The sequence below is a fragment of the Notolepis coatsorum genome (genome assembly GCF_963971535.1).
Source record: "Notolepis coatsorum genome assembly, chromosome: 1".
Taxonomy (NCBI): Eukaryota; Metazoa; Chordata; class Actinopteri; order Aulopiformes; family Paralepididae; genus Notolepis; species Notolepis coatsorum.
In genome coordinates this window covers 171,101,342-171,173,430 of record NC_140165.1, presented here as the reverse complement: position 1 = coordinate 171,173,430, position 72,089 = coordinate 171,101,342, and positions in this window count along the sequence as shown.

Below are 72,089 nucleotides of genomic sequence, written 5' to 3'. Positions count from 1 at the left end.
AGCACAGATGTCCTCCACCGAGGCCCCACCCAGGAGGGCGGCAGAGGCAGCCACCCCACGAGTGGAGTGCGCCCTGACGCCCCCAGGGGGATCCTGCCCAGCCAACGTGTAGCAGAGGGCAATACCCTTGCACAACCAATGGGACAGGCGCCGCTTCGACAGTGCCTTACCAGCATGAGCCCCACCGTAACAGACAAAAAGCTGATCAGGTGAAGGCCCGCATCCAACTCACTAGCGTGAGGAGGAGGACGAAAAGCCTGAACCACAATATCCCGGGAGCGGAATGAACTCCGGATATTCTTAGGCACGAAAGCAGGATTAGGTCGCAGAGTGGCACCGCAATCGGTCCGAAAAGACAGGCACTCTGGACGTACCGAGAGAGCACAGAGCTCACCTACGCGTTTAGCGGAAGTGACAGCCAGTAGGAACGCGGTCTTGAAGGACAGCCGGCCCAAAGGCGCCTGCTCGAGCGGCTCAAACGGAGCCAAGGACAACCGACCAAGGACCAACTGAAGATCCCAAGCCGGAGCCAAGGAGCGTTGCACCGGCTTAACGCGTCGAGCGCCAAGCAGGAAACGCTTCACAAGAGGGTGGCTGAACAAAACAGTCCCCTCAAAACCCTCATGATAGGAGGATATAGCTGCCGCATATACCCTCACTGTCGAAGCCGACAGCCCACCAAGAAGAGACTGGAGATAACTCAGAACAGCATCCAGGGGGCAGGAGACTGGGTCCCAGCCCCCCCCTTACACCACTCTTGGAATGCACGCCACCTGCCCGCGTAAACCGCGACAGTGGAGGGAGCATACGCACACCGGATGGTATCAACCACAGAGGAATCCATCCTCTCCAGACTCACCCCCCCACCAGCCACACCACCAGGGGTTGACCCAACACCGGAGGTTGGACAAACACCCCGTTGTGCTGAGAGAGGGCCGTCTCCGACCACGGAATGACCCAAGGGGGAGCGATCAGAAGCTGGATTAAGACCGGGAACCACACTGACGTGCCCCGGTCCGGCGCGACCAGGATCACCGTCCTGCCCTCCCTCCGTATCCGCTCCAACAGCTGACTCAACAGCTGTACAGGAGGGAAGGCGTACAGAAGACCGGGCGGCCACGGAAACGTCGAGAAGGCATCCACCCCCAAGGGGGGATGATCTGCTCGACTGAGCGAGAACCACAAGGGGCACTTGTGAGAACGTCGGCACGCAAACAGATCTACCGAGGCCTCCCCGAACCGATCCCAAATCTGCCTGACTATGTCGGAGCGGAGTTCCCACTCGTCGTGACGAAGACCGCCCCGAGACATTATATCCGCCCCCACATTCTCCGTACCAGGAACGTGGAGCGCCCTCAGACTGCGCAGCCTGCGGGATGCCCATAGCAGCAGTTCGCGCGCCGCCCGGAGCAGGCGGGCGGAACAAGTCCCACCCTGCCTGTTGATATACGCCGCCGCCGTCACATTGTCCGTCCTGACCAAAACGTGCCTGCCCACCACAAGGTGGTGGAGCCGTTGGAGGACCAGAAGAACCGCCTTCAACTCCAACACATTGATATGCAGGGTAACCTGGCCAGCATGACCTGTCCATCTGCCCCCCACTGCATGAGACCGAAGCACCCCTCCCCAACCCGTGAGAGAGGCGTCAGTGAAGACCCTGACGTGTGAGCTCCTGCTGCCCATGGGGACCCCAACGGAGAGGATACCCAGCCTCCTCCAATGGGTGAGGTCCCCCCATATCGACAAAGGAACCGTCAACCGTTTCCTCTTGTCCCTCACCGGATCCAGTCTCAAAGAGGTAAACCACCTCTGTATCCTCCTCATAAAGAGGAGGCCAAGAGGAACCACCACGTGAGCAGCCGACATAAGGCCCAGCAGACGCATCACCTGCAGCGCCGTAACCGTCCCTCCCAGACGGAAACCCTCGAGCGCGCGACGGAGAACCCACCGACGCCGCTCCGAGAGGGTCGCAAGCATGGGCCTCGACCTCAAAGTCAAGCCCAAGTACTCCACCTGTTGACTGGGAAGAGGGGTACTCTTCTTCCAATTCACAGCAAAACCCAGGCTGGTGAGGAATTCCACCACCAGCCGAGTATGAGACCTGGCAACCTCCTCTGAACGGCTGAGGAGTAGAATGTCGTCGAGATAGAATAGGACTCGTATCCCCTGGCGACGTAAAGGCCCCAGAGCAGCCGCCACGCACTTGGTGAATGTGCGGGGAGCCAGAGAATACCCGAACGGCATTCTGTGGTACTCGTACGCTACGCCCTGAAACAGGAACCGTAGGAACTTCCTGTGAGGAGGAAAAATAGGAACGTGAAAATACGCATCCTTCAGGTCTATGGAGGTGAACCAGTCCCCCCTCCTGACAGCAAGCAGAAGGAGTTGGACGGTCAACATCCTGAATGGTCTCGTTACAATCAACCGATTGAATGCGGACAGATCCAGTATAGGCCTGACCCCCCCTGTTTTCTTGGGCACCAGAAAATAACGGGAGTAGACGCCTGACATTGCGTCCTCGCTCGGGACCACAACGACGGCCTGCTTCGCCAACAGAGATTGGATCTCGTCGGCCAGGGCTGTCACCGCGTCCGACCCTAACAATAGGGTCGGTACCAAACCTGAGAACGGAGGATGGGGCTGTGCGAACTGCAAAACCAGCCCCGCCTCTAACGTTCTCCGCATCCACCGATTCAAAAGGCATTCCCGTCGCCATATGTGAAAATAATCCCACAGTGCCCCCGCCGCCAACTGACGCTGGGCCGCAAGGAACAGTAGATAGTTGGCCCGGTCCCCCCCGTCGTGCAAAACACCCAAGGGAGGACCCCGACAGAAAGGGCCGGTTTGATACGGGAGGAGCTGTCACCAAACTTGTGGACACACACTCGCCCCCTGAACACCCCACCAGCGCATGCTGAGGAGTCGTTCCGCAGCTAGACACGCAAGGCATGAGGACCCCATGGGCTCCTACACGCCGAAGCCCTGCAGTGATATTGCTACCACTCAAATCACGCTCGCCTCTCCTTTGCAGACCACTGCCGGTTTGACGGGAGTGGGAGGCAACAGCGCGATACCCCGCCTGGCGAGGGCGAAGCCGGGGTAACCCCTGCTGAGCATTCAACAGAAGAGGCACCGAGTCCCCCTGCTGACCACTGGAGCTAGTGGCAGCTGTAACACCAGGTTCCACCCACCCACAACCTGCGGTGTAGGAACCACGCGACGACGGAACATTCTCACGGACAGACCCAGGCTCAGCCATCAACTGGGTGTCAGCCCCTGCCCCCATGAGAAGCGAAGAATGGGGCCGCATACGCTTCAAAGAAGGTTCGCGGCCCGCAGCCAAAGGAGAACGCTCAGAGCCCCGCTTCTGAGGGTTACAGAAAGTGGACTGAACGGGGAGCGGGCTGCTCGCGGGAAAATGACGACGGGTTGGTATACCAAACCCGAAATCACCCAAAATGGCCGATCCCTCGGCCGCCAAGGCTGTCGGCCTCGCGATACCCTGTTGACTCTCCAACCAGGGCACCACTGGCGGGGGAAACATGGCCGCCTGTCGAGGATCTCGCCACAGTCGTTGACGAGACCGTGCTCCCACCTCTGGCTGCACAGCGTGAGGCGGTGTAGGACCCAGATCAATAACCGCCTGCGCCTCCACAGAACGCCCAAAAAGACTATCTGTGGAAAAAGGAGTCGTGAGGAGAGAAAACCTATCCTCTTCCCCAAGAGGAGACTGCTCCAACCAAGCATGCCTAACAACCAAAGTCGATAGCATCCGAATCCTCCCAGCAGTTATAGCTTGCGACTGAGTCAAGATCTCTATAACACCACAAACATGAATCACGTTTACAATGTCGGTCTGACCCAAAGACCTACAACCCGACGCCATCTTGGATAGGAAAGTAGCCAGCTGAGCCATAACACTGGCCGCCGCTAAATGCCATCCTGCAGCAATATACCACTCATTCGTCCTTACTGCCACCCTCCGAGCCGATATGTTATCAAGCATCGGCCGGGCGGAACGCCGTTCATCCCCGCCTGGGCACAGGAAAAAAGCTACCTGGCTGCTCAGCCAAGGTACCCCCGGCCTGCACCCCGTTGTCAGCCCCTTCACCCGTAAAAAAGGTAAATAGAGCTCAGCAAACCCCCCCATATCCACCACCGACTGACCTTCATCAATGAAGCTGGCAAGAGGAGGGAAAAGCGGAAACCCGCGGCGGGGATTACCAGACATTCCAGCGTCAACATCAGTGTCAGCAGAAAAAACAGCAGTAGCATTAGCGTTAACAGCATGTTCCAGGATCGCCAGGACATCGCCCACTACAGTGGAACGATCGCCAAGCCGCCCCGGCCCCGGTGCCGAAACATACTCCACAGCACGACCAACACCGACATCGATGCCTACTGACACAGACCTCACCTTTGTACAAGCCGACCCGTTAGCCAAACCTTGTACGCTGCCCCTCGGTCCGTCGCCGTCAGCCGAGGAACCACCAGCATAGGTCTGCGTCGTCGAAACAAGCTCCGGAGAATCCAGCGAAACACAATCCTCCGGTAAGCCCTCAACATTACGAACCTTCCTTAATCTTTTCATCCTACTAGTTATCGTACGGTGCACGCAGCCAAGTACGCTGGGACGAAAATAGAGGAAGGATGTTTGGTGACCAGAGTCACTGCTATATGGGCGGTGCCACCATGGGGGCGGAGCCCCATACAGGTGGGGTGCATGTAGTTTTTTGTTCGTGGGAGATACAATAGGTATCATAGGAGATAAGGATATCTCATAAGGCTCAGAGCGGGATGCGATAGCAAATACGGCATATAACTATGGTTATAGGATAACAGTATGTTATATTATCGTATAACTTACGCTCTGCTCTATTGGAACACAGGAGCTGAGCAGAGCGGAAGCTTGACAAATGTACCCGCTGAGGCCCCCCACAACCATCAGAACCGGGGAGGACCCGAGCCCCCGGACCCCCCTAGAGGGCGACGGGAGGGAATCGGATCCGACTGTGCGAAGAGGGTTTAGCAACTTAACGCACAGGGTGAGCAGATCGTGGGACTTACCAAAGAAGGACCCGCGACTACTCAGACGCGCATCCCACATGCCACTAGGGAACGAATGGGAGGGGAAAAAAACCCATTACAGCCCCCAACATCACTGGGTCAAAGGTCAAGAACCCAACCCCGTGGCAAGGCCGTAGCAGCGGAGCGCGGAGGAGGACCCAGCCCCAGGAACAGCCTGAGGGCCAGGACCCGCCGGAAAATGGGGCCCGGTGAGGTCAACGATGCCGTAGCATTGGGACCCCACCAGACGGTCACTGATGACACCACCCCCCACATCGCCAGCATATCGGACAGGGCCCAAATCAAGAGTAGGCCCTTCCCCCCTTTGGCACGCCGCCCTGAAGCACTCTAGCTTACTGCACCTGGTATTCCCAGGGGGTCCCCCATCCAAAAACTACCAGGGCCGAACCTGCTTAGTTTAGATCGGGCGTGTCCAGGTTGGCATGGCCGTAAGCCCCAAGAGGCTACCCCCCCACAATACTGTGGGGCCAGACGGCGCGCCGGGGAGACAACCTCCAAGGGGGTTGATCCCTCAATCCAGACAACAGGCCAGAACTCGACCTGTGCCTGGAGCACTGCGGACTAGACAGGCGCCTAAGGGGTCTACTGTAAGAACAGTACCCGGCGGAAGGGGCGTTCGGTATGCTGTACACCAGTGGTCACCAACCCGTCGATTACCTGTAGATCTTTTCCTGATTTTTTTTTTTTTTTTTTTTAGATCTTTCCCTGAGAGTCCACATTACAGTTCTACTTTTGTTTTGATGTTAAAAGTAATGCTGCACTTAGCACTGACTGCACTTAGCACTGACTGCACTTAGCACTGACTGAGAAAGTACACATTATAGTTCTACTTTATAAAATGCTAATTGTAAATATGTTTGTCAATGTTAATAATATGAGAAAGTCCACATTACAGTTCTACTTTTGTTTTGATGTGAAAAGTGATGCTGCATAAGATGACTGCACTTAGCACTGACTGAGAAAGTACACATTACAGTTCTACTTTGACGTTTTAATGTTGGACCAAAGCATTGCATGTAATTAGAATACAGGCAAATAAAAGTAATTTAGTTTAAAGTACAATCTTGGCTGTCAACGCTTCAATAGGTAGATCTTGCCTTCACCAAAAAAAAAAGTGATCTTGGGCTTAAAAAGGTTGGTGACCACTGCTATAGATTATGCATTTAACTTCTCGGCGAGGCTATTGAGCCGTACTGTATTGTACCCATTCTGCAATCTTGTTAATAAAGTTTTAAATCAATGAATCAATCAATGCCGTTAGAAAATCAGGATATCTGCGATCTACACCTGCTGACTTTTCAGGTGAGGCGGCCGCGTGCAATTATCCTGAGTATCAAGTCTGGTTCGAATTAACAAGACTGAATCCACCTCCGAGGAACAGGGAAAGCCTGAATTCAAACATTGGGTTAATAGAATCTGGATAATGGGACTTTTGATCGACTTAGTTGAACCAGGTACGGGGAATAGGGCCCAGAGAAAGACTTTCGCGTTGTTTACATCAGGGTCCCCCATTTTCAATTCATAGTGACATTTATGACATTACACAACATACATGACATCATGACATTTATGGCATAGGGACATACATGACATACAGGTATATAGTACTGTTACATTTGTGACATACACGATATGCAAATATACAGTACTGTTACCCACAGATCCTGACAGAGAGTATATACATATGATGGGGAGGAGACTGTACATTAGGAGGGGGTGGGTGCAGGGACGTGCACAGGACTTTACAGGGGCAGGTGCTCAAAGGCTGAAAAGGGCACTGGGGCTGTGCTATTTTTGGGACCCCTTTTTGGGCGGGAGGGGCCTTTTTATGCTTTTTGGGGGGTTTTGGTGATCAAATATTGAATATTGAACTATAATAATCAGTGCAGGAGCTCACTTATCCTTGAAAGACACTTTTATCACCGATTTAAAAGGCCCATACATCTCCATAAATGTTCAGGGCGGAGGGAATAACCCAGATAGCAAAAGACATTAATTAAATGTTGGATTTTGGTCAGATTGGTTATTTTTGGTTGAGGTTGAAAAAGCTATGTTTATTCAATATCTAAATTACAGACACCATTTCAACATTTGAAAAACTGTTGTTGAATCGATTTAGTATAGATGCTTGTTTTTCAATGTTGAAATGCCCAACAATGAAATTACATGGTTACAACGTAGTGCTGATAATCCCCCCTCCCCTCCCCCCTCCCCTTCGAGGGGGTAGGTCGTAAGCAACTCGCGAGGCCAGCTAGAAGATCTCACGGGACTTGAGGCATTAAAAGAAAAACTTGGCGCCATGGTGTCTTCATTCAGCGTGACTAGTCAAGTGCGCACAAGTCTTTGGTAAGTCCTTGACAATATAATGTATTATGCTATTCACATTAGGCATGTGCCGGTAACCGGTTTCACGGTTTGAAAATGTCAAAACCCCCGGTCTGGAAAGTAGCGGTAACTTATAACAGCGCGAGCTAACGTACGTCAGCTATACGTCTGCGAGTTTGCTAGCTTAGCCAGCTACACAGACCATGCGAGTCTGCTAGCTTAGCCAGCTAACGTCAGCTCAACCATGCGAGTCTGCTAGCTTAGCCAGCTACACAGACCATGCGAGTCTGCTAGCTTAGCCAGCTAACGTCAGCTCAACCATGCGAGTCTGCTAGCTTAGCCAGCTACACAGACCATGCGAGTCTGCTAGCTTAGCCAGCTAATGTCAGCTCAACCATGCAAGTCTGCTAGCTTAGCCAGCTACACAGACCATGCGAGTCTGCTAGCTTTAGCCAGCTACACAGACCATGCGAGTCTGCTAGCTTAGCCAGCTAACGTCAGCTCAACCATGCGAGTCTGCTAGCTTAGCCAGCTACACAGACCATGCGAGTCTGCTAGCTTAGCCAGCTAACGTCAGCTCAACCATGCAAGTCTGCTAGCTTAGCCAGCTACACAGACCATGCGAGTCTGCTAGCTTAGCCAGCTAACGTCAGCTCAACCATGCGAGTCTGCTAGCTTAGCCAGCTACACAGACCATGCGAGTCTGCTAGCTTAGCCAGCTAACGTCAGCTCAACCATGCAAGTCTGCTAGCTTAGCCAGCTACACAGACCATGCGAGTCTGCTAGCTTAGCCAGCTAACGTCAGCTCAACCATGCAAGTCTGCTAGCTTAGCCAGCTAATGTCAGCTCGACCATGCGAGTCTGCTAGCTTTAGCCAGCTACACAGACCATGCGAATCTGATAGCTTAGCAAGCTAACGTCAGCTACACTCTGACGTCACGAGAACGGCGCCATCTTGGTATGGGGGAAACAAATGGATTTCTACTGATCAAATGTCTGCGTTGAGCTCTGTTTTTATTACATATTTTACCACATTCTTGTTGATTTCATAACCTTTTCATATAATTTGTTTTGAAAATATTGAGGCCAACATGGCATTTCACTATTTCGAAAGCCTTTCTGGTGATTCTAAAGTGTATGTTTCCCCCCCAAGCCATAGACATGCACTTAGACAGAAAGTTAAACAGAAAGGAAGTTGACTTCGAGAATGATTCCAATAACTGCTATTATTCGGGATCATTCTACCACAAAAGGTAATGTTTATGACAAATATTGAAACATAGTTAGTTTATCTTCCCTATTGTTAGCATTCAGCAACAATTAGATTTGAAAAGTTTCAAAATAGTGCCACCTTGATCAAATAAAAAAGCTACTGTACATTACAGTAGATTTCATTATCTGTTCTCATGCACGCTGGTGATACTAAATCCAAATTGAACTCGGGCATTTGAAAGATAATATATGTATATATATAAATGTGCGAATTGGCTATAATAAGGTAATTTATGAGCCTGCTATTGTATATTCTATGATAATATTTCAAATTACATTGGTCCGGATGGGAGAATTCAGTACAGTATCTACAGAACCTTCTGTTTAATAATCTTCCCTTTATTTATTTTACACTCAAGAAGGTATTGAACAAGATCAGTGGCAGTTTTTAATGTTTGGTCATTATTAGCATGGTGTTATTCACTGTCAAAGATGCAAAGAAAAATCATAATTAATATTCTCCTTTGTTTCATCACAATTTAAGCAAGCCTAGTAATAGACACAATAGTTCTGACACTGTGAATATACATTAGATAGATAGATGACGCTATACAAGAATATGCAAATGGCCCTTGTAGAAGTGGAGCAATATTCCATTTACCTAGGTATATATTTTAGGCGGATTTTCAGAAAATAGGCTCCGGGTGGAAGAGGTTAAATATTTTAAAATATGTTGGAAGGACCTGATAAATTAATAATTTGGCTGATATATATATTTGTTTTATGCATATATTATTTTAATAATTTTTTCCCCTCTATTTTCAGGGTTGTGCTACAAGAGAAGAGGACTGGAGGGTTCACTGCAAAAAAAGGCCAAGTAATAACAAAAAAATTATAATCAGCACCACCTCTTTTCTATTTAGACCTGTTGTAACCTATACGTTATTATATACCTTTCAATCCGGGAGTTAATGGGTTAAGATGGCTTCTTATGAATCGTATTGGGCTAAAAGACGTAGAGTCATTCGAACTGTAAGGGGCATAGAGAAAGATATCCTTAAGGAATATGAGGAATCTCTGCATAATCAAAGAGAAAATATTTACCCCTGTGTGAATAGGGAACCTGCCTTCACAAGCTCACACTTTTCCCAACTAGATGCACTACCAGCTTCACATGTAGACATAGAAAATGGTCATATAGATGGCAGTGTAGCTGGCAATGATGAAGTTGAGTCCGATGTGCAAATGAAAAATGATCATTCTGATGGTAGTGCAGTAGCTCGAAATGAAGTTGATCATGTGCAAATGGAAAATGATGATATAGACAATGAAGCTGGCAATGATGAAGATGAATCAGATTCTCACTATGAGAGCGATGAGGAGCAGCCGCCTAGTCAGGATCTGCTTATAAGGAGCTTAAGATATTGGGCAACATCCTACTCCATTAGTCTTGTTGCTTTGTCTGCTCTGCTGTCCATCTTAAAGCTATTTCACCCTAAGCTCCCTAAAGATGGAAGGACTCTGCTTGGAACACAATCTCATGTTGCAACCACTCAAATGCAAGGTGGCGAGTACTATCATTTTGGATTGGTGCGAGGAATACTTTCACGATTAAAATGTTTAAGTTTACCAGTGAACCTCACAACTCTTACTTTACAGTTCAATATAGATGGTCTCCCCCTCTTTAGGAGTTCAAGACTTCAATTCTGGCCTATACTTGCAATCCTGAATTGTGATTACACTAAGTCCCCATTTATTGTCGGTATATTTAGTGGTTTAAGCAAGCCAAAGTGTGTTGTTGAGTATCTGCAGAAATTTGTTAGCGACCTTACAAATGTGCTGGCTAATGGCATTGTTCATAATGGTAAGAAATTGAATGTACAGGTTTCCTCATTTGTGTGTGATGCTCCTGCTAGGGCCTACGTTAAGAATATTAAGTCACATAATGGTTATTCAGTGTGACCAAGAGGGTGTGTGGAGGAACAAAATGACGTATCCAGAAACAAATGTCAGGCTCAGGACGGATTCGAGTTATTGTGATATGATTGATGAGGAACACCACTTGAAACAGAAACTCAGTCCTTTAACAGGGATAGTAAAGATGGTTTCTTCATTCCCAATAGATTATATGCACCTCTGTTGTCTTGGGTTGATGAGAAAACTGTTGCATATGTGGTTAAAGGGCAATCTAGCCACTAGGCTTCCTTCACAAACAGTTAACAGTATATCAAGCAAACTGCTGGTGTTACATTCCCACACCCCTGTTGAATTCAATCGCAAGCCAAGAGGTTTGAATGAGCTTGATCGTTGGAAAGCTACTGAGCTCAAGTTTCAAGTTTCTTTAATAGTTGTCATACAGAAGTACAGAATACTTTCATACAAAATGCTTCTTACTGTTACGCTCCAGAGACTGTGCTAGACAAGATAGTATCAAATAACATAGTATAGCATGTAATTTAGAAGAAGAAAATGAGGTCACAGTGTTCGGTATAGACATATGTACAATGTTCTGAGTTACCATATAATATACAATACTATGCAGTGTACTAATGTACAGTACTATCTAGTGCAAAGCAGAAATGGGATGAGGTACAATTTAGGTACAATTTACAGTAAGGTGTACGAGTTGTAGTGCAATCCTTCATCAATAAATATAAAGTGTGGGGAGTGGGTGCTACAGTGTGTTTGTTTAAAGTGGGTGTGTGCTATAAAGTGTGTGGAGTGGGTGCTACAGTGTGTTTGTTTAAAGTGAGTGTGTGCGTGTGGATGTGTGTGCTATGTGCGTTTGGTGGTTGTTGTTGTGTAGTGTTCATTCATTGTTCGTTTAGCAGCCTGATGGCCTGGGGATAGAAGCTTCTTCTGAGTCTTTCTGTGCTCGCCTTGAGACTCCGGTATCGCTTGCCTGACCGCAGCAGTTCAAAGAGGCAGTTGTTCGGGTGACTGGAGTCTTTAATGATTCTCTTAGCCTTGCCCTTGCAACGCTTGTTGTAAATGTTCTGGAGGGTGGGGAGCCCCCCTCCAATTGTGCGTTCGGCTGAACGTGTCACTCTTTGTAGTCTGCTTCGGTCTTGTGCAGTGCTATTCCCAAACCAGGAGGTGATGTTGCCGGTCAAGATGCTCTCTATTGTACATGAGTAGAAGTTCTTAAGGATCTTCTGACTGACTTGGAACTTCCTTAGGCGCCTGAGGAAGTAGAGGCGTTGTCGTGCCTTCTTCACAACACTGTCAATGTGTGTGGTCCATGTCAAGTCCTCGGATATGTAGGCTCCGAGGTACTTAAAGCTGTTGACTCTCTCAACCGGTGCCCCGTCGATGCTGAGGGGGCTGTAGTCCTTGACCCCCGACCTCCTGAAGTCCACAATCATCTCCTTTGTTTTGCTGACGTTCAGGGAGAGGCACCATCCCGCCAGGACCTTGACCTCTTCCAGGTAGGCCCTCTCGTCGTTGGCAGAGATCAGGCCCACCACCACTGTGTCGTCAGCAAATTTGATGATTGTATTGCTAGCTCCGATCCTTCATGTTATACTGGGGTCCTGTAGTTCTGAAGGATTGCCTTCCCAGTGAGTTTTATGACAACTTCATGTTGTTTTCAGTGGCCATGTATTTGTTTTTGTCTCCTGGAACTTCTGGCCAAATGGTTGAATTTGCACATAGATTAATGATATCCTTTGTGGGCCACTTTGGACAGTTGTATGGTACGGGTGAGATTGTGTTCAGTGTCCACCAGCTTATACATTTAGCAGATGAATACAAACAATTTGGACCTTTAGATAATGTTTCAGGGTTCCCTTTTGAGAATTATCTTGGCCAAATAAAGCATCTTTTACGCAAGCCACACCAACCTCTACAACAGGTAGTCAAAAGGCTGTCAGAAATGCCACATGTTGAGGTTCCATTAGCAACAGATCAACCAGTTTTACAGCACATTCATACTGATGGTCCACTTCCTCAACATTTCAGTGTTGCTCTACAGTACACAAAGGTCTCCAGTTGTCGTTTTACCTTGTCTACAAAGCAGGGGGATAATTGTATTCAGGTGGGAGATACAATTGCAGTAGTGCAGAATATAGTCCAGGAAGAAGGTGAGGTCTATGTGATCTACAGAAAGTTCAGACACCAAGAATTATATTACACTTATCCCTGCGAGTCCTCCCTCATAGGTACATACAAGGTTAGAGAGTTGTGTGATGAGATCGGGGTTGGTAAAATTAGCTTTATTAAACGTAAATGTGTTCTGTATCCAGAGGGAAATAGCCTCATAGCTATTCCAATAGCTCATCTGCAGTAGACTTACTGCATTCTTATGATTCATGTTTTTGTCATTATAATTTTTTTATCATTAATATTCTAATTTAATTTATTGTACACAGAATGGAAAGTGAGGTGGTGCTCTGGGGGCGTTGTACTGTTTCCAAATGGCGGAACTGCAACAGTTCTTGCCAGCTGGTTCAATCCAACGGAAGGTACATTATTATGGCCCCCAAAAAACACAAATTATTCAAAGGCCCTTAAAGAAAACATGATGCCCTGTGAAGGATGGACCACATATGACAAAATTCGGCTCTTAATTACTTGTGGTAAGTATAGTCACTGCTATTGTTGTCTGATGTGAATTGTTCCTCATACTTCTTATTAATGTCATGCTGTATTTTCTGCTTGTTCTTTTACAGACTCATTTGTAAAGGCCAAGCAACATGAAGACAAGTACGTGACTACTGGATGTCTAACCACTGATTTGGAATCTGAAGAGGAAGCAGATGTACGTCGGAAAAGAAGAGCAAGGTACAGTTGAATTCCTCGTGATAGTTTTTGGTTAAACAGAAATGGGCCATGGGCTGGCTCCTGAACAGTGTCTCAAGGATTGCTCAATTAATTGAATTATCCTGGGAGCCTGGGAATGTTAAATGTTTCTTTTTTAGGACAAATCGTATGCACGCAGTGGAGTCAGATGAAGAGCCAAACAGCAGTGTGAAGCAAAGATATGCCAAGCCACCTGATGTTCATTTACCAGGTATAGTGGTGACACTTGTCAGTTATGACACTAACTGCTACACCTACTTTAAGTATTGCCATGTATAATTCCATTTATTTATTAATACAGTGCAGCCAGAATCCAGCCAGTACCCCTCGGTGCCAACATCAAATGCAAGCAGTGGTATGTCATTATTTACTAACATGGCAGAACAAAATGTAGTTGCATGAGAGCTTTACAAGCATTTAGTTCCTCTGTCAATACATCCAAACATATCAGTCAGGTTATGTGTTCAAAAGTTACAGTGTCCACTATTCATGTCTTGTGTTCCCTTCTTTTAGTCTCTGGAGGAAGCTGCTTGGTCTCTGGAGGAAGCTGCTCGGAGAATAACCAGCCTAATAATGGTAAGTGAATCACTTCACACTACTAAGTCAGGGTGGAGCCGGTGGACAGATTGTAAATGTGCTTTTGATAGCATTCATTGTTCATGTTTTGTTGTGTTCTCTCATTTTAGGCTTTGGTGGAAGCTTCTTGGCACAGTTGGAGTCAATGGACCACTGCAATGATGGTAAGTAGATTAATAAACTAGATATAGCTATGTGATTCTCTCAGCCACTCTTGTGTCTCCAGTCTGTTTCAATAGGTGGCGGTTGGATTACTAGTCCTGCCTTACTGGATACCTTACTGACTGGAAATGTTAGTTAAATGGGTGGAAATGTAAAGTTGAGTGCATATATGAGTAGCTTATTGAGTGTCTCACTATTTTGCAATGAGCTGTTAATGTTGGCATGATATTATATGAGAACTTGTATTTTACAGTGACTAATTACGGTTATTTTAATCCATTTCAGGAGGGAACCACACTGGACAAGTAAGGAATGGTATGTCTTTTGCTTGCTACTGTATATGGTGCTCATTGATACTTTGATGGTGCTTACCTTATTTTGTTAATTCTGTCGCTCTTTCTCTAGGAAAGCCAATGTATAACTCCAGCCCCTACCACACTGTGCCATCAGAGCGAGCAAGGAATGGTATGCATTTCTCATCTTAAATGTTGTTTTTTGGGTAAAATTCCATAATTCGTGTTCAATGTAAACAATGATGTGTGTCCTTTATTCTCTTTCTATTAGACTTCAATGCCAACTATGCACGTGGCTCCAGATCAGCTGACTTCAGCTCACTTCGCCTGGGTAAAGATGCCTATATTCCACTTTACCCCCCGCCTCCCCCATACACAATGACCTAATGTGCAATGCTGATGCCATGTTGATTTCTTCAGCTTCAGCTCCTGAAACGCCGCGGGGAAGATTCCATGGAGAGCCCAGTCAAATGTTACAAGGCAAGTATCATTTTCTGATGCATTGAGAAACATGTCCCTTGTGACTTTACAGTCTTTGTCACTGTTTTTTTTCATGTAATTTGTCATGGTGTTTATAGGCTTAATATTTAAGCACTTAATGGTTACTATAAGTTAGGGGTGCAAAGACTTAAGCTATCACAGAGTTGCTTAGTGTCATTCTAAATGATTGAAATGGTGAATCTATCCTTGAAATTTAATGTAAAACCAATTGTTTTTCTTCAAGACCTTGCTGCCAACAAAAACACCAGGGCCCTCATTCATCAATAGTGTGCGTAGAACATTTCTATTTCCACACGTAAGCACGGAATGTAGAACTAGTGTACGCACAGGGAAGTCGGGATTCATCACACGGTGCGTACACAGGCTCTATGTTCCTCCGTGTTGATGAATACCACTTTGTTCTACCGTCAATGCTCGTGCATGATTATCCATATATGGTCATGAAAATGAGGAAACACCCCCCATGGGATGTGAAATAATGGACTGACCCGAGCGGGACTCTGAGAAACTCCACGAAGATTGTTCACTGCTGTCGAACCAAGAAGACACTATCGCGTATTATGGGATAAATAAAAGGCGGATTTGTAAACGGTGATGTCAGATATCAACGGCTCCCTAAGACCATTGCTGCAATTCTGCCTGGACAGCTCAAAATACTAATAAAGACCGTTCGTTGACCACTGTTTGGCGTTGGTTGTGTGTCATTATAACCGTGCTGTAATATGAATGCCTTTGTGTTCGATTGGCTATATGATTTTTAGAGGCATCTATTTTGTTGTCGGCTAATAAAGACCGCGCTGGAATATGACTGCCTTTTCCCGTGTTGTTTGATTAATACCCATGGATTAAAGTTCTCCTCAATTCTATTCCAAATCGCGATGGATCTTCCGTCAATTTTCTACCTGCTGCATATGATTTCTAGAGGCATACTACAATCTATTTTGATGTCAGTATTGGGTAGCCTATATAAACAATATAATACGAGAGCATATACAAGAACAATGAATCTCACTGCATGTATGATGTAGCCTGCCTTTCAATACATGAACTTGAATTCCATCATGTTTGTGTGCGGGACTCACAAGGCTGTTGTCACAATGGGTGGTACCGGTGTACAGTAATAATAACAGTCCACACAATATCACGATCCATGCCATAGCCTATGTTCTATTAGGACATGATCTGTGACGACAAATGTTCTAGAATGTTTGATTAAGATATCATACTCTGACAGCATGCCTATGATCAACAAAAACGCGAACTTGAATCCCATCATATAGTCTGTCCACTATCTGCATGGTGTCATTGCAATGCGTTTTCTATTCTTTCTTATACAGTAAAAAGGGGGAAGAACACTATATTCATATGACTTATTCTGCTTACAGCTTCGAAATTCCACTTGTTTCGTTTAACGTAAAGCCTTTTAAATATAATCAAAACGTTCCTGTGTTTCGGCGGTCTGTGCGCAAAATAATAACGAGTTGAGCTTTATGATTTATGATGAATTGAAAATGGGGGACCCTGATGTAAACAAGACGAAAGTTGGTCTGCATCCCCAATTAACAATTGTATGTACTGAGCTGTACTGTACTGTACCCATTCTGCAATCTGTTAATAAACTTTTCAATCAATCAATCAATCAAGCTACGCGGAGCGCAGTCAGTCAGTAGCCTACACCCCGTATATTCCGATAACGCTATATAAACCATGCTGCATTCATTCTGAGAGAAAGATCTATTATTCCAAATGCTATTTATAGGGTTTTGACCATAATTACACTACTGTTGCTATTTTACAATGAACTATAATGAACTACGGTTCGTACAGAACATGCCAGTGTTATTATGCACAGAAGCTCATTTCCTTGTTGTAATAATATATTCTACCACTGGGTGTCAGGTAAGTGTGGTCTGACCTGTGCGTAGATGTAAGCACGGAGTCAAGTTCAAATCGAAATTGATGAATCCCACTCTTTGCTTAGAAATGATCGTACGCACAGGGTAAGCACAGATCTGTGCGTAGAACACGTTGATGAATGAGGGCCCAGGATGCTTGCAGAGCTACTCGTGGAGGTGAAGCAAATTTCACATGACGTTCAGTTTCTGAAGACTGAAATGGCTAAATCCACCTTTAACGATCACGGAGCTGGACCTGAATCACAGAGAGAAGAGAACTTCCCCATCGTGCTGCCACTCACCAATGAGGAGCAGTTTGATGAGGCTGAAGCTGCACTGAAGGACGAAACAGTCCGTCGAAAGATGGTGAACATTTTTGTATTTTCTTAAATGTATTGTTTGAAATCTAAGTGTTTATAATATCTGAATTGTAGGAGTGGAGGCATTTATTTAGTTTTTTGCTTGGATGTGTGCTTGGCATAGAAATATTGTGAAAATAGCCTTGCAATGATATGCGGGATGATATTTATTTCTTAGTCAATATTTGACAATTCATTTAGCTAATTTGTTTGATGGTATTGTTTGTTGATTAGTTTTGACACCGTAATGGTCTTTCTTTAGAGTTAATAAAAAAAAGTCTTAAAATGTGTACTTAAAACATTATATTCTGTCCATTTGACATAGTACACTGTACACTTTAGCACACTCACTTTTTTTCCTCTCCAATCTGTTAAGACAACCCGCCTGGCATTAATCGGAGGGACCAACTCAGAAAATATGATCCGGCGAATGCTATCCGCTACCATGACAAACTGTCTAGCATGCATCTTCAACTGGGCGGGAAAGGGACCGAAGAGGGCCTTCAAGGACACACTGATGCAGGACTGCATGTTTGGTGAGTCAATCTGCACCTCAAAATACTAGGTTTACTATAGTGGATTTAGCTATTTTGATGATGGATATTTCATTTAATTAAGTATTTTCACTTTTATCTCAAGTAAATACGAATGGATGCATTTTTATCACCATGGAATGAGCCTGATGGAACATGCAACCACTCTTAAAGAAACACCTCACCCATTTCCAACCTTAACGTCATATAAGTGGTCCTCTGTAATGCTCACAATAAGATTTTTTACGAGCATTAGTGTGGATCAATTATATGACTATGGGGTTGAAAATGCACCTAAGGCCACCTGAAAATCTAGTACACTAAAAAGGACACTGTTCACTTTGGAATGGAACGTGCCCACTGCAGCTTTCTTGTTTATCTTTAAGTATTATTTTTTTCTTTTTTCCCAGCGGCTGCTCGTCAATTTTACCGCAAGTTGACTGACTTGATATACAGAGATGCACTGCAGAAGTGGCTGCGTTATGCACCTGAGAGGAATGGCGGGATACGAAGAAAGACAAAGACTTAAAAGGACAAATGGTTTGGAGGACAGTGGGTTTCATGGGAGTTGGATCATTGGAAGCTGATCCAGGGGCAACATTTAGTATCTCCAGCATCTCTGGTTGCAGCTGTCGCGTGCATGCGTGCGTGTGTGCATATGTTTAGCCCCTAGTTTAGCCTCCAGGACCACCCCCTAATTTAGCCTCCAGGACCACCCCCTAGTTTAGACTCAGCCCCCCTCAGGACCACCCCCTAGTTTAGACTCATCCCCCCTCCAGCCCACCCCTAGTTGAGACTCAGCCCCCCTCAGGACCACCCCCTAGTTTAGACTCAGCCCCCCTCGAGACCACCCCTAGTTTAGACTCAGCCCCCCTCGAGACCACCCCTAGTTGAGACTCAGCCCCCCTCAGGACCACCCCCTAGTTGAGACTCAGCCCCCCTCAGGACCACCCCTAGTTTAGACTCAGCCCCCCTCAGGACCACCCCCTAGTTTAGACTCAGCCCCCCTCCAGACCACCCCTAGTTTAGACTCAGCCCCCCTCCTGACCACCCACTATTTGCTCCCCCACCACCCCACCCACACCCCTCCTCTCTGTCAGTCATTGTAATTTACTCGATTCCCATTAAACAGAGTCTATAATGGTGAAAACAATAGAGAAACGTTTTGGCTGAAATGCTAATTGTTGGTTTTGCATGCTTATTCAAGTTCAGAAGGTTGTCAGTAGTCGGTAGTCTGAATGGAGTGATGATTAATGATGGATTAATGGATGCTATTTATAGTGTGGATGTGAATATATTATATAGATGTACATCTCTAATGTGTCTCTATAATACTCTGAAGTATTATACTTAGTTTAGCAATAGGTAAAAGTGTTTTTAGATAGATTTAACTTTTAGATTTGATTCTGCGTTGGAATTTTGGAAAACAACACTTCCTGGAAGATTCTATAGGGGTTCAAGGTTCAGAGTTCTGTACGAATAATAACAGTTATTGAAAATATTCAGTCATTGTGTATGGGGGAGTCAGCTGAAGTCAGCTGATCTGGAGCCATGTGCATAGTTGGCATCGAAGTCTAATAGAAAGAGAAGGGACATGCATCATTAAATTGTTTCAATGGTGCCACCCTGATAAAATAAAAAAGCGACTGTACATTACAGTAGATTTCATTATCTGTTCTCAGGCACGCCTGGTGATACTAAATCCAAATTGAACTCAGGCATTTCAAAGAGAATATGTATGTGCGAAGGTTCAGAGTTCTGTATGAATATTTTCAATAACTGTTATTATTCGGTCATTGTGTATGGGGGAGTCAGCTGAAGTCAGCTGATCTGGAGCCACGTGCGTAGTTGGCATCGAAGTCTAATAGAAAGATAAGGGACACGCATCATTAAATTGTTTCAATGGTGCCACCCTGATAAAATAAAAAAGCTACTGTACATTACAGTAGATTTCATTATCTGTTCTCATGCACGCCTGGTGATACTAAATCCAAATTGAACTCAGGCATTTCAAAGAGAATATGTATGTGTGAATGAATTGGCTTTAATAAATGGTTAAAGCAATAAATTGTCTGTTTCTTTGTTCATAGAGCATGTCATAAAGCAGCTGTTCTCAACCTTGGTTTCTTGAAAAAAAAATATTGGAAATAGCCGATCTACAAGCTTGCAACATATTTTCGAATATTCACCTAGAATGGCATAATTATAATCAAGTTTGGAGTCCCCAAATATTTTTCTGTGAGGTCTTTGTAAAAAGGTTGAGAACCACTGCAGTAAAGCATATGGACCATTTCAGCATGTTTCAACCTTCCTCTGTATGTTTTTAATATGTCTCATTTAAGCCAAAAATAATCACTTTACTCTATTTGGTGTTTTAAAGTTCTGCAGGGGTTGCTCCAAGCCTGTCTATCAGTGACATCACTGCCATTCAGGCATATGGCAGTAATGTCACTAGTAGACACCTTTTAGCATGCTCCCGGTGGAACTACAACTAATAATATAATTTAGATGTAAAGTGATTAGTTTTCTTTATTAATGAGGCATATTAAAAGCATACAGAGGAAGGTTGAAAAAGTGCTGAAATGGTCATTCAATAATATCATTATTTCAATGTATAATGCAATATATATATTGTTGAATCAATGTTGATGCAATGCTACATTATTTCAATGTTGATCATATCATAGTTGAATCAACGTTGATTCATTGTCGGCTTCAAAATTGAAATTTCTAAATTTTGGTTGAAAATCCAATGTTCTTTCCATGTTGATCATAGCGAGCACTTTCAATGCCATTTTCTGTGTCTGATATCAATGTTGATTCCAATCTTCAGCCTGACAAAAACACAATGTTGATTCAACGATTTTTTGCTATCTGGGAAGTGCTTACCCTACAGACCCCAAGTCTGTTAGGACAGCAGACTCGGTTGGCACTGCTCAAAACTTACCTTTTTAAAATAGCTTTTAAATGAATTATTATCTATATTTCATTGTCTTATTTTTCATTATTTCTATAAATTTGACTTAAATATTTTATTATAATTTGTATCATTGTTTTATGTAGTTCTTTTTTTTTTTATCATTTTTTTTTTTTTTTTTTTATGTCAACATATTATTTAAATTATTCAAATGGAACTCAAACATGTTCCGTTGTGATGTCACCAGTGTTGGGCAAGTTACTTTTAAAAAGTAACTAGTTACAGTTACTAGTTACTTCTTCCAAAAAGTTACTAAATTACTTACTAACTAGTAACTAGTTACTTCAGAGAGTAACTATTGCGTTACTTTCAAGTAAATTTGTTACATAAACAACATACACAAACCTAACTATTTTAATCTTGCTGTGGGACAAAGTGAGACTAGCCTCCAATCAAATGCCATGTATGTAGATATTATAATTACTATGTTTATATAGTGGATCATACAAATACAAACACAATAGATGTTTTGGAACTTTTGATATGTATTGCCCCTCAACAGGCCACAACTGGGCAACATTAAATTATGCTTGTTAAGCACTATACCAAAAATAAATAACAAATATATACTGATTGATTGAACATTTTAATTAACAGATTGCAGAATGGGTACAGTACAGTACAGCTCAATACACACAATTGTTAAGGGGATGCAGACCAGAGAGACTTTCGCCTTGTTTACATCAGGGTCCCCCATTTTCAATTCATGACATTTATGACATACACAACATACAGATATAAGAATCTAATCTAATCATCTAAACTAATCTAATCATGACATTTAACACTAGCACAGCCGACAAGGGGTCAAATGACCCCTAGGCATTTTCAATAAATGTATCCTCGTTACTCGGTCGAGCTCCAGCTCTGTCACTCAATGACTTTTCCTAAAAGTACCCGTTTTATCTGGCATGGTTTCTGAAATTTCAAAATGACTTCAGGAAAATGTAATTAGAACGTTATTCCACATATATATGGAATATATAGAAAGTCACAGCACTTTGTGAGCATCTAGCGCAGGGGTGGCTAACCCATGGCTCGCGAGCCGCATGTGGCTCTTTGCCCGTCAATGTGAGGCTCTTCCATCCAAAAAACAAAATAAAAATTATATTTAAAAAATATATATATAAAAAAAATAAAAATTAAAATGTGTCACTCAAACCTGTGGTAAACCTCATATTTTTATATTAAGAGGTAATTATATAGTTTACACTGTTTATTTCTCTCATATTTCTCATATAAGCTGTGGGGTCATCTGACCCCTTCCGGCGGGAATCAGTGACATTTTCTCCATGGCTGTTCTAGTGTTAAGACATGCATGACATACAGATATATATATATCTCTGAGCACCTGAAGACTGCTATTAAACCAGGAAGTGCAGCACTGTTGATAAGGCTGTAGCCTCCACTACTGTAGTGCCCTGCGCTGCAACACAACTAACATAAGAGTGAACAAAAAATGCTCATGGACACGCGGTCTGTCGTTGACTGCTCGCTTGTGTTGTTTGTTGGATTAGTTTTGGATTATTTGGGCTCGCCAAACAAACTATCAAAATGTACACATTAAGTAAGTCGCTGTTGTCGCTGTGTGTCAGACTCTGGATTCTTTCGAACACCCGCCCACCTCTACTTCTGATTGGCTTACCATGACATTTTACTCAACCTCAGCCAATCGCGCACTGCCGACTAACCAAGGAAAAAAAGTATTGCTTCTCAGCGCAGAGATATGTCTGATGAAAAAAACAGCTTCAATCATAGTAACGCACTGCATTTTTGGGCAGTAACGGTAACAGCGTTATTAAGATTGGAAGAGTAATCCGTTAGATTACTCGTTACTGAAAAAACTAACGCCATTATTCATAATGCCGTTATTCCCATCACTGGGTGTCACATTATGATGTCATAATCAAACATTCTAGAACATTTGTGATGTCACAGTATGATGTCATAATAGAACATTCTAGAACATTTGTGATGTGACAGTATGATGTCATAATCAAACATTCTAGAACATTCGTGATGGCACTGTATGATGTCATAATAGAACATTCTAGAACATTTGTGATGTCACAGTATGATGTCATAATCAAACATTCTAGAACATTTGTGTACAGTATATTCAACAATTCACTCAGAATATCTCAGATCTCAGAAGACAAGTGAAGATCTCACTTGTTGTTTCCGGATATTTGTCTGTAAGCTTGAATATATTCTGTAGATACAATTTAAAAACCCCACATGGAAAAGGAAACAATGTCCTGTACAATCCTTAATGACCTGCGTCTGGAGGGAAGGTTCTGTGATGTGGTTATTAAAGTCAACAGCACTGAGTTGAATGCCCACAAGGCCCTCCTGTGTGACTGCAGCGACTATTTCAGGTAAGTTTAGCTTGGTTCAGGTTAGCTTGGTTCAGGTTAGCTTGCTTCAGCTTAGCTTGGTTTAGGTTAGCTTGGTTCAGGTTAGCTTGGTTAGTAAACAGATAGCATACTGTACTTTTACTGTAAACAGATACTATACAGTACTTCTACTGTAAACAGATACTATACTGTACTTCTACTGTAAACAGATAATATACTGTACGTCTACTGTAAAAAAGATACTATACTGTACGTCTACTGTAAAAAATATAATATACTGTACTTCTACTGTAAACAGATACTACACTGTACTTCTACTGTAAACAGATACTATACTGCACTGCTACTGTAAACAGATACTATAATGTAATTTTACTGTAAACAGATACTATACTGTACTTCTACTCTAAAATATACTATACTGCACTTCTACTGTAAACAGATACTATACTGTACGTCTACTGTAAAAAATATACTATATTGCACTTCTACTGTAAACCTATACTATACTGTACTTCTACTGTAAACAGATACTATACTGTACGTATACTGTAAACAGATACTATACTGTACTTCTACTGTAAACATATAATATACTGTACTTCTACTGTAAAAAAATACTATACTGCACTTCTACTGTAAACATATACTATACTGTACTTCTACTGTAAACAGATACTATACTGTACGTATACTGTAAACAGATACTATACTGTACTTCTACTGTAAACATATAATATACTGTACTTCTACTGTAAACAGATACTATACTGTACTTCTACTGTAAACAGATACTATACTGTACTTCTACTGTAAAATATACTATACTGCACTTCTACTGTAAACAGATACTATACTGTACTTATACTGTAAAAATATACTATACTGCACTTATACTGTAAACAGATACTATACTGTACTTCTACTGTAAACAGATAATATACTGTACTTCTACTGTAAACAGATACTATACTGTACTTCTACTGTAAACATATACTATTCTTCTACTGTGCTAAGACCCTATACTTCTACAGTGAAAATATATGACTACACAGGACAGAATGTTGCTTACTGTTTACTCATCAGATATCTCTATACTCTGCGTCCCACAGAGCCCTCTTCACTCGCTGGAGCGACTCAGAGAAAGCAGTCTACAATATCCCTGGGGTGTCCCCGGGTATGATGCAGCTCATCATAGAGTACTCCTACACACGCTTTGTGCTGGTGACAGCAGAGAACGTGGAAGAGCTTCTGATGGCTGCAGACCAGCTTCGAGTCACTGGCATAGTAGGAGTGTGCTCTGACTTCCTAGAAGGCCAGCTGTCTCTGGAAAACTGTGTCGGCATCTGGAGGTTGGCGGACATCTACAACTGCCCTGACCTGAGGCGCAAGGCCCATCTCTTCATCGTGTGCCACTTTGAGGAGATGCTGCACGTCTCACAGGAGTTTGTGGAGCTGTCCCCGCAGCAACTGGTGGACATCATTGAGAGGGATGATCTGAACGTGAAGAGCGAGGAGACGGTGTTCGAGGCCGTCCTCCGTTGGATCGACCACTCCCGTGAGGAGCGTAAAACACACATCCCTTTGCTGCTGCCCAAGGTAACTAATTGTATTACGGATACGCAAACATGGTTGCTAGTGCCTGAGCCACATTTATTTTTAATTTAATTTTTATTATTTAACTTTTTCTTGTTTGTCTGTCTCTTGTCAAGGTCATTATGATTCATGTTACTGTTATTATTGTTGTCGTCACTGTTGTAATTGTTATTATTATTATTATTATTATTGTACTGTTATGTTCTGTTTTATGTATGAAAAGAAAAGAAAAGAAAAACATTTATAAAAAAAAAGTATTACTGTGCATTACATTAAAACAACACTAGGTTCCCTAGTACAGTGGTTCTCAAACATTTGGGTCCAAACTGTTCCCTAGCAACAGAAACCATCTACAACCGATGTCTAAGTTGTACCCGCTGTCTGCTTGTCTCTTCCCAGGTTCGCATTGGCTTGATGAGGCCTGACTACTTCCTGAACAACGCCCAGAACAACCCTGTGGTGAGGGACAGCCACGACTGCAGGCCCCTCATCCTCAGCGTCCTGAACCCCCCTGGCTCCGACAGGCTCCCAAACCCCCTGACCCGCCCACGCCTGCCCCAGGAGGTCCTATTGGCCATCGGAGGCTGGGGTGGCGACAGCACGACCATGGAGGTTTACGATAGCCGAGCCGGTGGATGGATGGATGTGAGCGTTGAGGGGGAGAGTCCCTGGTGGCGCTACGGCACCGCTTATCTCCACGGTCTGGTCTACTGCGTCAGCGGCTTAGGAGAGCGTCTCAGCAGTGTGCGCAGGTTCAATCCCGTCACTCGCAGCTGGCTGCAGGCGGCTCCCATGCACTCACGCCGCACTAGCCTCAGCGTGGTCGAGTTGGACGGCTGTATCTACGCCATGGGAGGGGACGACGGACACAGGTACCTGAACACCGCCGAGCGCTACGAGCCTGAAACCGACCAGTGGACAGTGATCTCACCCATGCTGGAGCACAGGTGCGACGCAGGGGCAGCAGCCCTCCAGGCCAAGGTGGGTGGAACTGAGGGACACAGGGTGCTAGATGAACACAAGGAACGTTAGATCAGAAATCATAAATATCTTTATTGCCAAGTAAGCTTGCACATACAAAAGATGTGTCTGGATCCTTTGGTGCATCAACATTAACAGACAATTAAAGTAGAATGAAATCAAATGGAATATATAAACTAAATTAGAATATTCTTTCTTATTACAGGTTTACATCTGTGGTGGCTACAGCTGGAGGTCTCTGTTCACAGCTGAGTGCTACAGCCCAGACACCGACCAGTGGACTCTGATCGCCCCCATGAGCAGCAAGCGTTGGGGACTGGGAGTCGCTGCGTACGGAGGACAAGTCTATGCGGTAGGTGCACACAGAGACAAAAATGCTTTATACTAGATATTTCTATAGATATGTATCATTTGACTTTCAATGCTTCTGTGATGCCCTCATTTCCCTAAATGGATTAATACAGTGTCTGCCTGCCTTAACCCCACACTAAAACATTCCTCTCATGTGTCCTGTCCTCAGGTGGGAGGGTCGGACGATATAAACGATCTGCGTAGCGCGGAGGCCTACAGCCCCTTGACTGACTCCTGGAGCGCCCTGCCCAACATGTTCACCCCCCGCAGCAACTTTGGCATTGCGGTGCTAGACGACCTGCTCTTCGTGGTCGGAGGCTTCAATGACTCCACCATCCTCTCCAACGTGGAGCGCTACGACCAGAGCAGCGACAAGTGGACTGTAGCAGAGGACATGAAGACCAGGCGCTGTGGCCTAAGATGCTGCATAATGCATGGCCTGCCATTTTACATGAGCCAGTACGCTGCTCCCCGTGGAGGAAGAGGAGGAGGAGGAGGAGGAGGAGGAGGAGGAGGAGGAGGAGGAAGAGGAGGAGGACGAGGAGGAGGAGCAGGAGGAGGAGGAGGAGAATGAGGAGGAGGAGCAGGAGGAGGAGGAAGAGGAAGAGGAGGAAGATGAGGAGGAGGAGGATGAGGAGGAGGAGCAGGAGGAGGAGTAGGAGGAAGATGAGGAAGAGTAGGAGCAGGAGCAGGAGGAGGAGGAGGAGGAGGAGGAAGATGAGGAAGAGTAGGAACAGGAGCAGGAGGAAGATGAGGAGGAGGAGGAAGATGTGGAAGAGTAGGAGGAGGAGGATGATTAGGAGGAGGAGAACGAGGAGGAGGAGGAAGAGTAGGAGGAGGAGGAGGATTAGGAGGAGGAGGAGGAGGAGGAGGAAGATGAGGAAGAGGAGGAGGAGGAGGAGGAGGAATATGAGGAAGAGTAGGAGGAGGAGGAGGAGGAAGAGGATGAGGAGGCAGCAGGGGATCCATCTAAGAACATTAAAGGGGACATGTACTATAAATGTCATTTTTCAGTCTCTAGCATTGTATTATAGTAATAGGAGTTCGTATCAATGTGTTTTAGTGTCTAAATACCATATTGGCGGATTGCTCTGATTCAGCTCAGATCATTTCCTTCTCCAGTAAATTAGGCCATCCTGATTTGAAGGCCTGAATGACGTTACTCAGGCTCTGGGTAGCAGACAGTGATGTGATTGGCTCTGTGGTTGTAGCTAATGCCCGCCCACAATCTACATAGACTGACTGTACACAGCGAGTGGAAAAACCACTTCCTCATACTCTGCGTGCACTCTGGAGGGAGAGAGAGAGAGAGAGAGATAGAGAGCATTCAGGAGCACTTGGGGGGGGGGGGTGGGACCTGCCGCGCGAAGAACCGCGCGACACACACCTCCGAACGGGAGAGTGATAGAAAGAAAAAAAGGAAGAGAGAGGGAGGAAGGGAGGGTCCTTCCGCGCAGCACACCGAGAGGCAGAGAAAAAAAGAACGGCCTGTCTTTTTTCTCTCTCTCTCTCTCTCTCTCTCTCTCTCTCTCTCTCTCTCTCTCTCTCTCTCTCTCTCTCTCTCTCTCCCTCCCACCCCCTCCCTCTCTCTCTCTCTCCATCTCTCTCTGTCTACCAGTCGCAGACTGTGTGGACTGACTGTCACTCAAAGTGCTTATGGGCGGTGTGAGGGACCAAACAGCTTAGACATGAGGAGTCATAGGTAGAGTGCTCAAAGGAAGGTTTATTTTTCCCAAAAATATTAATACAGGGAACAAAAACCACAAAAAAGTGCAACAATAACAAATAAACAAAAAAGCTGTTCTTGGGCCCAGCAGAACTCGGGTCAACTTAAACAGAACAAACTAAAAATACCTAACACAACCGAACCAAACAAAACTGACCTACAGACTGAGACAAGAGGGAGGTATTTATACTGGTTGACCAAACAGATACAGACACATGGGGAAAGACAAATCATCAATAATAAATTACATTAACCTTAATCATCTATAATTTATAATGAACAGTTAGTTTGAAGAACACTATGTATTGTATGTAGGAGACAATAACTGAGTCAAGCTAAAACATACATAAATCATAGTAGAACATCATTGTCTAATTAAATCCCTCAGAGAGAGAAGTAGGATACACCACCTGTCAGACCTTATAAGAAAAGTTTGATTGATTGTAGCCACGCCCTCTTTTGAGATGATTTATGACCAATAAGTCCCGCCCCCTTCTCTGATTGGTCGAGGATTCAAGGAGGCGGGACATCCGGTTTCGAGGGGAGGGACATCCGGTTTAGGAGGGGAGGGACATCTGGTTACGGAAGGGGAGGAGTTTTCAGATTTTTTTTCTCAAAATAAAATTTTTTTTTAATTAAATTTTTTTTTCAAAATAAAAGTTTTGCAAAATAAAAGATTCAAAAATACGTTTTTTTTATTGTCAGAAATAAAAATTTCATTTTTTTTTTCTTCAGATTGTATTTGTGTATTCCAATATTTTCAGATTAAACATTTCACAATATGTTTTTGTGTATCTTAAGAATATGTATTTGTGTATCTTAAGAAAAATACAATATCTTCAGAATGTATTTTGTGTATTTGTGTATTTTAAGAATATAGTTTTACAATAAGTATTCCAAGGTTTTCAGATTAAACATTTCAAATGTGTGTGTATCTTAACCCTTAGGGGGCTGGCTGGAGCTTTGAACCCGTCGGCGGAGAACAAAAGAATTAAAATCTCTCCTAAATGCTAAAAAAGTACATATTTTCAGAAATCGATAAAAATAAAAAAATGACAATTTCTAGTGCTTTGACATATAAGGTATACGTCTCCTTACTTGCTAAACGTAATACGACTTGTAAATACGTTTAATTCTTGCTAGAAGGTATTATTGTAATAATCTCCATTTGCGATAAAAACTACAGCACGTCACATACAAGGACGCGCGCACACACACAATAGCTCCCGCAGAGGTATTAAAAGTAGTCTTTGCAAACCTCACCACCACTATGGCCGAGACAAAGTGCGTGGACAAAGTGCGTGTGTGTACGAGTTATGAATTATCTCTCGCAGTCCCTTCAAGCTGGCTACGTGATGACAGCGCTCTCTCTTTATTTTTCAACCTCGCCTGAGAGAAATAGAAAGGAGCGCTCAGTAGCGGCCAATTCCAACGTTATGGATGTTACATTCAGACACACACACACACACACACACACACACACACACACACACACACACACACACACACACACACACACACACACACACACACACACACTCTCTCTCTCTCTCAATTAAAATGGGCTTTATTGACAAGGGAAACATACGTTTACATGGCCAAAGCCAAACAAAACAAAACAATCAAACAGAGAAATCAAAAGAAATCAGTACATTACAGAAGGAATTTCTTGTACAGGAATTTCTTGTACTTGTACTTTTTCTTACAGTACTATATACTGTACTTTACTGTTTGATTGAATTGAATTGATTGATTGAAAAGTGTATTAACAGATTGCAGAATGGGTACAGTACAGTACAGCTCAATACATACAATTGTTAAGGGGATGCAGACCAGAGAAAGACTTTCGTCTTGTTTACATCAGGGTCCCCCATTTTCAATTCATCATAGGTATGCATCATGTAGGTATGCACTTGTCCTAATACAAGTACACTGGAATACTGACAAAGCCATACATGGTAATTTACTGTACAACTGGGTTAAGACATTTGTAGGGGCCAGTTTCGAATTGCAGTCTCCCGTAGGTGTTCTTTGAGAGTGTTTTTGAAAGTGGGTAGTGATTCACATTCCTTTACAGCTTTGGGTAGGGCGTTCCACATTGATGTGGCATAATTGCGAAACGTGTTTAGTCCCTTGTTTGAGCTGTATATACTGTACCATCCACTGTACTGAAACATCTCAATATAAGTAATCATGGTATGCTGCAAAAGGGGCATTAGCACCCTGCAATACAGTACATGGTAATGTGATATGGTACAGTACTGTAAATACCATCTGAGTAGAGTAGAAAGTAGAGAGGTGAAGACCTGTTCTCTCTCTCTCTCTCTATCTCTCTCTCTCTCTCTCTCTCTCTCTCTCTCTCTCTCTCTCTCTCTCTCTGTCTCTCTCTCTGGCTTTATTGAGGAAGGGCACAACTCTATCAGCTGAGTAACAATGTTCATCAAAGTGTTGAGTGCTACAGTGTAGGTTAGTATATTAGGACAAGTGCATACCTACATGATGCATACCTATGATGAATTGAAAATGGGGGACCCTGATGTAAACAAGACGAAAGTCTTTCTCTGGTCTGCATCCCCTTAACAATTGTATGTATTGAGCTGTACTGTACTGTACCCATTATGCAATCTGTTAATAAACTTTTCAATCAATCAATCAATCAATCAATACATGTATGACCTATATCTATCTACTACTTTTGGATATGAGAATTTTTTCAATAAGTATGGATGCCTGAACACAGAATTTCTTTCTCTCTCTCTCTCTCTATCTCTCTCTCTATCTCTCTCTCTCTCTAAAATACACTATACTGTAAACACAGAAAATCATGTATAGAAAATTATTCTATTTAATAATAATAATTCTTTCTTTCTTTCTTTCTTTCTTTCTTTCTTTCTTTCTTTCTTTCTTTCTTTCTTTCTTTCTTTCTTTCTTTCTTTCTTTCTTTCTTTCTTTCTTTCTTTCTTTCTTTCTTTCTTTCTTTCTTTCTTTCTTTCTCTATGTTTTTTTAATAAAATTGTGTGATATTCTATTCCAGTTGTGTTTTTTTCATTTTTTTAGTGATACACACAATGACCTCTCAGAATACTTCTGTGTGTGTGTGTAACCAAATGCATACCTACACACACACACACACACACACACACACACACACACACACACACACACACACATACACACACACACACACACACACACACACACCACACACACACACACACACACACACACACACACACACACACACAGAGAGAAATCAAAAGAAATCAGTACATTACAGAAGGAATTTCTTGTACAATTATTCTATTTAATAATAATAATTATAATAATAATTATTATAAATGTCTCTCTGTCTATATCTCTATCTTTCTTTCTCTCTCTCTCTCTCTCTCTCTCTCTCTCTCTCTCTCTCTCTCTCTCTCTCTCTCTCTCTCTCTCTCTCTCTCTCTCTCTCAAATCAAAGTGTGTGGCAATCTAGGCCTTCCTGGGCCCACATTGGAATAACAAAAGGAACAAAAGGCCTTTGTCCCAGGTGTGGCATAGTATGGTGACATTGACATTGAAATCACATTGCATTCTGGGAAGGAGTGTAGTTCCCTTATCATTTAGCTGAATTCATTGAATTCTCTTCAGACCCTCTTGCTGGAAATTGGTAAGGATTGTACCAGAATGTTTCATAGGACATTGATTAAAAACTATCGGCTCGAATTTTACAATTGATGGCTTATTTTGAAGGTATGAACCTGTAGTTTCATATTATTATTATTATTATTATTATTATTATTATTATTATTATTATTATATTATTATATATTCAAATAGTGACATTTCTTAAAGAGGAGGAGCATATTCGTCTAGACCTCAGAGGGTTACAGAATTAAGAATATGTCTATATCTTCAGAATAAATGTGTGTGTATGTGTGTGAGTGTGTTCAGAAAATGGTTGCATGGAGAATGCTTTCTTCCAAATGGTATGGTTTGAGCAGAAAGCATTCTCCCCTCTGTTTATGTCTACCTTGTCTCAGTAGACTGTCTCCACTCCGTAGGCTGAAATGACATTCAGAAACATTAGAGTGGTTCTGACACTCCACCAGTGCTATGACAGCCCCCTTAGCTGTCATAGAAGCGGAGAGAATTGCGATAGCGAATAGGGGAGCTCAAAAGTGCCGTATGCAGCTTCTGTCACTGGCAAAAGATTTACGACGTGTCTTACTTCTCCATTCTGCAGAAAAAAAAACTCACAGTCCCCCAAGGTGTGGCTATGCATGTTTGTGTCTATTCTTGGAGAATGCCAAATGATTATTTTTTAGTTTCTTGGAGAATGTCACAATCTTTAGATAATTGTGTTCAGAAAATTACAAATGTAATGTGCCTATATTTTTTTAGTTTCGTACATGACACATCCCTACTTTGTAAGACAAGCAGTTTGATGTTGTAATTACAGTGATTAGGCTCGTTTGCCTGTCTTTCATTTTTTATCAATCTGCTTTTTGTGTATTTTTAGGTGTTTGGTTATGTTTTATCTGTCATTTGGACCAGATCTAGCTAAAAGAGGGGTCTATGATCTCAATTGACTACCTGGTAAACAACTTTCGTGAAAGAATTGGAACTATATTGTGGTACACACAAGTAAAACAGACTATTTGCAAACAGAATTGTTCTAAACAGTGTATTACAAATACAGTGTATTTGTATTTATATCTTTGTTATATGAAAAACATGTACTTTGGTAAAAACATGATAACATAATCCTAGTGAATTCTGAATTTGTTGTTTATTGATTGAGTGTCAAGGATACACATAAATTATAAACATCTAAAACCATGAAACTGACCGATACACTTAAAAACAGACCTGTTTTTTTACCTGTTTTACACAATGATGAGGTAAAAACAATACAAATGTATTTTTAGTACGCTCAAGCCCCAAAGGTATTTTCTTTAACCTGCTCTAAGGTATACAAATAGCACATTTCTGAATTACTTTGCAGAACAGTGTCTAGTTTTTTCAGGTGTAATAAGAAAGCCCCCTGAGTTTTATGCTCTCAATATTTCGATATACATTAAATTCTACAGTTACACACGATAGGAGATATTCAAACAGCTCAAAGATGATAATTCTAAGGCAAACAAAAATCTAACTCACTCACCATAGTTAGTGTGTAGTATGGCTAACATGTATGAAAGTAACATAAAGCCGTTATTAGAGTTGTTGATACAATATTATAATTCATGATAATTTTGCAGAAAAAGCAAAATACAGAGTATTACCGGCGAGGTTGTTTGATCTTTGTCCCGATGATTGAAGGAAATTCACTTTAAGAACCATTTAGCATGAAACATCTTAAAACAAAGATGTATTTTATACATCAGTAACCATGAAAATAATACAATGTTAGGTTTTACCGTGATTATAATGTTCACAGATAGGAATGTATCCAGGACGGGGTCCTTTATACATCAGTAACCCTGAACAGACTTGTGAAGTCAGAGATAGGAATGTATTATTCACATTCAATTATCCAAATGTACTCTGTTTGAGTCAAATTTACTCTGTGAAATTAACTGTTTAGCAAAAACAATTCATATTGTTTCAGTGATGGCCTGGTTGATTAAAACAATGAGGCATTTCATTTATAATATCAAAACATGTCTTATGTTCTATAAGATGTTCTTATGTATCTACAAGTCTTATGTAGAATGATGTAAACAGAGTTCTAGTAATATATTTCACTTTAAAAACGTGTACAGAAAGATAAATATCCGACCCCGGAGCCCCGTCTGAGTGTAAACAGGCTTTGTACAGTATAACACATGCAATCCCATATGGTCTAGCGGTAAGGATGCCCTGGTTTCAACAGGGAGGCGTGGGTTCGACTCCTGCTATGGGAAGAACACCTTTTCTATACATAACGGTGATGGTATGCGTTATTGTAACTGCGTGTCTGTTTGGTTGTTTTAGTGCAACACTACTTCTTCTTGAATTGTTTAAAGAAGATATGTTTGTCTCAAGGGTACATTAATGTATGTATTGTAGGACCTTACAAATAAATATGATTTGATCATGATCCTAACAAATGGTAAAATGTTTTCATGCATTACATTTAACAGACAGTGGTGACATTTCGAAGTTTTAAAGGGATCACATTCACATAGCTGAACTTAAAATCATTCAAAACAATTATTACACTTTTGAGGTAGAAAGAAACGCAGATGGGTATATTATAAAATATTTATTAAAGAATATTGCAGATCATGCTGTAACCTTTTTTATCAATAATATAAGCATGCATAACATCAATAATGTGATTAATATCTAAAGTTTCTAAACACTTATGATTTTTCAGCTTAAAAGCCGTAACATCCACTATTACGGTGTATAAACATAACAGGTGTGCTCTGTTAAAATGACCATTCATACGATCTAAAATAGTAACTAAGCCGTTTTCAGATAGAAGACTTTCATCCTCTGAGAGTGTCTCTATCATATATTGCCAATTATTTAGCAAGCCTTGCTCTCTCACCAGCTTCAACATATTTTCAAAAAGCCTTAAGCGCAGGCTATTGACATTCCCGTTTACAGTGTACAACTGAGCATCGTTGACTTTATTAGCTATAGCATGTTTTAAAAGCAATGCGATATCATAGTTTATAAAACTCGTAATACAGCTGGTAGTCCTGCTGAAGAAATTCCCCATTTCCTATGCTACGATCCTAATACTTTAAACAACAGCTGATACTTCAAAGTTTCTGTCAAAGAATGTGACTGTCAAAAAGATTGTGTGGGTGTGTATGTCTAGATGGATGTATTTCTGTATGGGGGTGGGGGCGAAGCTTCGGACGGGTCTGTATGACGCTATATAGGCGGTCAGGGTTGGATAAAAACCTATATATTTAGAGAGTTCCCTCTTAGAGAGACCCTAGAAAATAAAAAATGGCGAGCAGTCTAGCTACATCTACTATACGCACATCAGCCCGAGTAGCACATTTTAAGGCCGAGTTACTTGCACCATCCAAATTTGGTAGCGTGTTTTACACCGAGATATGGCCCCTCAGGGATGGGGTCCTCGGATTCTGTTATGATGTTAAATTTGAGAGAGTTGTCTTCTACAAGACCTCCTTGGAGAATTTCCAGGGTGTTGGAAGAAGATCTGAGATAGACCTATCGGAGACGGAATTTTGGAAAATGAAAAAAGCTTCGTATGAGGCTATGGATGGATTAGTCGGTAGAACGCTTAAGGATGGGCAGATATTCACCCTGGTAATAAGCTCTATAGACTACGGGTATGTGTATTACGGGTGGATATCTATAAAAAGTACTCTGGCTTTTGGTGTAGAGACTAATCTAACCATCTTCTCAAGGTTCCTTAATACAAGTCATGAGTATATCCTCTTCTCAGTACCGGTACCGGCCTGGTTAGAATGTCTTCGGACTTGCGGATTGGTTACTAACGAAGGGGTTAAGGTGAGGACAGACCTGGTTCATTTAAAAAGACGTCTATTCCCATACACCAAATCAGAGGAGATGGAGTGCGATTGACCCTCAGCGAAGGGGCGGAGGATGGGGCGTGTCAACCCTAAATCCTCCTTTAAAAAGACTTACAGTGCATTTGTAGTTTTAGATAGCAATCATGGCTTTCTCCCTAAAAGATCCTTCTAACTCTGCATGGGATACACAAACAAGCCTGTCCCCATTATACACGCCTGACGATGTTGAGACACTACCCGCTGGCGGGTATAGTTTCATGGACCCTACTTCAACGCGACCAAACTTTGTTTGGTATGAGGCTGATCCTTCTAACTCTGCATTGGATACACTAGATAGCCTGTCTCCACTATACACTCCAGACGAAGAAGTTGAGACATTACCCGTAACTATGTATGGTTCAACTAAAACTCCTTCATTGCTAAGCCTCCTCCTAGACACCCCTAGGACTAGTTACAGCCCTCTTTCAACGATTTGGGAGACTTCATCGCCGGATTCATCACCGCCAAACCCCGTCAGGCATATGGATGTCCCTCCTAATAGCCCCTGGTACACGGGTTCTCCTACATCAGAATCTGATGTATTCCTCCCTGACCCCGAAGAAAAACCTATCGTTGATGTAACCAACAAAGCATCATCAATGCCATCCCCAACCCGGGGTATGGTTAAGAGACTGTGTCCTACTAGAAGAAAAACCCTCCACTTCCCAATCAAAGTAGCTACTCTTAGAGCCTTAGTGACCGCCGCGGAGCTGTCGGGACAATTGTACATCGATGGGTAACCGGGAATGTCAATAGCCTGCGCTTAAGGCTTTTTGAAAATATGTTGAAGCTGGTGAGAGAGCAAGGCTTGCTAAATAATTGGCAATATATGATAGAGACACTCTCAGAGGATGAAAGTCTTCTATCTGAAAACGGCTTAGTTACTATTTTAGATCATATGAATGGTCATTTTAACAGAGCACACCTGTTATGTTTATACACCGTAATAGTGGATGTTACGGCTTTTAAGCTGAAAAATCATAAGTGTTTAGAAACTTTAGAAATGAATCACATTATTGATGTTATGCACGCTTATATTATTGATAAAAAAGGTTACAGCATGATCTGCAATATTCTTTAATAAATATTTTATAATATACCCATCTGCGTTTCTTTCTACCTCAAAAGTGTAATAATTGTTTTGAATGATTTTAAGTTCAGCTATGTGAATGTGATCCCTTTAAAACTTCGAAATGTCACCACTGTCTGTTAAATGTAATGCATGAAAACATTTTACCATTTGTTAGGATCATGATCAAATCATATTTATTTGTAAGGTCCTACAATACATACATTAATGTACCCTTGAGACAAACATATCTTCTTTAAACAATTCAAGAAGAAGTAGTGTTGCACTAAAACAACCAAACAGACACGCAGTTACAATAACGCATACCATCACCGTTATGTATAGAAAAGGTGTACTTCCCATAGCAGGAGTCGAACCCGCGCCTCCCTGTTGAAACCAGGGCATCCTTACCGCTAGACCATATGGGATTGCATGTGTTATACTGTACAAAGCCTGTTTACACTCAGACGGGGCTCCGGGGTCGGATATTTATCTTTCTGTACACGTTTTTTAAAGTGAAATATATTACTAGAACTCTTTTTACATCATTCTACATAAGACTTGTAGATACATAAGAACATCTTATAGAACATAAGACATGTTTTGATATTATAAATGAAATGCCTCATTGTTTTAATCAACCAGGCCATCACTGAAACAATATGAATTGTTTTTGCTACACAGTTAATTTCACAGAGTAAATTTGACTCAAACAGAGTACATTTGGATAATTGAATGTGAATAATACATTCCTATCTCTGACTTCACAAGTCTGTTCAGGGTTACTGATGTATAAAGGACCCCGTCCTGGATACATTCCTATCTGTGAACATTATAATCACGGTAAAACCTAACATTGTATTATTTTCATGGTTACTGATGTATAAAATACATCTTTGTTTTAAGATGTTTCATGCTAAATGGTTCTTAAAGTGAATTTCCTTCAATCATCGGGACAAAGATCAAACAACCTCGCCGGTAATACTCTGTATTTGGCTTTTTCTGCAAAATGATCATGAATTATAATATTGTATCAACAACTCTAATAACGGCTTTATGTTACTTTCATACATGTTAGCCATACTACACACTAACTATGGTGAGTGAGTTCGATTTTTGTTTGCCTTAGAATTATCATCTTTGAGCTGTTTGAATATCTCCTATCGTGTGTAACTGTAGAATTTAATGTATATCGAAATATTGAGAGCATAAAACTCAGGGGGCTTTCTTATTACACCTGAAAAAACTAGACACTGTTCTGCAAAGTAATTCAGAAATGTGCTATTTGTATACCTTAGAGCAGGTTAAAGAAAATACCTTTGGGGCTTGAGCGTACTAAAAATACATTTGTATTGTTTTTACCTCATCATTGTGTAAAACAGGTAGAAAAAACGATGTTGACATGTCTGTTTTTAAGTGTATCGGTCAGTTTCATGGTTTTAGATGTTTATAATTTATGTGTATCCTTGACACTCAATCAATAAACAACAAATTCAGAATTCACTAGGATTATGTTATCATGTTTTTACCAAAGTACATGTTTTTCATATAACAAAGATATAAATACAAATACACTGTATTTGTAATACACTGTTTAGAACAATGCTGTTTGCAAATAGTCTGTTTTACTTGTGTGTACCACAATATAGTTCCAATTCTTTCACAAAAGTTGTTTACCAGGTAGTCAATTGAGATCATAGACCCCTCTTTTAGCTAGATCTGGTCCAAATGACAGATAAAACATAACCAAACACCTAAAAATACACAAAAAGCAGATTGATAAAAAATGAAAGACAGGCAAACGAGCCTAATCACTGTAATTACAACATCAAACTGCTTGTCTTACAAAGTAGGGATGTGTCATGGGGGTGATATATCTCAACCCTTGACTAAAATAGCATTATCCTTCTGACTAATGATTCAATCTAGTAAAAATCGACCTGTTTCATGATTTTAGATGTCTATTTCAAGTGTATCATTGATACTCAGCCTATAAACAAAGAATTCAGAATTCAATAGGATTATGTGTTATCACGTAACGAGCAATAACACTATACAACAAACATCAAATGCACTCACAACACACACATCCAAACGCACACACTCACTTTAAACAAACAACACATTGCAGCACCCATTCTCCACATTTTAGAACACCTAAACACACTTTATATTTATTGGTAATGGATTTGCACTACAACCCATACCTGTGTATGTTGTGGTTTGTAACCGACCCCAATCGCACAACACAAGACAGGTATGAGGGTAAGCCAAGAAACGGGCATTTATTGAAACAGAAGGAAAAAACGGCACTGTCCCTTTAAGGGAGAAACACAAAATACTGGAATAACAAGAAGGGAAAGGTACAGTGCCTTTAAGAGGCGAGCTGGCTAAGGGGAAGGCAAGGGAAGTCAGGAACAGGGAGGAACTAGGGGGAACTGGACAGGGAGGACTAGAAAGGGGAGAAGGGACAGAGGCCCGCGGAGGCGGGCTGGGGACAAACAGGGTAAGGCCTTGGAACAGGACGAGGGCAGGAGCTGCATACTGGAAAAGAGTAAACACACAGTGAGCAAATGTTCCAAAACACAATCCCAAGTGAAAAATATCTTCGTGTAAATACACAGTGAGAGTGAAGTCCAAAAAACAATCCAATGTGAATAATATCTTCGGTGTGAAACAAACACACAGTGGGAGATGTAAAGTCCAAAAATATTATCCCAGTGAAAACAAACAAAGGCACACGCTGGGTGAGTGACTGTCTGATTAAAAAGGTGGTAATCTTCAGTGTTATAGAAACACACGAAAACGGAATTTGATCAAGACAGTCAGTAAAAACTCACCCAGACGTTTGTGCGCAAAGAGCGCTGGAACAGCAGCGGGGCGAGAGCGTCGCCACCGGGGAGCCGGCTGTCCGAGCGGAGGTCAGAGTGGTGCGCCACTGCTTGGAGTGCGCGCCGGTACAGAGAGACGCATCTGGAGTGCGTCTGCGTGGAGGAGCGTGCCAAGCTCGGAGGTCTGGATGATGCGCGTCTGCTGGGAGTGCGCGCTGGTACGGAGGAGCGTGCCAAGCTCGGAGGTCTGGATGATGCGCGTCTGCTGGGAGTGCGCGCTGGTACGGAGGAGCGTGCCAAGCTCGGAGGTCTGGATGATGCGCGTCTGCTGGGAGTGCGCGCTGGTACGGAGGAGCGTGCCAAGCTCGGAGGTCTGGATGATGCGCGTCTGCTGGGAGTGCGCGCTGGTACGGAGGAGCGTGCCAAGCTCGGAGGTCTGGATGATGCGCGTCTGCTGGGAGTGCGCGCTGGTATGGAGGAGCGTGCCAAGCTCGGAGGTCTGGATGATGCGCGTCTGCTGGGAGTGCGCGCTGGTACGGAGGAGCGTGCCAAGCTCGGAGGTCTGGATGGTGTCTGGGCGTCTGCAGCGCGGAGGTCTGGATGAGCGTCAGGACGACTGCTGCGCGGAGGTCTGAAGTGGATCACTGGGATGCCTCCCGTGGAAGTCTAGGGAGCGCAGTCCAGTCTCTCCCTCAGGCAACGGCGACAGGAGGCGAAGGCTGGAGCACATCTTTACGCCGGAGATAAAAACAGCATAGACCGAACAGAGGACCTCCCGAAGGAGTCTTGATGATAGAGAATATGATACCGAAAGTTACGGCATGTTACAACACGACCCCAAGAGGAACAGAGTGGAAGAGCCAGGTATTTAAAGCCCACAGGGGAACTAATTAGAATGCACCACAGGTGCGAGAGGTAATTGATAATCGAACTAAAAGTGTGAGTTCGGCACCAGACCAATCAAACACATAATGACAGGTAGTACAGGTGTGGCCACTGAGAGAAAACGAGAGTAAAGAACGAGAGGGTGGGGGCTAGTGAGAGTGAGTGAGAAGGGAATTCCTAAACAGTAGGCTAAAAGGAAGGAAAGAGTAGGTGAGCAGTGGACAAAACCTCACAGTGTACACCTTACTGTAAATTATGCCTAAATTGTACCTCACCCCCATTTCTGCTTTGTACTATATATTATTGTATATTAGTATTGCATACTATCTTGTATATTGTATGGTAACTCAGTTACTTCTATTCTGCACCGATCATTGTACATATGTATATACTGAACATTGTGTCTACGTTACTTCTAGTTTTACTTATAGTTTTACATGCTAAACTATTTTATTTCATAAAATAACAGAAAGCGTAGCAGAAAGAAACATTTTGTATAAAAGTATTCTGTACTTCTGTATGGAGTTGTATGAAGTTTTTACATGCACCAAAGCACTTTATATTTTCACCCCAACTCTTTAAGCTATCATGTCTTTAACTTTTATAATTAATGTGAATAATACAAAAAACACGGTAATGCAGCCTTTTTAAAAGAATCTATTTTTTAAATAAAACGCTTCACCGAAAACCTAATTACTATGACACCTTGGATGGTTGTAATTAGCCCCTCAACCCTGTGATGCAGCCATCTAGGAGAACTTAGCCTCCAAGCATATGACTTAAACACTAGCCCTGTCCCCCGTTGGCATTACACCATGCTGTAACACCCATATATTTTATCTACACTTATATTTTCCGAACACGAGTGTCTTTATCCAAAAAACCATTTTATAGACACATTGTATTTTTCTTTAAAAAAACAATCCTCCACACACACACACACACACACACACACACACACACACACACACACACACAAACACTACATATTACATACATACATACATACATACATACATACATACATACATACATACATACATACATACATACATACATACATACATACATACATACATACATACATACATACATACATACATACATACTACATACATACATTAAGGCTGAGCCCGAACGTTCGAACGTTTGTTCGTTACGCTGACATTCAGACTTTAATTAATGGGTTTGAACGTTCGGTGAAAAAAAATAAAGCAGGCGCAACGACGGTGAGGCGATGTGAAGCGGCGCGTCCCCCGAGGCGCTCAGCTCAACCAGTATGGTCTCTGCCGGGCTGTTGCTGGATACTCAACCAGAGCTCTAGTCTCAACCAATGCAATAGAACAATTTTGATTGAATGACAGGCGATTCTGCCAATTACCTCACACCGCTTGCACCCGCCTCTGCTGTTACCACCAATCGGCAAGCGTTTATTATTTTTTTACTTCCGGAAATGCCGCCATTGATCTGCTTGCGAGAAGCATTAACGTAGCGTTAGCTCCCCGCAGAGGAAGTAAAAGTCGTAACAAGGTTTCCATAGGTGAACCTGCGGAAGGATCATTAATGAATACCAGCCTTTTTCGGCCACGGAGTGCGAGCTTCATGGCGGGAGGTGGTTGCGTTGGAAACAACTCTGGCCGAGGGTGGCAGGCGTGTTGGGAGCCCGGCGGGACCCCCGCGCCGGTGTCTCTCTGTCTCTCTGCCGTCCCCCGTTCCAAGGTAGACAGGTCTGTTGAGGAGCCAAGGCGCGCGCCTCTCCCCTTCCCGTCGACCAAGAGTGAATATCTGTTATTGAACGTGTAACACTAACTATATAACGTTAATGCCACAAAACGAATGCCTTTGTTTATCTAGCCCCTTACGTGACTGCGGTGTGCAAGGGCTATTGTTTATCATAAGTAGTAACTTTGATGCAGTAGCTTGTTTATTTTCTTCTGAGTGCTTTGTTTAATTACATGTTTACATGAACAGCCACCACTGTAAACAACATGTTTTTTCACCAATAGACTATGCAATGCCACCCTCCGTAGGATCTATAATAATACAATAAAAAATAAAATAAAATTATTATTAAAAAAATGAAAAAAAAAATTATTAAAAAGATAATTTAATTAAAAAAGTTAAAAAAAAAGAACGTTCGTTCGATAAACCCTGGCGAACGTTCAAACCCTAAAAACAGGGTTCGGGGACAGCCTTAACATACATACATACATACATACATACATACATACATACATACATACATACATACATACATACATACATACATACATACATACATACATACATACATACATACATACATACATACATACTTAGTCTGGTTACAAGTTATCACTCTTTTTTCAGCCTATTATCCACTTACATTTGTATTTTCTTTTTATTTAGACTTTTGCTTAAACACACTCTTCCATATGAAACTAAAAAAATATAGGCACATTACATTTGTAATTTTCTGAACACAATTATCTAAAGATTGTGACATTCTCCAAGAAACTAAAAAATAATCACACAAACATGCATTTGGCATTCTCCAAGAATAGACACAAACATGCATAGCCACACCTTGGGGGACTGTGAGTTTTTTTTCTGCAGAATGGAGAAGTAAGACACGTCGTAAATCTTTTGCCAGTGACAGAAGCTGCATACGGCACTTTTGAGCTCCCCTATTCGCTATTGCCATTCTCCCGCCTCCTATGACAGCTAAGAGAGCTGTCATAGCGCTGGTGGAGTGTCAGAACCACTCTAATGTTTCTGAATGTCATTTCAGCCTACGGAGTGGAGACAGTCTACTGAGAGGTAGACATAAACAGAGGGGAGAATGCTTTCTGCTCAAACCATACCATTTGGAAGAAAGCATTCTCCATGCAACCATTTTCTGAACACACTCACACACATACACACACACATTTATTCTGAAGATATACACATATTCTTAATTCTGTAACTTAAGATACACACACATTTTAAATGTTTAATCTGAAAACCTTGGAATACTTATTGTAAAACTATATTCTTAAAATACACAAATACACAAAATACATTCTGAAGATATTGTATTTTTCTTAAGATACACAAATACATATTCTTAAGATACACAAAAACATATTGTGAAATGTTTAATCTGAAAACCTTGGAATACACAAATACAATCTGAAAAAAAATAAAAACTTTTGAATATTTTATTTCTGACAATAAAAAAAAAACGTATATTTGAATCTTTTATTTTGTAAAACTTTTATTTTGAAAAAAGAACTAAATTAAAAAAACGTTTATTTGGAAAAAAAAATCTGAAAACTCCTCCCCTTCCGTAACCAGATGTCCCTCCCCTCCTAAACCGGATGTCCCTCCCCTCGAAACCGGATGTCCCGCCTCCTTGAATCCTCGACCAATCAGAGAAGGGGGCGGGACTTAGGGATCATAAATCATCTCAAAAGAGGGCGTGGCAACAATCAATCAAACTTTCCTTATAAGGTCTGACAGGTGGTGTATCCTACTTCTCTCTCTCCCCTCTTCTCATGGAGTTGGTATCTCCCGGCAAGCCTCTCCTGGGCCCTCATTCATCAACGTGTTCTACGCACAGATCTGTGCTTACCCTGTGCGTACGATCATTTCTAAGCAAAGAGTGGGATTCATCAATTTCAACTTGAACTTGACTTCGTGCTTACATCTACGCACAGTTCAGACCTGGCGTACCTAGCGCCCAGTGGTAGAATATATTATTACAACAAGGAAATGAGCTTCTGTGCATAATAACACTGGCATGTTCTGTACGAACCGTAGTTCATTATAGTTCATTGTAAAATAGCAACAGTAGTGTAATTATGGTCAAAACCCTATAAATAGCATTTGGAATAATAGATCTTTCTCTCAGAATGAATGCAGCATGGTTTATATAGCGTTATCGGAATATACGGGGTGTAGGCTACTGACTGACTGCGCTCCGCGTAGCTTGATTGATTGATTGATTGAAAAGTTTATTAACAGATTGCAGAATGGGTACAGTACAGTACAGCTCAGTACATACAATTGTTAATTGGGGATGCAGACCAACTTTCGTCTTGTTTACATCAGGGTCCCCCATTTTCAATTCATCATAAATCATAAAGCTCAACTCGTTATTATTTTGCGCACAGACCGCCGAAACACGGGAACGTTTTGATTATATTTAAAAGGCTTTACGTTAAACGAAACAAGTGGAATTTCGAAGCTGTAAGCAGAATAAGTCATATGAATATAGTGTTCTTCCCCCTTTTTACTGTATAAGAAAGAATAGAAAACGCATTGCAATGACACCATGCAGATAGTGGACAGACTATATGATGGGATTCAAGTTCGCGTTTTTGTTGCTCATACATAGGCATGCTGTCAGAGTATGATATCTTAATCAAACATTCTAGAACATTTGTCGTCACAGATCATGTCCTAATAGAACATAGGCTATGGCATGGATCGTGATATTGTGTGGACTGTTATTATTACTGTACACCGGTACCACCCATTGTGACAACAGCCTTGTGAGTCCCGCACACAAACATGATGGAATTCAAGTTCATGTATTGAAAGGCAGCTGGCTACATCATACATGCAGTGAGATTCATTGTTCTTGTATATGCTCTCGTATTATATTGTTTATATAGGCTACCCAATACTGACATCAAAATAGATTGTAGTATGCCTCTAGAAATCATATGCAGCAGGTAGAAAATTGACGGGAGATCCATCGCGATTTGGAATAGAATTGAGGAGAACTTTAATCCCGGTATTAATCAAACAACATGGGAAAAGGCAGTCATATTCCAGCGCGGTCTTTATTAGCCGACAACAAAATAGATGCCTCTAAAAATCATATAGCCAATCGAACACAACTAATAAAGGCATTCATATTACAGCACGGTTATAATGACACACAACCAACGCCAAACAGTGGTCAACGAACGGTCTTTATTAGTATTTTGAGCGGTCCAGGCAGAATTGCAGCAATGGTCTTAGGGAGCCGTTGATATCTGACATCACCGTTTACAAATCCGCCTTTTATTTATCCCATAATACGCGATAGTGTCTTCTTGGTTCGACAGCAGTGAATTCTCCGTGGAGTTTCTCAGGGTTCCGCTCGGGTCAGTCCATTATTTCACATCCCATGGGGGGTGTTTCCTCACTTTCATGACCATATATGGATAATCATGCACGAGCATTGACGGTAGAACAAAGTGGTATTCATCAACACGGAGGAGCATAGAGCCTGCGTACGCAGTGTGTGATGAATCCCGACTTCCCTGTGCGTACACTAGTTCTACATTCCGTGCTTACGTGTGGAAATAGAAATGTTCTACGCACACTATTGATGAATGAGGGCCCTGGTATTTAAATCCAGCCTCTTCCAATTACTGGTCCTTTGCCAGTTGCCACCAGGAAGAGCAGAGCACCGCCCGGCACACCAAACAAACATGTAAGACAAAGAAACAGCATGAGCAAACAATTATGATAAACAATGTAAACTAAGTGTGCACTAACTTAGGACCTTGTAATATATCATAATGCAAATAAAGATGGAAGTATGGTATATGAAACAATAATAATGTGTGGTGTCATTCTTTGATTTGTGTATGGGTATTATGGATGTTAAACAATGCATAAGGACAAAATGAAAAGAAAGGGAGTGTAGTGAGGGAGTGTAGTGGTTACCGACATTAGTGCTGATGTGCGGCAAATGGTGTGGCCGTCACAGGCGGAGCCAGGCCATAACAGCCTGAAATCTTGAAGCTGAAAAATTATGGTTTTGAGTACTTGATTAGAAATATAAAACAATGAATTTTTTTGAAAAAAAACGTACAGATGTCTTCAATACACTCACAGGAATTGTGTAAAGTTGCCCAAATAGTGCTAGGAATAGCAGTACATGTCCCCTTTAAACATTTATTAGACCAAAAGAAATCCTAAGAAATTTATAAATTAGCCAAAGGTGGTGCATTTCTTTCTTCTAGTAATTCAGACAATATCGGTTTTTAGTTTGTGTAATGTAATGTAATATCTGTTTTTAGTTTGCGTAATGTAATATCTGTTTTTAGTTTGTGTAAAGTAATGTAATATCTGTTTTTAGTTTGTGTAATGTAATATCTGTTTCTAGTTTGTGTAATGTAATGTAATATATGTAGTAGAGTGCCTGACCATAGTGTCTTTATACCTGTATCACTGGACATATAAATGCATATTAAATCAAATCAAATTGATTTGTAAAGCCCGAAATCACAAGGTAATGTCCCCATGGGCTGGACAAGTCTTCTTTAAACTATTCAAAAAGAAACGGCTTGGGCCGGCCGTCATACTGACTCAATTGGCAGAGTTAGCGGGCTGTAGCAGGGGTCCCCTCTACAGCCTAGAGCAGGGGTCCTCTCTACAGAGTCTAGAGCAGGGGTCCCCTCTACAGCCTAGAGCAGGGGTCCTCTCTACAGTCTAGAGTAGGGGTCCCCTCTACAGCCTAGAACAGGGGTCCCCTCTACAGCCTAGAGCAGGGGTCCTCTCTACAGAGTCTAGAGCAGGGGTCCTCTCTACAGTCTATAGCAGGGGTCCCCTCTACAGTCTAGTGCAGGGGTCCTCTCTACAGCCTAGAGGAGGGGTCCCCTCTACTGTCTAGAGCAGGGGTCCTCTCTACAGCCTAGAGCAGGGGTCCCCTCTACAGAGCCTAGAGCAGGGGTCCTCTCTACAGCCTAGAGCAGGGGTCCTCTCTACAGTCTAGAGCAGGGGTCCTCTCTACAGCCTAGAGCAGGGGTCCTCTCTACAGAGTCTAGAGCAGGGGTCCCCTCTACAGCCTAGAGCAGGGGTCCCCTCTACAGCCTAGAGCAGGGGTCCTCTCTACAGAGTCTAGAGCAGGGGTCCCCTCTACAGCCTAGAGCAGGGGTCCTCTCTACAGCCTAGAGCAGGGGTCCTCTCTACAGCCTAGAGCAGGGGTCCCCTCTACAGCCTAGAGCAGGGGTCCTCCCTACAGAGTCTAGAGCAGGGGTCCCCTCTACAGTCTAGAGCAGGGGTCCCCTCTACAGCCTAGAGCAGGGGTCCCCTCTACAGCCTAGAACAGGGGTCCCCTATAGAGTCTAGAGCAGGGGTCCTCTCTACAGCCTAGAGGAAGGGTCCTCTCTACAGCCTAGAGGAAGGGTCCTCTCTACAGCCTAGAGCAGGGGTCCTCTCTACAGCCTAGAGCAGGGGTCCTCTCTACAGTCTAGAGCAGGGGTCCCCTCTACAGCCTAGAGCAGCGGTCCCCTCTACAGTCTAGAGCAGGGGTCCTCTCTACAGTCTAGAGCAGGGGTCCCCTCTACAGCCTAGAGCAGGGGTCCCCTCTACAGTCTAGAGCAGGGGTCCTCTCTACAGCCTAGAGCAGGGGTCCCCTCTACAGAGCCTAGAGCAGGGGTCCCCTCTACAGTCTAGAGCAGGGGTCCTCTCTACAGAGCCTAGAGCAGGGGTCCCCTCTACAGCCTAGAGCAGGGGTCCTCTCTACAGCCTAGAGCAGGGGTCCCCTCTACAGTCTAGAGCAGGGGTCCCCTCTACAGAGCCTAGAGCAGGGGTCCCCTCTACAGTCTAGAGCAGGGGTCCCCTCTACAGTCTAGAGCAGGGGTCCCCTCTACAGAGCCTAGAGCAGGGGTCCCCTCTACAGTCTAGAGCAGGGGTCCTCTCTACAGCCTAGAGCAGGGGTCCCCTCTACAGTCTAGAGCAGGGGTCCCCTCTACAGAGCCTAGAGCAGGGGTCCCCTCTACAGTCTAGAGCAGGGGTCCTCTCTACAGAGCCCAGAGCAGGGGTCCCCTCTACAGCCTAGAGCAGGGGTCCCCTCTACAGAGCCTAGAGCAGGGGTCCCCTCTACAGCATAGAGCAGGGGTCCTCTCTACAGCCTAGAGCAGGGGTCCCCTCTACAGCCTAGAGCAGGGGTCCTCTCTACAGCCTAGAGCAGGGGTCCCCTCTACAGCCTAGAGCAGGGGTCTCCTCTACAGCCTAGAGCAGGGGTCCCCTCTACAGGCTAGAGCAGGGGTCCTCTCTACAGCCTAGAGCAGGGGTCCCCTCTACAGCCTAGATCAGGGGTCCTCTCTACAGCCTAGAGCAGGGGTCCCCTCTACAGCCTAGAGCAGGGGTCCCCTCTACAGCCTAGAGCAGGGGTCCTCTCTACAGCCTAGAGCAGGGGTCCCCTCTACAGCCTAGAGCAGGGGTCCCCTCTACAGCCTAGATCAGGGGTCCCCTCTACAGCCTAGAGCAGGGGTCCTCTCTACAGCCTAGAGCAGGGGTCCCCTCTACAGTCTAGAGCAGGGGTCCTCTCTACAGCCTAGAGCAGGGGTCCTCTCTACAGTCTAGAGCAGGGGTCCCCTCTACAGCCTAGAGCAGGGGTCCTCTCTACAGCCTAGAGCAGGGGTCCCCTCTACAGCCTAGAGCAGGGGTCCCCTCTACAGCCTAGAGCAGGGGTCCCCTCTACAGCCTAGAACAGGGGTCCCCTATAGAGTCTAGAGCAGGGGTCCCCTCTACAGTCTAGAGCAGGGGTCCTCTCTACAGAGCCCAGAGCAGGGGTCCCCTCTACAGCCTAGAGCAGGGGTCCCCTCTACAGAGCCTAGAGCAGGGGTCCCCTCTACAGCCTAGAGCAGGGGTCTTATCTACAGCCTAGAGCAGGGGTCCCCTCTACAGTCTAGAGCAGGGGTCCCCTCTACAGCCTAGAGAAGGGGTCTCTCTACAGCCTAGAGCAGGGGTCCCCTCTACAGAGCCTAGAGCAGGGGTCCCCTCTACAGCCTAGAGCAGGGGTCTTATCTACAGCCTAGAGCAGGGGTCCCCTCTACAGTCTAGAGCAGGGGTCCCCTCTACAGCCTAGAGCAGGGGTCCTCTCTACAGTCTAGAGCAGGGGTCCCCTCTACAGTCTAGTGCAGGGGTCCTCTCTACAGCCTAGAGGAGGGGTCCCCTCTACTGTCTAGAGCAGGGGTCCTCTCTACAGCCTAGAGCAGGGGTCCCCTCTACAGAGCCTAGAGCAGGGGTCCTCTCTACAGCCTAGAGCAGGGGTCCTCTCTACAGTCTAGAGGAAGGGTCCTCTCTACAGCCTAGAGCAGGGGTCCCCTCTACAGTCTAGAGCAGGGGTCCCCTCTACAGTCTAGAGCAGGGGTCCTCTCTACAGTCTAGAGCAGGGGTCCCCTCTACAGAGCCTAGAGCAGGGGTCCCCTCTACAGTCTAGAGCAGGGGTCCCCTCTACAGCCTAGAGCAGGGGTCCTCTCTACAGCCTAGAGCAGGGGTCCCCTCTACAGTCTAGAGCAGGGGTCCCCTCTACAGAGTCTAGAGCAGGGGTCCCCTCTACAGCCTAGAGCAGGGGTCCTCTCTACAGTCTAGAGTAGGGGTCCCCTCTACAGCCTAGAACAGGGGTCCCCTCTACAGCCTAGAGCAGGGGTCCTCTCTACAGAGTCTAGAGCAGGGGTCCTCTCTACAGTCTATAGCAGGGGTCCCCTCTACAGTCTAGTGCAGGGGTCCTCTCTACAGCCTAGAGCAGGGGTCCCCTCTACTGTCTAGAGCAGGGGTCCTCTCTACAGCCTAGAGCAGGGGTCCTCTCTACAGCCTAGAGCAGGGGTCCTCTCTACAGAGTCTAGAGCAGGGGTCCCCTCTACAGCCTAGAGCAGGGGTCCTCTCTACAGTCTAGAGCAGGGGTCCTCTCTACAGTCTAGAGCAGGGGTCCTCTCTACAGCCTAGAGCAGGGGTCCTCTCTACAGAGTCTAGAGCAGGGGTCCCCTCTACAGTCTAGAGCAGGGGTCCCCTCTACAGCCTAGAGCAGGGGTCCTCTCTACAGAGTCTAGAGCAGGGGTCCCCTCTACAGCCTAGAGCAGGGGTCCTCTCTACAGCCTAGAGCAGGGGTCCTCTCTACAGTCTAGAGCAGGGGTCCCCTCTACAGCCTAGAGCAGGGGTCCTCCCTACAGAGTCTAGAGCAGGGGTCCCCTCTACAGCCTAGAGCAGGGGTCCCCTCTACAGCCTAGAACAGGGGTCCCCTATAGAGTCTAGAGCAGGGGTCCTCTCTACAGCCTAGAGGAAGGGTCCTCTCTACAGCCTAGAGCAGGGGTCCTCTCTACAGTCTAGAGCAGGGGTCCCCTCTACAGCCTAGAGCAGGGGTCCTCTCTACAGTCTAGAGCAGGGGTCCTCTCTACAGTCTAGAGCAGGGGTCCCCTCTACAGTCTAGAGCAGGGGTCCTCTCTACAGTCTAGAGCAGGGGTCCCCTCTACAGTCTAGAGCAGGGGTCCTCTCTACAGCCTAGAGCAGGGGTCCCCTCTACAGTCTAGAGCAGGGGTCCCCTCTACAGTCTAGAGCAGGGGTCCTCTCTACAGCCTAGAGCAGGGGTCCCCTCTACAGAGTCTAGAGCAGGGGTCCCCTCTACAGCCTAGAGCAGGGGTCCTCTCTACAGCCTAGAGGAAGGGTCCTCTCTACAGCCTAGAGGAAGGGTCCTCTCTACAGCCTAGAGCAGGGGTCCTCTCTACAGTCTAGAGCAGGGGTCCCCTCTACAGTCTAGAGCAGGGGTCCTCTCTACAGCCTAGAGCAGGGGTCCTCTCTACAGCCTAGAGCAGGGGTCCCCTCTACAGTCTAGAGCAGGGGTCCCCTCTACAGCCTAGAGCAGCGGTCCCCTCTACAGTCTAGAGCAGGGGTCCTCTCTACAGTCTAGAGCAGGGGTCCCCTCTACAGCCTAGAGCAGGGGTCCCCTCTACAGTCTAGAGCAGGGGTCCCCTCTACAGCCTAGAGCAGGGGTCCTCTCTACAGAGTCTAGAGCAGGGGTCCTCTCTACAGTCTATAGCAGGGGTCCCCTCTACAGTCTAGTGCAGGGGTCCTCTCTACAGCCTAGAGGAGGGGTCCCCTCTACTGTCTAGAGCAGGGGTCCTCTCTACAGCCTAGAGCAGGGGTCCCCTCTACAGAGCCTAGAGCAGGGGTCCTCTCTACAGCCTAGAGCAGGGGTCCTCTCTACAGCCTAGAGCAGGGGTCCTCTCTACAGCCTAGAGCAGGGGTCCCCTCTACAGCCTAGAGCAGGGGTCCCCTCTACAGCCTAGAGAAGGGGTCTCTCTACAGCCTAGAGCAGGGGTCCCCTCTACAGCCTAGAGCAGGGGTCCCATCTACAGCCTAGAGCAGGGGTCCCCTCTACAGTCTAGAGCAGGGGTCTCCTCTACAGCCTAGAGCAGGGGTCCTCTCTACAGTCTAGAGCAGGGGTCCCCTCTACAGCCTAGAGCAGGGGTCCTCTCTACAGCCTAGAGCAGGGGTCCCCTCTACAGCCTAGAGCAGGGGTCCCCTCTACAGCCTAGATCAGGGGTCCCCTCTACAGAGCCCAGAGCAGGGGTCCTCTCTACAGCCTAGAGCAGGGGTCCTCTCTACAGTCTAGAGCAGGGGTCCTCTCTACAGCCTAGAGCAGGGGTCCCCTCTACAGCCTAGAGCAGGGGTCCCCTCTACAGCCTAGAGCAGGGGTCCCCTCTACAGCCTAGAACAGGGGTCCCCTATAGAGTCTAGAGCAGGGGTCCTCTCTACAGCCTAGAGGAAGGGTCCTCTCTACAGCCTAGAGCAGGGGTCTCCTCTACAGCCTAGAGCAGCGGTCCCCTCTACAGTCTAGAGCAGGGGTCCTCTCTACAGCCTAGAGCAGGGGTCCTCTCTACAGCCAAGAGCAGGGGTCCCCTCTACAGTCTAGAGCAGGGGTCCCCTCTACAGAGCCTAGAGCAGGGGTCCTCTCTACAGTCTAGAGCAGGGGTCCTCTCTACAGCCAAGAGCAGGGGTCCCCTCTACAGTCTAGAGCAGGGGTCCCCTCTACAGTCTAGAGCAGGGGTCCCCTCTACAGAGCCTAGAGCAGGGGTCCCCTCTACAGTCTAGAGCAGGGGTCCTCTCTACAGAGCCCAGAGCAGGGGTCCCCTCTACAGCCTAGAGCAGGGGTCCCCTCTACAGAGCCTAGAGCAGGGGTCCCCTCTACAGCCTAGAGCAGGGGTCTTATCTACAGCCTAGAGCAGGGGTCCCCTCTACAGCCTAGAGCAGGGGTCCCCTCTACAGCCTAGAGCAGGGGTCCCCTCTACAGCCTAGAGAAGGGGTCTCTCTACAGCCTAGAGCAGGGGTCCCCTCTACAGCCTAGAGCAGGGGTCCCCTCTACAGCCTAGAGCAGGGGTCCCATCTACAGCCTAGAGCAGGGGTCCTCTCTACAGCCTAGAGCAGGGGTCCCCTCTACAGTCTAGAGCAGGGGTCCCCTCTACAGCCTAGAGCAGGGGTCCCCTCTACAGAGTCTAGAGCAGGGGTCCCCTCTACAGCCTAGAGCAGGGGTCCTCTCGACAGTCTAGAGCAGGGGTCCCCTCTACAGCCTAGAGCAGGGGTCCTCTCTACAGCCTAGAGCAGGGGTCCCCTCTACAGCCTAGAGCAGGGGTCCCCTCTACAGCCTAGAGCAGGCGTCCCCTCTACAGCCTAGATCAGGGGTCCCCTCTACAGCCCAGAGCAGGGGTCCTCTCTACAGCCTAGAGCAGGGGTCTTCTTTACAGCCTAGAGCAGGGGTCCCCTCTACAGCCTAGAGCAGGGGTCCGCTCTACAGCCTAGAGCAAGGGTCCCCTCTACAGTCTAGAGTAGGGGTCCTCTCTACAGTCTAGAGCAGGGGTCCTCTCTACAGCCTAGAGCAGGGGTCCCCTCTACAGCCTAGAGCAAGGGTCCCCTCTACAGTCTAGAGCAGGGGTCCTCTCTACAGTCTAGAGTAGGGGTCCTCTCTACAGCCTAGAGCAGGGGTCCCCTCTACAGTCTAGAGCAGGGTCCTCTCTACAGAGCCTAGAGCAGGGGTCCCCTCTACAGCCTAGATCAGGGGTCCCCTCTACAGCCTAGATCAGGGGTCCCCTCTACAGAGCCCAGAGCAGGGGTCCTCTCTACAGCCTAGAGCAGGGGTCCCCTCTACAGCCTAGAGCAGGGGTCCTCTCTACAGTCTAGAGCAGGGGTCCCCTCGACAGCCTAGAGCAGGGGTCCCCTCTACAGTCAAGAGCAGGGGCCCTCTCTACAGTCTAGAGCAGGGGTCCCCTCTACAGCCTAGAGCAGGGGTCCCCTCTACAGTCTAGAGCAGGGGTCCTCTCTACAGCCTAGAGCAGGGGTCCCCTATAGAGTCTAGAGCAGGGGCCCTCTCTACAGTCTAGAGCAGGGGTCCCCTCTACAGCCTAGAGCAGGGGTCCCCTCTACAGTCTAGAGCAGGGGTCCTCTCTACAGCCTAGAGCAAGGGTCCCCTCTACAGTCAAGAGCAGGGGCCCTCTCTACAGTCTAGAGCAGGGGTCCCCTCTACAGCCTAGAGCAGGGGTCCCCTCTACAGTCTAGAGCAGGGGTCCTCTCTACAGCCTAGAGCAGGGGTCCCCTCTACAGCCTAGAGCGGGGGTCCCCTCTACAGCCTAGAGCAGGGACAGTCTAGAGCAGGGGTCCCCTCTACAGTCTAGAGCAGGGGTCCCCTCTACAGCCTAGAGCAGGGGTCCCCTCTACAGCCTAGAGCAGGGGTCCTCTCTACAGTCTAGAGCAGGGTTCCCCTCTACAGCCTAGAGCAGGGGTCCTCTCTACAGTCTAGAGTAGGGGTCCTCTCTACAGCCTAGAGCAGGGGTCCCCTTTACAGCCTAGAGCAGGGGTCCCCTCTACAGCCTAGATCAGGGGTCCTCTCTACAGTCTAGAGTAGGGGTCCCCTCTACAGCCTAGAATAGGGGTCCCCTCTACAGCCTAGAGCAGGGGTCCCCTCTACAGCCTAGAGCAGGGGTCCTCTCTACAGTCTAGAGCACGGGTCCTCTCTACAGTCTAGAGCACAGGTCCTCTCTACAGTCTAGAGCAGGGGTCCTCCCTACAGTCTAGAGCAGGGGTCCTCTCTACAGCCTAGAGCACGGGTCCTCTCTACAGTCTAGAGCAGGGGTCCTCTCTACAGCCTAGAGCAGGGGTCCTCTATACAGTCTAGAGCAGGGGTCCTCTCTACAGTCTAGAGCAGGGGTCCCCTCTACAGTCTAGAGCAGGGGTCCACTCTACAGCGCCTAGAGCGGGGGTCCTCTCTACAGCCTAGAGCAGGGGTCCCCTCTACAGTCTAGAGCAGGGGTCCTCTCTACAGCGCCTAGAGCGGGGGTCCCCAACTATGGTCCCCACATACTGCTTGCAGCCAGCATGTGCTAGAAATAGTTATTGTCGCTTTAAAGGGATAAAGTCTATCCTTAACCCTTTCACTGCCACAGGTGTGGCAGTGAAAGGGTTAACCGGCTGTTGTGTGGCAGTGAAAGGGTTAACCTTCTGTGTATTGTCGCAGTGAAAGGGTTAACCCTTTTGGTAGTGCGGCAGTGAACGGGTTAAGAGAATTGGGTCTCATTCTCCAACGGACTTACGACAAAAAGGGCTTTCTCTTAGGGCCATTTGAGACCTTTTCGGGCAAGACATGAATATAGACAATATATTATAATATAATATGAATTATATATGTCTTATTGGGACGGTTGGTGAATCCCAAAATCGTCCCGAAAAGGTCTCAAATGGCCCTAAGAGAAAGCCCTTTTTGCCGTAAGTCCTTGGTGAATGAGACCCATTCCTTGGTCTACCAAAGTATTGCATTTACCCATAAATAGAATAACCAAAGCATTATTGGCTACCAAATTACTCTACCTACCGGTTGTCTCACAGAAAAGGTAGAGGTCGGGTTTTTTTTCTCAACAAATCGGAAGAAATATCCCAAATATATCCAATATCCAGAATCCGTCCACTAGACAGAGATCCATCACGCTCCTGTCACCTTCTGGTTGTGTCACTCACTCACACACACGTCTCCTAGACCGAGAGATACAGCAGCATCCATCACACAACATTCTGACAGCTCTGACCTTTGTCTGAGCATTAACATCACTGTGATTGGTGAAACACTCAAAGTGGCAACGTTTAACCCTGAGTTTTAATTACTTTGCATGAAAGTTTGGTGTTAAAAGCTTGTAGATAAAGGTCAGAACATGTACAGTGATTTTGGACAGGAGACACGTACAGTGATTTTGGACGAAGAGGCAGCCTGCTGTCCTTGGGCTGCCTGCTGCCGGTTGAAGAGAGGACAACATTCTAATTTTACACAATTCTCTTTCCACAGCAGCCATTTTGACTTGTCAGAGAAGGGTAAACAAAGGTGTTCAACCTTGCGTTTGACTAATTTGCATTAGAGTTAGCTGTTAACACTTTGGATGCCAGCCACGCGCTTTGTCGTTAGTTCATGCCGACTGTTGAGTGCCCGCCAACGCTATATAGCGCTTGTTTGTCGTATTTTTTTGTATTGCCGATTTGAATTCATATTTCATCAATCAAGCCTCAGGTTAGTGTTCCAGACTCTCTCTGAGCTCAATTGGGAAGATACCGCCCCCTATCGTCTCTCCCTGTGTAACTGCACCCCATTACTTTAGACTGCTGAAGGGGGAGAGGGCAGTTTCCTCATTTTACTTTTCCGTCGAGCCAACTGAAGAATCCATTGTGATCGCCGGCCCGGAAAACACATGGATTATGTATTTACAGTACCCAATGCGACCAGTTTAAGTTTAAGTTTATTTGGAATTCCATTAGCCACAGCAGTGCTGGGGCTATTCTTCCTGGGGTCCATAACACGTAAAATACAGTTACAGACTTATACACTCACAACATTCACATGTCATACAGACAATTAAAACAACAATAAAAACCTGAATCAAATTCATAATACAATACAACAATATATACGCCTTATGAATTCATTATACAATACAATAATACCTACTCATAATTAATTCATAATACAATACAGCATAATATACTATTTAGCTTTTACATACATTATCTATGTTCATATCAGCCAATTATACAATCTTTTAATAATATATCCCTATCAGACACATGCCTTTTCATCTATATATACGTATCTCTTTATCAGACACATACATTTTCATTTATGTACACACTATCTATTAGGGAATGTCAATTTCTTTGGTTGAAAATGTTGTTTTACCACGATTTTGAAACGACATTTACTATTCTCCTGCTTAACATGTCTGGGAAAAGAGTTCCATTCCTGCATACCACGGAACATGACAGTTTGCTTCATTGCATTCGACCTCACTTTTGGAAGTGTAAAACCTCGTGCAGAAGCATGTCTGGTGGAATGGTTGTGTCTGTCAAGACTTATAGATAAATTATCATATAAAATTGAGGGGATCTTTGTAACAAGAATATTCCTAGTGAATACAAGGAGTGAGCAGAGTAACTTATGTTTGACAAGTAACCAAGTTAAACAACTGTGCATCGCTGCAACATTAGTTCTGTACTCACAGCGAAGCGCTATACGTGCTGCTTTGTTTTGTACCATTTACAATTTTTTCAGTTTATTCGTCTTTACATTCGACCATACTGCAGGACAATAGTCAAGATTTGACAAAACCAGAGCTTGAATTACCTGTTTAATAGAATTTAGTGGTAACAAATGAGCACATCTTTTTACAACAGAAATCCCTCTTCCCATTTTCACTACTACATTGTTTATATGGTGTGACCATGACAATTTACTGTCTAATGTTACCCCTAGGAGTTTAGTCTCCTGGACTTGATTAATTACCACATCACTTCAAGACTGGGTTCGTTCTTAGAGTATGGTTTGAACCAAAAATGATGCTACTTGTCTTTGATATGTTTAGAACTAGTGTGTTATTCTTTATCCATTCCATCACTGATTGCAACTCTGCCTTTAGGACCGTATTTAATTCATTGGCTGTTGAGGCTGATGTGTAAATCGTTGAATCATCCGCATACATAGAAATATAGGACTTATTTAGGACAAGAGCCATGTCATTTGTAAATATGGTGTAGAGCAAAGGCCCAAGGCAACTTCCTTGGGGTACTCCACACCTTACTGTTTTAACTTCTGAGTAACTCCCATTAAAAAAAACTATTTGTTTCCGGTTTGCTAAATAAGTTTGCATCCAAGATAGTGCAGATGAGGAGAAACCATAACATTCAAGTTTTTTAAGTAAGAATTTGTGATCCATGATGTCGAATGCTGCAGTAAAATCAAGCAAGACAGCTCCAACCATTTTCTTTTTATCTATCTCTTTCAGCCAATCATCCGTCATTTGGGTTAAAGCAGTCGCTGTTAAATGTCCTTCACGATATGTATGTTGAAAATCAGTGGTTAATGTGTTAAAAGAAAAGTAGCATTTAATCTGTTCACTTACTATTCTTTCCATCAGTTTACTTAAAACTGGCAGTAAACTTATGGGACGACTATTAGATCCTGAGAATGGCAATTTCAAATTTTTTGGCAGTGGTATTACTTTGGCAGTTTTCCACTGTTGCGGATACAAACATTGATTTATAATATGACAGATAGCAGGGGCAATTAAATCAGGGACCAATTTCAGGAGTTTCCCATCAAGACCGTCAACACCTGGTGGTTTGTTTTTTGTGGTACTTAACATATGTTCTACATTACTTATAGTCACACTATCAAAATTAAATTTACAATTTTTATCTTTCATTATTTTATTCTTTATTAATAAATACGATTTTTCATTATCTATTGTTTGCATATTATTCCTTAAATTATCTACTTTTCCAATAAAATAATTGTTAATATGATTAGCAATCTCAACTGGTTTGGTGAGGAATTTTCCTTCTCAGTGATTGTGCCAACATGTCTACATTTTCATTTTCCAGATTTTTCCATATTGTGAAAGTACAGAATGTAAGCTTTCAAATGATGTGTCATACTTTGAAATCTGAGAATGTTATTATTGTGATGTGCTAATTTTAAATCTTGTAGCAGTCTTTTTTCCCCAGAGACTTAAGCAGAGAAATCAGCTCTCAAAGATTTGACAACTATCGCCAGGTTTCTGCTGGGCGTAAACAATACCTCCCAGCCACACCTCCCCCTGAATAGTATTAACATAATTAAGTGCTGTGACAGCCATGCTGTCATGACAGATCAGATACAAAATCAAACATTTTGTATTGTAGTACTATAGTACTATTTGTTTACACTGCTTGTGTTGTTTTTACTACATGTACCCCCCCCCCTTGCAGTATGATAATAGTATGTAATAGCAGTAGTATGATAATAGTATGTAATAGAAATATTATCATTGCATGACAAATCAGCAGACAAGAGATATCAAATCAATTCAAGAGGTTTATTCGTCACATACATACCAGGGCATACAGTGAAATGCGGGTGGTCATGCCTACATCGATTGTGCAATAACTGCATCTTCTGGCCACCTCAGACCTACTCCTATCCGAGCTCCGGGAGGGTCATCAAAGAGAAGTCGCCTATTCTCAGTCCTTGCCCCACAATGGTGGAATAAACTACCCACCCCAGTTAGGACATTGCATGACAAATCAGCAGACAAGAGATATCAAATCAATTCAAGAGGTTTATTCGTCACATACATACCAGAGCATACAGTGAAATGCGGGTGGTCATGCCTGCATCGATTGTGCAATAACTGCATCTTCTGGCCGCCTCAGATTTACTCCTATCCGAGCTCCGGGAGGGTCATCAAAGAGAAGTCGCCTATTCTCAGTCCTTGCCCCACAATGGTGGAATGAACTACCCACCCCAGTTAGGACAGCCGAAACACGTCCAATCTTTCGCCGTCGACTAAAGACGCACTTCTTCAACCATTATCTGAATTAAAAAAAGAAAATAAATATCTAACCCTAACTAACCGTACTGTCATGCACTTGTCCTAATAAACTAACCTACACTGTAGCACTCAACACTTTGATGAACATTGTTGCTCAGCTGATAGAGTTGTGCCCTTCCTGATGGCTTGTCATACAGAACTTGTAAGTCGCTTTGGATAAAAGCGTCAGCTAAATGTAAATGTAATAGCAGTAGTATGATAATAGTATGTAATAGAAATATTATCATTGCATGACAAATCAGTAGACAATATCAAATCAATTCAAGAGGTTTATTCGTCACATACATACCAGGGCATACAGTGAAATGCGGGTGGTCATGCCCGCATCGATTGTGCAATAATACTAATAATAAAATACATAAAAAACAGGTAATAAGAAGGCATAAGATGTGCATGATAAAAATAGACATGCTAATACAATACAGTTTCAACTGTCATTATGCTATACTACTCTAATCTAAACTATACAAGAACTACATCGGTTCTTTCCTTTAAAGTGACCTTTCCATTTAGTTTAAAGTGACATTTTGTTTATTCATCGCATACATACCAGGGCATACAGTGAAATGCGGTTGGCCATGCCCGCTACGATTGTGCAATAAAACAATAGTAATAGTAATAATAATAAAAATATAATGTACATGTACCGGTACACAACAATACAATTCTTCTATGTCCCTATGCTATACTAGTACAGTGTGTGTGTGTGCTCATGTGTGCTTGTGTGTGGAGGGTTCAGTGTTCAAGACTCTGATGGCCTGGGGGAATTCCATCAATATTGCACTATGCAACAATCACAACAAGTTATTTTCTTAAAGTGTCTTTTTCAAAGTGACCTATGGTGTGTTTGTGTGTGTGTGTCTCTCTGTTCTTTTTGCGTGTATACGGAATGCTCTCTACGGAATGCTCTCTACACACAACAATACAATTCTTCTATGTCCCTATGCTATACTATCTATGTTCTATGTTACTAACTATACTATCAAATCAAGTCAAGAATGCAATAATAAGAATCCAATAGGATGAGAATGCGACGTTTGTGCAATAATACAAGTAATAAGAGTAAGACATAATGTATGCACATGAGTTTTACAAAAGCTTTTACTATACAAGAACCACTCCTGTTCTTGTTTTATTTTTTTTAAAGTGACCATACATTGTGAGCGTGTGCAGCATGAGTGTGTGTGTGTGTGTTCATGTTAAAGTATGCACTATGCAACAATCACAACAAGTTATTTTCTTAAAGTGTCTTTTTCAAAGTGACCTATGGTGTGTTTGTGTGTCTCTCTGTTCTTTTTGCGTGTATATGGAATGCTCTCTACATCCATGTGTCTTCTCCATGGTATCTAACATCGTACAGTCTTGTTCTGAGGTGCTCTAGACGTTGGGAGCGGGCATGTAATGTCTTTTGCGGCATCAGAACAGTATTGTCTTATCTCCTTAAAAAGATATTCCTGTCGGTCGTTGTCTAGTCCAGGTGGGGGGAGGACTGGAAAACCAGAGATGGTTGGGTAGCGTTTTGGGTCTTTCAACAGCTGAAACTTGAATGGCTCTGGATCGTCACAGTGTAATTTCGCGGTCACCATGCCAGGACTGTTGGCATCGAAGCTGTAATAGAATAAACAACACATTTAAATGATGTGAGAGAGAGAGAGAGACACAGACAGACAGACAGACAGACAGACAGACAGACAGAGGAGCAAGTGTAGTAATGTGAGAGAGAGAGAGAGAGAGAGAGAGAGAGAGAGAGAGAGAGAGAGAGAGAGAGAGAGACTAATACAATAGAATATAGATAATTACCTGAAGTGCTGGTATTTCTTTATTTGTGGGAATCTTTTGAAGAAGCCACCCAGATGCTGTTGCCAGTCGTAGCTTTGCACAAACACTGTGCCGTCTTCCAGTCCCACAAGCTGAGGGATATTGACTCCTTTCACCGCAGAGCTTTTCCTCACAATGTCCGCGATGCCTGCCAGGGTGTCAACAGCAGTCTTCCTGTAGACCTGCTTGATCAAACCGAAGCACCAGTCGGGGCCAAACTTAGTGTGGCCTGCAATCAGGAAGTGGAGGCCAAGCTGCAGGTGGAGTTTGTGAATCGTGCGCCAGGCAAAATACCACAAGACGTAGTTGTTTTTATTTTGCCCGGAGCAATTGTCGCAGTGCAGGTCGACGTTCTTTTCTCCAACTCCATAGTTGGCGAAGTAATGATCCACATAGCTGATAACGTGGTTGCTGCCCTTACCAGTCGACATCCCTTCATCAATCAGGTTATTCACCTGCTTCGTCAGCCCTTCACAGTGGACACCGAACAGGCCACATTTGCGCGGTGTTTGAAAAAACTTGAAAAGGGTGAGATGGGAAGTGCACCTGACAGAGAAAGAAGAAAAAGAAAAAGAAAAAAGTACATTGAAATAAATTAAATGTAGTGCTGCGAGGGAACAGGGGAGGAAATTAGGCCACTTTACTCGCCAAATGGGGCCTACTAGTAAACAAAACAAAAAAATCATTCTGCAATCTGCCCATATGCCCTTCACAACGGTGATGTTGTCATACTTGTCATTCAGAATACACCTGCTGAACCCCTAGCGTTGACATGAGATTCAATTACAATGTATTGTCATCATACAGCACAAGTACAGTACACCCAGAATACGTTTGGCATCCAACCAGAGTGCAAATGTAACAAGTCAAGTTCAAGTTGTTTTATTTAGCTATTACATTACAGTGAAATGCTTGGTTCTTTCACTGCCCAGCCCAGTCCAGCCCAACCCAGTCCAGAATAGTTCCCTCTTTCATGTTAATACTGTATGTGATATCCTAATATTTTGAATAATATCATCTATTCGCCAGTTGGCTGGTAAGCCAAAAAATGTGTTTCCTCCCTCCCCTGACAGCAAACAAACGTTTTTTTGTCAAGTTAACAACAAAAAGCAACATTATATTGGATATTCACCTGCTGTGCGTAATCAAAGCTGTAGTGCATTGTGATATCTTGGCTTGCAGGTGCGGAAGGGCCTAGAGACAGATCCATGGCCGCGCATGTTTTTTTTGTGGACGCAGTCATCTCCTGCAACAGCTCGCATTCTCTGTCAACAAGGGCCAGATGTTTTAACTGCACATGGATGAATGCATGAATGAAAACGTTATTTAACAGATTGCAGAATGGGTACAACACAGTACGGCTCAATACACACAATTGTTAAGGGGATGCAGACCAGAGAAAGACGTTTGTCTTGTTTACATCAGGGTCCGCCATTTTCAATTCATAGTGTTCATGACATACACGACATACAGGTCAGTGGAGGTTTCTCTATGACAACACGTGAAACACAAATTCACTCATAATTCATAATTATTATTAATTTACATATATATATATATATATTTTTTTTATTATTATTATTATTATTATTATTATTATTATTATTATTATTATTATTATTATTATTATTATTATTATTATTATTATTATTATTATTATTATTATTATTATTATTATTATTATTATTATTATTATTATTAGAAAAGTGTTCCTCTGTAAAAAAAATGCCAGTGAATTTTTTTTCTTCAAAAATGGCCAAAATTGACAGCTCTGAGCAGGCCTGCACTGCAGTTATATATCGTATTTGCATCGCGTCCCGCTCTGAGCCTTACAAGATACTTCTATCTCCTGTGATACTTAATGTATCTCCCACGAATAAAAAACACATGCACCCCACCTGTATGGGGCCCCGCCCCTTACGGTGGCACCACCCATATAACCATGACTCTGGTCATGAAACACCCTTCCTCTGTTTTCGTCCCAGCGTATTGGATGCGTGCACCATACGAGACTAGCGGAATGAAAAGATTAAGGAAGATTAATAATGTTGGAAGCTTACCGGAGGTTGCTGGCCCCTGGCATCTTCGACGCATGTTTTCGGCGACACGACGGGCCTGTGTTGATGTTCCTCGTTTGATGACTGCACATCGAGGTTCAGCTGTACAAGGCTGGCTGTCGGGCCAGCTTGTACTCAGGTAGGCCCTGTGTCTTCAGGCATGGGTATTAGTGTTAGTAATGCTGGTTTGTTTTGTTAACACAACCATGTTGTGTGTTGGCGCCGGGGGCAGGATGGTTTGGTGAACGTTCTCTGCAGGGAACGGTTTCCAAGCTGTCTTGGGCGTGCTGCTAAAACATCTGAAGCTATGCTACATGCTATCGCTACTGCCGCATGCTATTACTACTGCTAATTGCTATGCTGTTTTAATGTCTCCGCCGTGAGATGTTGTCACTCTCCCGCCTCTTGCCCGGTTCATCAATGAAGGTCAGTCGGTAGCTGTTGTGGGGCTTTTTGAGTTCTATTTACCTTTTTCGGGTAAATGGGTTGACAACGGGGTAGGTCGTGGCTAGGTTCCTAGCCAGGTATTTTACCTTGTGTTCCGGCGGGATTTGTTGAACGGTGTTCCCATCTGGGTTGGCGTCGGGTAGTGGGGCTATGGGTCCAGCCGACATGATAAACATGTTGCGTGTCTGTGCACAGGCAATTGTTGTCTTGGGTCCCACATTGCCTGGCGTTAGGCTGCAGTAGTATAAGGGCAGGGCCGCCTGGGAGAAATGTGAGGCCCTGTGCGTTTTTAGACGCGAGGCCCCCCACCTCCTGGGGCGGCCCTGTGTAGGGGGCTATTGTTTCGTTTTGTCACTCTGCTATGAGAAGGTCTGTCTTGCTACAGCTTTCTCTCCTCTCAAACCATTCATACTGACGGTCAATCGGTATACTGGGGGAGTAGTGCGGGGGGGGGGCTTTGTTTACCTTTTTTGGTAAATGGGCTAAACTAGGGCTGGTGTTCTGTTGTGAATATTTTGAATGAAGACGGGTCTGGTCCGTCTCCCCTTAAACTTTGTGTGTATGGGTTTGCTCATTCTACAGTTTTTTGTGGTTTAGCTCTTTTATTCATTTAACCCTTTCATGGTGCACACCACAGTGGAGGGTGTTGTTTGCAATCACCACTGGTGCTCCATGTTAACGTCAGTCCTTTGTTTTTGATATATTGAAACAATGCCCCGCCCGGCCGACACCATGGGTGGGTCGGCCTGGCGAGTGGCTGGTGGGCTGTTAAGGCTTGTACCGCCACGGTATGGAATTGGCAACGATTAGAACTGTGTTCGAATTGCTGGTTTTTTCTATTAAAAAAATGGTGTCTGGTGGAGGGGCCTTGAGGGCCAGCCGACGTCGACGTTTTTTCGCTTCTCATGGGGACAGGGGCTGACACCCAGTTGATGGCTGAGCCTGGGTCTGTCCGTGAGAATGTTGTGCTGTCAAGCGGCTCCCACACCTTGAACTGTGTTGGTTGAGCCTGGTGTTACGTCTGTCAACTTAAGTGTTGTCAGCAGGGGGGCTCGAAACCTTTTGAGGCACACAGTGCGGGCTTCCCCGGCCTCGCCTTCGCCAGGCCAGGTATCATGTTGGTGCCTCCCACTCCTGAAATATTGGCAAGTGGTCGCAGCTCACATGGTTTGGGGTGGTAGTAATATCACTGCAGGGCTACGGTGTGTAGGAACCCATGGGGGCCTTACACCTTGCATGTCCGGCTGCAGAACAACTCCTTCAGCATGTTCTGGAGGGGTGTTCAGTGGGGGGGCTTTTTTCATCGGAAGCCCCCCGTATCAGATCGGCCCTTTCTGTCGGGGTTCCCCCTTGGGTGCGATTGCCTCGTGGGTGTGTCAGGGTCAGGTGTTCCGACACGGAACGCGCTCCTCGCACGGTTCCGGGGTTGTCTACGCACAGCGGGGGGACCGGGCCAACTATCTACAGTTCCTGGCGGACCTGCGCCACGTGACGGCGGGTGCGTTGGGAGTGTCGTCACATATGACTACGGCAGTACCATATGTCGAGGTAGATGGAGAGAACGGTGAGGCGGGGACTGGTGTTTACACAACCCCACCCGTTTTCAGGTTTGGTACAGACCCTGTTGTCGGGGTCTCCAGCAGGGACAGCTCTGGTCAACGAGATCCAATCTCTGTGGACGAAGCAAGCCATCGTCGTGGCGTTCTCCTCCCGGTGTTCTCTGCCCGAGAAGTCGGGAGGGAGGGGTGTAAGACCCAGGCTGGACCTGTCCCATGGGAAGGTTCAGCATTTTTTGGATCGTCTCCTACCTGTTGAACACTGTCAGGTGGGGGTCTGGTTCTCCTCCATAGACCTGTAGGATGCGTATGCGCATCCCCGATCTTCCATCCTAGGGCTTACCTACGCTTCCTTTGCAGGGTTAGCGTATGAGTACCAGAGGCTGCCGTTCGGTTTTCTCTGGCTCCCCGCATCTTCACCAAGTGCGTGGAGGCCGCACTGGGGCCTCTGCGTCGTCCGGGGTTACGGAGTGTTCTGCCCTGATGACGTTCTGGTCCTTCGCGGTCGAGGTGGATCGTCAGGTCTCGTACCAGGCAGGTCTCTACCAGACTGGGGTTGCTGTAGACTGGTTGTAGAGTATTCCTCTTCCCAGTCAACGGTTGGAGGGCTATGGGCATCCATCTCAGAGCGTGTTGTCAACACGCTCGGGAGGTTCCGTCCTAGGACGGTTACGGCGCTGTCTCACGTCGCGTTTTCACCGACGCCTCCCTCGCTGGTGATGCGTCGGGCCAACGCAGTAGGGGGCAGCTGGCAAACCATGCTGCCCGGTCTGCGCTACGTTCAATGTGTTGGTGTTGAAAGCGGTCCTTCTGGTCCACAAATGGTGTTGATCAGGACGGACGATACGACGTCAGTGTCGTGTATCGACAGACAGGGAGGAGTACGCTCCCCCTGTCTGCACCAGGCGGCGGGCGGCTGGCTATGGGCGTCCTCCATCTGCGCGGCCTGAGGGCTCCCCACATCCCCGGCAGGGAGAATGTGGGTGCAGGTGTACTGTCGCGGGGCGGTCCTCATCCTGACGGGTGAGGATTACGTCTGGACATGGCCAGGCGGGTCTGGGACCGATGCCGTGCCGCCAGGGATTCTTCCCCATACATCTGTTGTTGGGACGGGTACGTTGAGGGGCGCAGGTTCTTGATCCTGATGGTGTTACCATCTGGAATGCGCATGCTCCCTCCACTGTCGCGCTTACGTGGGCAGATGACGTATGTTCCAAGTGTGGTGTAAGGCGGGGGGCCGGGACTCAGTCTCCTGACCCCTGGATGCTGTCCTTGGTTACCTCCAGTCTCTCCTTGATAGACTGTCGGCTTCGACGGTGAGGGTATATGCAGCAGCTATATCCTCCTATCATGAGGGGTTTGAGGGGATGTCTTGTTCAGCCACCCTCTTGTGAAGCGTTTCCTGCTTGGCGCTCGACGCGTTAAGCCGGTGCAACGCTCCTTGGCTCCGACTTGGGATCTTCAATTGGTCCTCGGTCGGTTGTCCTTGGCCCCGTTTGAGCCGCTCGAGCAGGCGCCGTGGGGACAGCTGTCCTTCAGGACCGCGTTCCTTCTGGCTGTCACTTCCGCTAAACGCGTAGGTGTGCTCTGTGCTCTCTCGGTACGTCCAGAGTGCCTGTCTTTTTGGACCGATTGCGGTGTCACTCTGCGACCTGATCTTGCTTTCGTGCCTAAGAATATCCGGAGTTCCTTCCGCTCCCGGGATATTGTGGTTCAGGCGTTTCGTCCTCCTCCTCACACTAGTGAGTTAGATGCGGGCCTTCACCTGTCATGTCCAGTCCGTGCTTGGGGATTTACCTCAGCCGTACTCAGGATTTCAGGGTTGCCGTCCAGCTTTTTGTCTGTTACGGTGGGGCTCGTGCTGGTAAGGCACTGTCGGAGCAGCGCCTGTCCCATTGGTTGTGCGAGGGTGTTACCCGCTGCTACACGTTGGCTGGGCAGGATCCCCCTGGGGGCGTCAGGGCGCACTCCACTCGTGGGGTGGCTGCCTCTGCCGCTCTCCTGGGTGGGGCCTCGGTGGAGGCCATCTATGCTGCAGCTTCATGGTCCTCCCCGGGCTCCTTTGTAAGGTTTTTCCTCATGGACATGACCGGGGGTTCTGTCTCCCAGGTGGTTCTGGGGTCTGTGGCCTTTCCTGCTTCCCGTCCTTTGGTCGGGTAGCAGGAGTGTATGGGTATGGGCCACAGTGTGTTGAGTCACACGTGGTTCCGCCTGTACGGTGTGTTCAAGGGGTTCTAGTTTCCCTCTTGTTCGCATTCAGGTGGAGTTGACTGCGCCCCCCCTTCATTAGGGAGGATGGGGTGACAGGGCTCCCCGCACCCCTTGATGTGGGCTTACGGGTCCTCAGGGGGTACATCTGTCGGGTCTCGCGCCCGCTCTTCTCCATTATCTCGTAAGGCTCAGAGCGGGACGCGATGCAAATACGATATATAACGATAGGTTATGTAGATAACCTAGTTATATTAGTATTGGCTGAGCGTCCCGCTCTGCGCGGCCCTGAGTTCCCTCTTGAGGGATCTTTTCCTGGGACGGGTTTTGGCGAGGAAGGGTGTTTCATGACCAGAGTCATGGTTATATGGGTGGTGCCACCGTAAGGGGCGGGGCCCCATACAGGTGGGGTGCATGTGTTTTTTATTCGTGGGAGATACATTAAGTATCACAGGAGATAGAAGTATCTCGTAAGGCTCAGAGCGGGACGCTCAGCCAATACTAATATAACTAGGTTATCTACATAACCTATCGTTATGACTGCAGTAATATTCGTGCAGAATAACTTCACAGGTTGACCCAATGTTAAATAAATAATAAATAATAGCCAATCAAAATAGGCTATTAACTTCATCTAAGCACGGTCTGTGCAGTTAAACTCTTGCCATTGAATGGAGGATTGAATGATTGACAGCCATTGACATCCAATACACGGAGGTTGAATATGTTTCAAGTTCAAGTTCAAGTTTCTTTAATAGTTGTCATACAGAAGTACAGAATACTTGTATACAAAATGCTTCTTACTGTTACGCTCCAGAGACTGTGCAAGACAAGATAAGTATGAAATAAAATAACATAGTATAGCATGTAAATTAGAAGTAAAAAAATTAGGTCACAGTGTTCAGTATAGACATATGTACAATGTTCGATGCAGAATAGACGTAACTGAGTTACCATATAATATACAATATACTATGCAGTGTACTAATATACAATACTATATAGTGCAAAGCAGAAATGGGATGAGGTACAATTTAGGTACAATTTACAGTAGGTGTACGAGTTGTAGTGCAAATCCTTTATCAATAAATATAAAGTGTGTTTGTGTGATCTAAAGTGTGGAGAGTGGGTGCTGCAGTGTGTTGTTTGTTTAAGTGAGTGTGTGCGTGTGGGTGTGTGTGCTGTGTGCATTTGATGGTTGTTGCATAGTGTTTATTGTTCGTTGAGCAGCCTGATGGCCTGGGGATAGAAGCTATGAAGATATGAAGCTAAGAAGATATGATTGGCAGCCTTGAAAATCCAATCAGAGATTGCTGCATTGCAAAGTCAAAACGGGTCCATCTGCAGTTCCGTAGGTTAGGTTTAGCTGGGGCCAATCTCAAGTTTCTCAAGTTTCTTTATTAGTTGTCATACAGAAGTACAGAATACTTTTATACAAAATGTAACAGAAAGAAGCATTTTGTATAAAAGTATTTTTTTTTTTTTACTTTTTAAATTATTTTATCTGGGTTGAACATGATTTGTGGAACTCCCTCTGGTGTTGTGGTCGTGGTATTCACTGACCTTTGGGAAGTATTTCGACATGCACATGGGTATCTTAGTGGTGTAGTATATCTTGTAGACCAGGCCCATTGCAAGTTTCTGTACTCTGTCGTCTACTCTAAGCCATCCTAGGTTGTCAAAGTGGGCAGGGGTGAGGTGGGTTTTAGGAGTAAGGTCAAGCAGTAGTCTGACCAGTTTGTTTTGTGATGTTTGTAATCTTGTTTTTAGTGCCTTTGAGGTGCTTTGGTACCATGAGGTGCAAGCATAGTCATAGTACCCTTGAATGAGTGCTCCTGTTAGAGTCTTCAAGGTATTCTTGTTTACCAGAGAGGAGATCCGGTACAGGAATCTAGTTCGTTGGTTGACTTAGTTTTATTACATTGGATCCCATTTTGTCACAGGAAAGATTTGCCTCTATAGGATGGAACCCAGGTAGGTAATTTCATCTTTCCTTTTAAGATAAGATAAGATATTCCTTTATTGATCCCCTTGGGGAAATTCAGGCATCATAGCAGCATGGGGGACGGGGGGTACAGGTAGTGAAAACAACACAAGCAGTGTAAACAAATAGGTCAATATAATTTACTATCTAACTAACTGAAATATATTTTCACAGTGTCACATAAAGTGCAGTATGCATAAGGTAGTGTTATAATTTACTATCTAACTAACTGAAATATACATTATTCATTATTCACACTATCACAGTATCCACATAAGGTGCAGTATGCATAAGGTAGTGTTATTGTCCTACTTGGGTTCCTATTAGTTCTAGGTCGATGTCTGGCAGCAGTCCCTGCCCACTGTTGTAGAGCCTGATGGCCACTGGTATGAAGGACTGTCCGAGGCGGTTAGTTGAGTGTCGGGGGGGTATGAGTCTGTGGCTTCCTTGTCACCTTCACCTAATATGTTTTGATCTGGTCAGGTGCGCTGTCACCTAAAAGGTTTTGATCTGATCAGGTGCGCTGTCACCTAATATGTTTTGATCTGGTCAGGTGTGCTGTCACCTAATATGATTTCATCTGGTCAGGTGCGCTGTCACCTAATATGATTTCATCTGGTCAGGTGCGCTGTCACCTAATATGTTTTCATCTGGTCAGGTCCGCTGTCACCTAATGTTAATATGTTTTCATCTGTGTCCACTGACACACAGTGGGGGATGTTTTAAAAAATACAATTTAATATATAATATAATATAATATAATAATTTGTGCTTCACCTAAAAATTTGATCAGCAGCCTCCACTGATACAGGTATAGTAGTACTGTAACATTTGTGACATAATGATATGCAAATATACAGTACTGTTACCCCGAGATCCTAACAGAAATATATACATAATGGGGAGGAGACTGTACATTAGTACAGTGAGAGGTTAACCTTCTGTAGTGTGGTAGTGAAAGGGTTAACCGTCTGTAGTGTAGTAGTGCAAGTAGACTGTACACACCTGGAGTTTCTCCACCTGCAGCTTATCTGGCCTCCCCACGGCTTGCCTTAATTGGTGATTGTTGGTGTAGCATTGAGAACACAGATCTGTCCTGGGTTTTGTGATCATTATCTGCGGAAGAAGTGCTTTCCACAACCGAACGAAGGATCAATGACCAACAACACGAAATCCTGAAAAGACAAGTGTTTTTGTTAGATTGGTAGAATAGAATAGAATCTGTATAGTGCAGCAATGCAAGGGGATGGGTGTATGTGTGTGTGGGTGAGAGAGAAAGAGAGAGAGCAAGGGGTGGTTTTACACAAGTTTGTTTGTGTGTGTGTGGAAGTGTGTCATAACATACCTTCTATACTGCTGTAACGGCGCCACAGGGAAGCTTTGGTCAGATTGGTTGGCAGTAACTTTGCAGTGAAATCCTTGTGACCAGCATGACGACCAGGCAACACAATGGCATGTAGGACGGCATAGTTGATCAGACATTTCACAACCCGTTTTACGTCAAAAAGAGACAAAAAACGCTTGTGATTTCTCGGTTGTTTCTTCCTCTCACGTGGTGTCAGGCCATCCGTCTTGTAGTTTTTGAAAAGGCTTTTGAGAAGCCCATCGCTGATCCTAAACAAAAATGCAATTTTAATATAGAATACAGTCACTCAGTTCATTCCTAAACTGATATAAGATAAGATATTCCTTTATTGATCCCCTTGGGGAAATGTTAACAATAGGGAAGAGAATGAATGAATGAAATACACACATTGTTAAGGGGATGCAGACCAGAGAAAGAAGTCTCTTGTTTACATTCAGGTGTAGTTTTTAAGAATTCCTACACTAGCGATGTGCATTACAAAATGGCCGCACAAAAACTACACTTCCCAGAATATCCAAAATGGACGCCCTCACAGGGTAGAATAGCATTCGAAGACTATCTCTACACTTTAAACCTATTTAAACCTATTGCTAAACATACATCTACATCCAATACAATACATCTACGTCCAATACAATATACAATCATAAATACACTTACCCATAAATGAAACAGAACGTTGGACGACAGACGACAACGTTGTGGAATCTGTATGTTGTCCGTGAAGACACACGTACACCATTGACTTTCTTTGTCTTTTGCGTCATCTCTGAAACATTTTGGCATGTTCCAATAATGGACAACAGACACATGTCCCTTTCTCTTGGTGTCAACGACGCGGTGTCCAATCTGTTTTGGTAGATTAACTCAACCGACAGTTTTTTTTAACAAGACAGGGCAGATCGTTCAGAATTTTCCTTTCGGCGTCTCTGGCACTTACAATCGAAAGCTTGTATCTTTCTGAGTTCCTCTTATATTTCGCTCTCCACCGTTAAACCAGACATCTTTTCAACTGATCGCATGGTCGATTCAGCTGAAAAGCCCAATGCTACAGTTTCAACGCAAATGTCTCTGTATCCCTCATCGTCTGCCTCACCATCGTCGGTAAATTCGATTGCATCTGGGACAAGGTCGCCTGCTCCTTCTGTTTCCTCGTCGTCGGATGATACAGCTGGCCGTTCACATGTACTGTCATCGTCGTCACTGTAAACGTAGTCCGTTATGTATTCACTCATTAACTTCGAGGAGTCGACATTTCGTCCGTCGATTCCTCTATTAAGAGCAGCTGACAATCTCTGTGCGTCCATGTTAACGGTGAATGTTATCTGAGCAGCAAGCAACAGGTTATGTGAATATGAATATAAATACACTGTGGGCGTACCTCCCAACAACGCAGCCTTTCACATGCAAAAATGTGCCGGCCTCCCAGATATCGGGGCAGAGGATCAGACTAGACTCAAAACAGCCTTTTTTAAACACAGATTTCTTACAATTAGAGTTATTATATATGTTCGCTGTTATACTAAATATGTTCTTCAACCCTCGAACTGTAAGTAAAAAAAAAAAAAAAAAAAAAAAAAAACGGAAATGAACAAAAAAATATATATATATACTTTTCCTCTTTTTACGGAACTCAGGATGCCGACTTGTAGGCACGCTTGCTGGTCGCGGTCACATTACAGTTCTACTTTTGTTTTGATGTGAAAAGTGATGCTGCATAAGATGACTGCACCTTAGCACTGACTGAGAAAGTACACATTACAGTTCTACTTTGACGTTTTAATGTTGGACCAAAGCATTGCATGTAATTAGAATACAGGGAAATAAAAGTAATTTAGTTTAAAGTACAATCTTGGCTGTCTTTTTCTCTCAACGCTTCAATAGGTAGATCTTGCCTTTACCAAAAAAAAAAGTGATCTTGGGCTTAAAAAGGTTGGTGACCACTGCTGTACATCATGTCATGACCTCAACA